Source organism: Capra hircus, chromosome 8 (genome assembly GCF_001704415.2).
Source record: "Capra hircus breed San Clemente chromosome 8, ASM170441v1, whole genome shotgun sequence".
NCBI lineage: Eukaryota > Metazoa > Chordata > Mammalia > Artiodactyla > Bovidae > Capra > Capra hircus.
Genome location: NC_030815.1, coordinates 66839813 through 66910702, shown reverse-complemented (window position 1 = coordinate 66910702; position 70890 = coordinate 66839813). Strand labels below are relative to the sequence as shown.

Here is a 70890-nt window from a genome sequence, read left to right as displayed (position 1 = left end):
ACCACTGCATCTCCCTCTCTAGTCTGCCTTTTGACTTTAGTAACTCATTGCTTCTTTCTCTCTGATCTATAAGAGACCCCAATAAGATGGTTATTTTGAGGTGCTAGCCTGCTATCTTCTTGGTCTGCCAGCTTCCCAGTTAAAGTCTCTTCCTTGTCTCAACATTTCATCTCTTGGATTCATTGGCCTATAAGATGGGCAAGCAGAGCAAGCTTGGATTTGGTAACAATAGCACTAATGCTGGTATGAGTAGTTGGTTGTGGAAGGTATCTGTGAAGGCTTGCTGCCTGAATGATTGGTTGTGGGACTATTTACTGGGTGGGACAGAGAGAAGGAAGTGAGAAACATTGCTGATGGTGGAGAAAGAAAAGAGAAAGCTAATTGTCTGGGGATCTGTTCAGTTTTAAGCTTCTTGTGGAATGTTCAGAATGAGATTTCTATTTGACTAAATAGGTGAATATCCCCGGAGAAGATATCTGGGCTGAACTGAGCTCAAAATTAATAACTTATCACCATGCTGGTAATGTGAAAATATAAGAGGTAAGCCAGATTGTGTGTGTATTGTGAAGATGCTAAAGACCAACTTTGAAGAGATCCCTAAGATGAGGGGATGTACCAAGGAAGAGTATGCTGTAATCAAACCTGGAATGATATTGGAGTTAGAGACAACCCAGAGCACATGTTCTAGAAGCAAAAAAGAAGAGGAAATTTTGAGGGGTTATTGTACTATTAATGGCAAAAATTAAAGAGGCAAATAATAAAGGCAAATAATAAAAGTAGTACTAGTACCCCTTGTATTTGACATTTAGAAGACCATTGTAGTATAATGGAAAGATAGATGCTTAATGCATAATAATAGACTTTTTTACATAGGTGGAAATTGTAGGAGTTGAACTGAATGTGATGGTGTTATATTACAAATGAAGTGATCATTACTTAAGTTATTTAAGGTCTGTTTTCCTTTTGGCATAAATACTCATAACCTTTTTGAACCAAATCACTGAAGCAAGTATTCCATAATTTTGGATCAGATAGAGCATCATTTAGTATGTCTTATAATTTTTTTAAAAAAAGGCAAAACAATATGAGGCACCATTTTGTTTTAATTCATGGAACTGACTGTAATTTTTAATTAATGTCCAAAGTTGTCAAGAGTATAAGAAAACAAGAATTTTCACATTTTATTTCTTAAAGAATAATTGATATCTAGAAGAGCAATTTGATGGTATCAAATTCAAATATTTTATTTCCAGGAACTTTATTTATCCTCAGTAAAATTAAATAATATATGACAAATGTTTTCAATGGTATATTAAATATCACATATTGTATAATATGTATGATCCTTATTAATCTATATTTATTACATGTATCTATACAGAGACTGCAGAAGGAAATGGCAACCCACTCTAGTATTCTTGCCTGGAGAATCTCATGGACAGAGGAGCCTGGTGGGCTACAGTCCATGAAGTTGCAAAGAGTCGGACACGACTGAATGACTGAGCATGCATACAGAGATATCTACTGAACCATTTTAGAAATAGCAAAATTGTAGAATTACTCTAAATTAAATTCCCATTCATAAGTTATGACCTGTTTAGTCAAAAGTGTTCCTCAGCCTTAGAAGAATTAGTGTAGCCTTTTTTTGCTTTAATATTTATTTATTCATTCATTCATTCTGCAGCCCCAGGGTCTTAGTTTCAGCGTGTGGGATCTTTAGTTGCAGCATGTGGAATATTTAGTTGTGGCATATGAGCTCTTAGAGACATGCAGACTCTTAGTAGTAGCATGGGAGATCTAGTTCCCTGACCAGGGATCCAACCCAGGACCCCTGCATTGGGGACATGGAGTCTTAGACACTGGACCATCAGGGAAGTCCTTAGTGTAGCCTTAAGTGTTGAAACCTTAAAAATCCTCCAAGATAAATTCAGCATTTTTTAAAGAAATTGAAAAATGGTATGTAGGTTAATTTGTATACATTTTAAGTATATATATGTGTGTGTGTGTGTGTGTGTGTGCACGCGCGCGCGCACGTGTGTGTGTGTGCGTGTGCGTGTGCGTGTGTGTGTGAAGGCTTCCTGGGTGGCAATAGTGGTAAAGAACCCACCTGCCAGTGCAGGAGATGTAAGAGATGTGGGTTGCATTACTGGATCAGGAAGATCACCTGGAGGAGGTTATGGCAACCCATTCCAGTATTCTTGCCTAGAGAATCCCTTGGACAGAGGAGACTGGCGGGCAACAGTCCATGGAGTCACAAAGAGTTGGATAGGACTAAAGCAACTTGGTGCACACACAGATATTTGAATATAAATAGGAGAGAATTCTACTTTTAATTACATAAACTTTCTATGTAGTTTCAACCCTTTAATATGTGTTTACACTGAATTTTTTCAAATACAGTGCATGACAGCTTTATTATTTATTTGTTTTTAATTAAAGGATACTTACTTTGCAATATTGTGATGGCTTTTGCCAAACATCAACATGAATCAGCCATAGGCACACATGTGTCTCCTCCCTCTTGAACCCCCCTCCCGTCTCCCTCCCTACCACACCCCTTTTGGTGATAACAGTGCACAGGCTTTGGTTTTCCTGTGTCATACATCAAGCTCCCACTGGCTATCTGCTTTGCATTTGGTAATGTATATGTTTCAATGCTATTCTCTCAAATCATCCCACCCTCTCCTTCCCCCACTGTGTCCAAAGTCTGTTCTTTATATCTGTGTCTCCTTTGCTCCTCTGCATATAGAATAGTCAGTACCATCTTTCTAGATTCCATATATATGCATTAATATATGATATTTATCTTTCTTTTTCTGACTTATTTCACTCTGTATAATAGGCTTTAGGTTCATCCATCTCATTAGAACTGAAATGCATTCCTTTTTATAGACAATTTATTTTTTTAAAAAATTACAAATCTGGTCTTCTCATGCTAATTTTTCACAATAATAGGTACATTTAAGATATGAATACTAGACTGCTATCATTACACCTTTTATCCTTTTATAGTAGTTGAAGATTTTTAACTTTTAAAAAGTTTTCTTTAACTTTTTACTCTGTAAACAGAAAATAGTTATGATCTGTAGTGCATAAACAAAGTATGAATCCCAACATTTATTTAATAAATATTGGAAAAACTGATTATGTGTACTGGGCAGACACTGTTACATACGGTTACACCAGTACCTAAACAAAGTCCCTGTACTCATGGCATTTATGAATGGAAAAATCAGAAACCAAACCACATATTAATAAAGTGCCCTGTGATGACAAGTGTGATGAAAAATTATGAAACAGAGTGAACAGTAAAAGAATGATCAGGGTGGAGAGGAGATTTTATTTTAGTTTTTAAAAATATTTCTTTCTTTATTTGGCTGTTCCAGGTCTTAATTGCTGCGTGTGGGATCTAGTTCCTTGATCAGGGGTCCAACCTGCAGGCCCTGCATTGAAAATGTGCAGTCTTGACTACTGGACCACCAGGGAAGTCCTGAGAGAAGATTTTAGACAGTGTGTTCGGGGAATGCACCTCTCAGCCACCTGAGATCTAAATGAAGAGAGAAAGAAAGTCTTGGAAGCTCCAGGAGATGTGTGATTCAGGTAGGGAAAGAAGTGCAAAAGTCCTTAGGTGAAAGGGAAGTGGTGCTAGGATGGATTCAGCTTAGCAGAGAGTAATAAGAGAGAGGACTGGGCCAGATGAAGTAGAGCTTTGGAAGCTATGGATAAAGGTTTGAATTTTATTCTTCGTGTGATTAGAGAGTTTTACAAAGGGATGATGTGGTCTGGTTAGGCTTTAAGAGGACATTTTGTTCTAGTAAGCAAAAAGTGAATTGGGGCAAAAGGCAAAGGAGAAATCAAGACCAGTTAGGAAGCTATTGAAATTGTCTGGGGTGAGCAGTGGTGAGTCAAACTAGACTGATGGCTCTCCTTCAGCACACCTCCACTGCACGCTGGCCTTACCTCCGTTACAGAACTCATCGCTGTCATGACAGCGTTAGGGTTAGTATCCACTGCTATTCCTCTCTGTAACCCCAGATACAAACCAGGGGGATCAGCAATGGGATATAGTGAAGAGGGTAGTTAGGAGAAACATTCTGAAGGAAAAAAAATGATACAAACAATACTGCTGAAACAGGAATCGTTAACTGGGAACCCATGGAAATCTGTGAGACCTTGTGCAAAGTGTATGCATATGGGTATCTTTCATGCAGATGACCCATAGATCAGAAGGACCCTTTGTCAGAATCTCAAAGAAGCCTGAAACTCTTAAAGAGAACAAAATAGCTAAGTGTCATTAATTGAAAAAGTGGCATTTCCATTTATAGCATCGTATTTCTGAATGGTAGTATCAGATATCTGGTATTACTTGGCACCATCTCCAACTTTAAAAATTTATTTTAAAATAAAATAAATGATTTTAAATAAAATTAAAAAATAAGTATTTATTTATTTATTTGGCTGCACTGGGTCTTTAGTTGTGGCATATGGGATCTAGTTCCCTGACCACGGATCAAACTTGCATTGGGAGCATGGAGTCTTCCCTACTGGACAACCAGGGAAGTCCCATCTCCAACTTTTAAACAATTACAATTATTATTCTTTTTTTGCAATTTCTTAGAGTCTTATGATGGTATGTGTATAGTACAAGTAATTAAAAAATCTTAGTCAAGTGAATTGAATATGAGAATTTCCCAGTTATTAGAGCGTTAATATTGAACACTGTTCCTCATTTTTTAAAGTATTTCCTTAATATATAAGAAAGAGAAAGTGAAACAAATATTGTACACATAGAAAAATATAGATAGGAAATCATGAGGAAAATCCTAGCTTTCTTAATAATGAAGAAACTCAACCTGGAATATCATGAGGTTCTACCGTATTTGTTAAATTAGCAAAACTAACCCAGTGATTCTTTTTTAAGCACTGGCAGGATTAGGGAGTAAGAAGGGCACCAACACATCACTCCTGGCTTTGTAAATTAGCCAGTTCTTCTGGAGAGCAACCTGGTAAGCGTTGGGGATCATAAAACTGTTCATATGTTCAAATGTTTGATCCAATCATTTGTTTTAGCAATCTCCATAATGGGATTATCAACCAAAGGAATATGTTTATAGATTGTTATGCCAAAATCAATACTCATAGAGAAAATAAGCACTAACCTAAATAGCAATAGTGATCTAGACAAGGATTCTATATTTAGTGGCATGCATATAATGTATAAGCTAGTGGAATTTAAGTATATGGAACTATTTATATAAAATAATAGTGAGCTAAACACACAATATGCCAACAAATTAGGAAAACTCAGCAGTGGCCACAGGACTAGAAAAGGTCCATTTTCATTCCAATCCCAAAGAAAGGCAATGCCAAAGAATGCTCAAACTACTGCACAATTGCACTCATCTCACATGCTAGTAAAGTAATGCTCAAAATTCTCCAAGCCAGGCTTCAGCAATAATTGAACCGTGAACTTCCTGATGTTCAAACTGGTTTTAGAAAAGGCAGAGGAACCAGAGATCAAATTGCCAACATCTGCTGGATCATGGAAAAAGCAAGAGAGTTCCAGAAAAACATCATTTCTGGTTTATTGACTATGCCAAAGCCTTTGACTGTGTGGATCACAGTAAACTGTGGAAAATTCTGTAAGAGATGGGAATACCAGACCACCTGACCTGCCTCTTGAGAAATCTGTATGCAGGTCAGGAAGCAAGTTACAACTGGACATGGGAACAATAGACTGGTTCCAAATAGGAAAAGGAGTACGTCAAGGCTGTATATCGTCACCCTGCTTATCTACCTCTTATGCAGAGTACATCATGAGAAATGCTGGGCTGGAAGAAACACACGCTGGAATCAAGATTGCCGGGGAAATATCAATAACCTCAGATATGCAGATGACACCACCCTTATGGCAGAAAGTGAAGAGGAGCTAAAAAGCCTCTTGATGAAAGTGAAAGAGGAAAGTGAAAAAGTTGGCTTAAAGCTCAGCATTCAGAAAATGAAGATTATGGCATCTGGTCCCATCACTTCATGGCAAATAGATGGGGAAACACTGGAAACAGTGTCAGACTTTATTTATTTTTTGGCTCTAAAATCACTGCAGATGGTGACTGCAGCCATGAAATTAAAAGACGCTTACTCCTTGGAAGAAAAGTTATGAGCAACCTAGACAGTATATTCAAAAGCAGAGACATTACTTTGCCAACTGAAGTCCGTCTAGTCAAGGCTATGGTTTTTCCAGTAGTCATGTATGGATGTGAGAGTTGGACTGTGAAGAAGGCTGAGTGCCGAAGAATTGATGCTTTTGAACTGTGGTGTTGGAGAAGATTCTTGAGAGTCCCTTGGACTGCAAGGAGATCCAACCAGTCCATTCTGAAGGAGATCAACCCGGGGATTTCTTTGGAAGGAATGATGCTAAAGCTGAAACTCCAGTACTCTGGCCACCTCATGCGAAGAGTTGACTCATTGGAAAAGAGTCTGATGCTGGGAGGGATTGGAGGCAGGAGAAGAAGGGGACGACCGAGGATGAGATGGCTGGATGGCATCACTGACTCGATGAACGCGAGTCTGAGTGAACTCCGGGAGTTGGTGATGGACAGGGAGGCCTGAGCGACTGAACTGAACTGAAACACAGATGTTGACCAATTGCAACAGTGTAAAACACTTGTACACTGCTAAAAGTGAGAAGACATAGTGCAGTTATATAACTAATTGATAACTGCAGAGGTCTATTTTTCTGTTCTAAGTTCAGTTCAGTTAAGTCGCTCAGTCGTGTCCGACTCTTTGCGATCCCATGAATCGCAGCACGCCAGGCCTCCCTGTCCATCACCAGCTCCCAGAGTTCACTCAGACTCACATTCATTGAGTCAGTGATGCCATCCAGCCATCTCATCCTCTGTCGCCCCCTTCCCTCCTGCCCCCAATCCCTCCCAGCATCAGAGTCTTTTCCAATGAGTCAAATCTTCGCATGAGGTGGCCAGTGTACTGGAGTTTCAGCTTTAGCATCATTCCTTCCAAAGAAATCCCTGGGTTGATCTCCTTCAGAATGGACTGGTTGGATCTCCTTGCAATCCAAGGAACTCGCAAGAGTCTTCTCCAACACCACAGTTCAAAAGCATCAATTCTTCGGCACTCAGCCTTCTTCACAGTCCAACTCTCACATCCACACATGACCACAGGAAAAACCATAGCCTTGACTAGACGGACCTCAGTCGGCAAAGTAATGTCTCTGCTTTTGAATATACTATCTAGATTGCTCGTAACTTTTCTTCCAAGGAGTAAGCGTCTTTTAATTTCATGGTTGCAGTCACCATCTGCAGTGATTTTGGAGCCCAGAAAAATAAAGTCTGACACTGTTTCCAGTGTTTCCCCATCTATTTGCCATGAAGTGATGGGACCAGATGCCATAATCTTCATTTTCTGAATGCTGAGCTTTAAGCCAACTTTTTCACTTTCCTCTTTCACTTTCATCAAGAGGCTTTTTAGTTCCTCTTCACTTTCTGCCATAAGGGTGGTGTCATCTGCATATCTGAGGTTATTGATATTTCTCCCGGCAATCTTGATTTCAGCTTGTGATTCTTCCAGGCCAGCGTTTCTCATGATGTACTCTGCGTAGGAGATAGATAAGCAGGGTGACAATATACAGCCTTGACGTACTCCTTTTCCTATTTGGAAGGACTGTGTTGTTCCATGTCCAGTTCTAACTTGCTTCCTGACCTGCATATAGGTTTCTCAAAAGGCAGGTCAGGTGATCTGGTATTCCCATCTCTTTCAGAATTTTCCACAGTTTATTGTGATCCACACAGTCAAAGGCTTTGGCATAGTCAATAAAGCAGAAACAGATGTTTTTCTGGAACTCTTTTACTTTTTCCATGATCCAGCGGATGTTGGCAATTTGATCTCTGGTTCCTCTGCCTGTTCTAAAACCAGCTTGAACATCAGGAAGTTCATGGTTCAATTATTGCTGAAGCCTGGCTTGGAGAATTTTGAGCATTACCTTACTAGCATGTGAGATGAGTGCAATTGTGCGGTAGTTTGAGCATTCTTTGGCATTGCCTTTCTTTGGAATTGGAATGAAAACTGACCTTTTCCAGTCCTGTGGCCACTGCTGAGTTTTCCAAATTTGCTGGCATATTGAGTGCAGCACTTTTACAGCATCATCTTTCAGGATTTGAAACAGCTCAACTGGAATTCCATCACCTCCATTAGCTTTGTTTGTAGTGATGCTTTCTAATGCCCACTTGACTTCACATTGCAGGATGTCTGATTCTGTGTTAGTGATCACACCATCATCATTATCTGGGTCGTGAAGATCTTTTTTGTACAATTCTTCCATGTATTCTTGCCACCTCTTCTTAATATCTTCTGCTTCTGTTAGGTCCAGACCATTTCTGTCCTTTATCGAGCCCATCTTTGCATGAAATGTTCCCTGGAATCTCTAATTTTCTTGAAGAGATCTCTAGTCTTTCCCAGTCTGTTGTTTTCCTCTATTTCTTTGCATTGATCGCTGAGGAAGGCTTTCTTATCTCTTCTTGCTATTCTCTGAAACTCTGCATTCAGATGTTTATATCTTTCCTTTTCTCCTTTGCCTTTTGCCTCTCTTCTTTTCACAGCTATTTGTAAGGCCTCCCCAGACAGCCATTTTGGTTTTTTGCATTTCTTTTCCATGGGGATGGTTTTGATCCCTGTCTCCTGTACAATGTTACAAAGCTCATTCCATAGTTCATCAGGCACTCTATCTATCAGATCTAGGCTCTTAAATCTATTTCTCACTTCCACTGTATAATCATAAGGGATCTGATTTAGGCATACCTGAATGGTCTAGCGGTTTTCCTTACTTTCTTCAATTTGAGTCTGAATTTGGTAATAAGGAGTTCATAATCTGAGCCACAGTCAGCTCCTGGTCTTGTGTTTGTGGACTGTATAGAGTTTCTCCATCTTTGGCTGCAAAGAATATAATCAATCTGATTTCGGTGTTGACCATCTGGTGATGTCCATGTGTAAAGTCTTCTCTTGTGTTGTTGGAAGAGGGTATTTGCTATGACCAGTGCACTTTCTTTGCAAAACTCTGTTAGTGTTTGCCCTGCTTCATTCCGCACTCCAAGGCCAAATTTGCCTGTTACTCCAGGTGTTTCTTGACTTCCTACTTTTGCATTCCAGTCCCCTATAATGAAAAGGACATCTTTTGAGGGTATTAGTTCTAAAAGGTTGTAGGTCTTCACAGAACCATTCAACTTCAGCTTCTTCAGCGTTACTGGTTGGGGCATAGACTTGGATAACTGTGATATTGAATGGTTTGCCTTGGAGATGAACAGAGCTCATTCTGTAGTTTTTGAGATTGCATCCAAGTACTGCATTTCGGACTCTTTTGTTGACCATGATGGCTACTCCATTTCTTCTGAGGGATTCCTGCCCGCAGTAATAGATATAATGGTCGTCTGAGTTAAATTCACCCATTCCAGTCCATTTTAGTTCGCTGATTTCGAGAATGTCGACGTTCACTCTTGCCATCTCATTTGACCACTTCTAATTTGCCTTGATTCATGGACCTGACATTCCAGGTTCCTATGCAATATTGCTCTTTATAGCATCCGACCTTGCTTCTGTCACCAGTCACATCCACAGCTGGGTATTGTTTTTGCTTTGGCTCCATGCCTTCATTCTTTCTGGAGTTATTTCTCCACTCTTCTCCAGTAGCATATTGGGCAGCTACTGACCTGGGGAGTTCCTCTTTCAGTACCCTATCATTTTGCCTTTTCATACGGTTCATGGGGTTCTCAAGGCATGAATACTGAAGTGGTTTGCCATTTCCTTCTCCAGTGGACCACATTCTGTCAGACCTCTCCACCATGACCCGCCCATCTTGGGTTGTCATGAAGGCATGTCTTGGTTTCATTGAGTTAGACAAGGCTGTGGTCCTAGTGTGATTAGATTTACTAGTTTTCTGTGAGTATGGTTTCAGTGTGTCTGCCCTCTAATGCCCTCTTGGAACGCCTACCATCTTACTTGGGTTTCTTTTACGTTGGGTATGGGGTTTCTCTTCATGGCTGCTCCAGCAAAGCGCAGCTGCTGCTCCCTACCTTGGAAGGAGGGTATCTCCTCACTGCCGCCCTTCCTGACCTTCAACGTGGGATAGCTCCTCTAGGCCCTCCTGCCCCGTCACAGCCACCGCTCCTCGGGTTGCTCCTCCCTGCCGCCTCCCCTGGCTTTGGGTGCGAGGTGGCTTCTCCCAGCCGCCCCTGGCCTCAGACACGGGGTAGCTCCTGTCAGCCACCGCCCCTGACTTCGGACTTGGGTAGCTCCTCTTAAGCGCGAGCAGCTGCGACCCGGCACACTAAAATAAATGTTCAATGTTCAAAGTCACATACACTCACACACAGAGCATCACCTGGGGAGGGGGTGGAATCCAGTATTATGTTTAACAGGTTCTGGACCCAGACAGCTTAGTTGAAGTCCTAGTTTCCTTAGTTCTGTGATCTTGAGCAAAAATTCATTTGCTTATTTATTGCCTCTAGGTCTCATTTGCAAACTGAAGATCACAGTGCTACCATCTTCATAAACTTGTTGTAAGCCTTAAAAGAGATTACTGCAAAGTGTTTGGCAAATAGCAAGTGCTAAATATGTTTTAAGTAGCATTATTATTGTATAGTTTGATCAATCATGTGCATATTAATTCCTTTGTCTCAGGCTCTTTTCTCACAACTTGATAAATGGCCCATCTCCCTGACTAGTTTGTATTAAGCAGGGACTATATGTTATAATTGGGCTTCCCAGGTGGCACTAGTGATAAAGAACCTGCCTGCCAATGCAGGAGACTTAAGAGATGTGGATTCAGTCCCTAGGTCGGGAAGATCCCTTGCAGGAGGGCATGGCTACCAACTCCAGTATTCTTGCCTGCAGAATCCCATGCACAGAGGAACCTGGTGGATTACAATCCATAGGGTTGCAAAGGGTCAGACACAACTGAAGTGGTTTAGCACACACACACTCACTCATGCACACACGCACACACACATCTTATAAATATCCTGTGTATTCTGTTGTAGCACCTAGATATCTGTAGGCATTATCTGTAGTAGTTATCTGTGGTACCTAGTGCAAGGTAACTTGCACATAAACATAATAAATATCTAGTGTGTGCATGCTACATTGCCTCAGTCATGTCTGACTCTTTGCGACTCTTTGGACCGTAGCCTACCAGGCTTCTCTGTCCATGGGATTACCCTCGGCAAGAATACTGCAGTGGGTTGCCATTTCCTTCTCCAAAATATCTAGTTCAGTTCAGTTCAGTTCAGTCACTCAGTCGTGTCCGACTCTTTGCGACGCATAAATCGCAGCATACCAGGCCTCCCTGTCCATCACCAACTCCCGGAGTTAGTAAGTTTCTCCTTTCCTAAGGATGAACAGTTCTCCACTAACATTATACTTCTAAATGAAGGGTTTTTCCTAAGGAACACTCACCCTGTGAGACTGTATGCTGGTTACTATCCTCTTGTTGTTTGTTGAAATCCTATCCTTATTTTACCCCAAGGAAGGCAAGACCAGTGGATCTCAGCAGCAGGGAATGTGGTTGGAACATGGGACTCAGAGTCACCAGCTCCTGTCTCAGTGCTGACTGTCCCCCTGTGAACAGTATGACCCTGGATCAGTCCTCAATTCCTTTTGTCTCTGAGTCTCCTTATATCAGTTGGGAAGATTTCATGTTGTTGTCTTCAAGGATTTAAAAGAAGACTTGCAGAAATCAACATTGCAAACAGAAATGTAAATTTACTGTAAAAGTAAATATAACTTACTCTTTTTCACAAACAATTAAAAGGAAGAAAATTGTATTAATAGAAGGGCAGGGGAAGAAAAACTCATGCCAGTGACCTAATTTTTCCCATATAACGTGTGTCTCTCTTTGCTGGAAAATCCAGGTCAAGGAAAACATTATAGAGACAAATCACAGCAAATCAAATCACTAGGCCTATACATTTCCATGTAACAAGGCATGAACAAGAGTAAGATCATCAATATGAAATTTTCAGCCTGAGATGGGAGAAGAAGCTAATTAATATATATTTACATATATATATTTATATATATATTCATGGCAAATGGATGAGGAAACAGTGGAAACAGTGACAGACTTTATTTTGGGGGGCTCCCAAATCACTGCAGATGGTGATTGCAGCCATGAAATTAAAAGACACTTACTCCTTGGAAGAAAAGTTATGACCAACCTAGATAGCATGTTAAAAAGCAGAGATATTACTTTGCCAACAAAAGTCTGTCTAGTCAAAGCTACTGGTTTTCCAGTAGTTATGTATGGACGTGAGAGTTGGACTATAAAGAAAGCTGAGCACCAAAGAACTGATGCTTTTGAACTGTGGTGTTAGAGAAGACTCTTGAGAGTCCCTTGGACTGCAAGGAGATCCAACCAGTCCATCCTAAAGGAAATCAGTCCTGAATATTCACAGGAAGGACTGATGTTGAAGCTAAAGCTCCAGTACTTTGGCCACCTGATGGGAAGAACTGACTCATTTGAAAAGATCCTGATGTTGGGAAAGATTGAAGGTGGGAGGAGAAGGGGACGACGGAGGATGAGATGGTTGGGTGGCATCATGACGTGACGGACATGAGTTTGAGTTGGCTCCAGGAGTTGTTGATGGACAGGGAGGCCTGGCGTGCTGCAGTCTATGGGGTCGCAAAGAGTTGGACATGACTGAGCGGCTGAACTGAACTGATAGATATTTATATATTATATGTGTGTGTGTGTGTGTGTGTGTGTGTTTTCTTTCTGTGTTGGGTATTTTCTAATTCTGAATATCAGATGCAGAGAGAGCTTTATAGGCTTGAAACTGTACTTTGGCCTTCTGAAAACTGAGATCTCTGGTTCTACTTCCTGTTACTTTCATTGTCACTGGGGTCACTGTGGTGTTGTGGGAAGGATGGAGACAACAGAGGGCCCCCTATGATAAGAACATGACTACTTAAGAGTGAGCAGTGTTTAAACATATTGCACCAATGTTTATGCAATAAGATGTTGGCCTTATCATGATATGGTCATGGGAAAAAGTGTCCTTGAAACTCTAGGTGCCCTGTGTCAAAGACTTCCTTTTATTGCTAGATCAAAGACAGCTGTTTCTCACCCCAAATGTTTCAAACAAAATGAATCATTTCTGTAAATGCAGATACATCTATTTGATGAAATATTATTCAGACTCTTGGACAGACAGAAAAATGTCTTAAATATGGGGAAATTCTTCACAATACAGTGTTAAGTAGAAATTCTATAGGAAATGTCATACACAGTAAAATATCTATTATCTATAGATGTACATGCACCCTTTGAGAAAATATTGGAAAGAAATATATATATATATATATATATGTTAACAGTGACTATCTTGGAGTTATGGGATATTTGCATTCTTTATAATTGTCATTTTTATTGATATAATCTTACATTATACTTTTTAATCAGAAATAAAGTTAGGAATATTAAGATACACCTGTTTAGAATATTATGGTTTTCATTTTAATAGGCAGCAGTTTCAACTCATGGTAAAATAAGCATGTAATCAGGCAAATTAAAAGTTCTGTATTGCAGAAATCTGGAAGGAATTTGGGACAAAGAAAGTGGTGAAGGAAAACATAGACTTAACATTTGATGGTAGCTCGTTGTTTTACCTCTGAGACTAGTTTGATCGTTAAAACTGTAGACCTTGTGTGTGTGTGTGTTTAGTTGTTCAATCATGTCCAATCCTTTGCGGCCCCATGGACTATAGCCCACCAGTCTCCTCTGCTCATGGAATTTTCCAGGCAAGAATATTGGAGTGGGTGCCATTTCCTACTACAGGGGATCTTCCTGACCCAGGGATCAAACCCATATCTCTTGCATCTCCTGCTTGGGGATCAACTAGACCTAATCTCTCCAATTTACAGATGAGGAAACTGAAGTTCAGGGAAGTAAGGTGATTTCCCAAGTTCCAGAAGCAAGGTAGTAGCCAGGCTAGGAAGACAATCTAACTTTCCCAGATTTTATTTTTAATTTTTTATTATTTATTTATTGTTGCGCTGGGTCTTTGTTGATGTGTGCAGGCTTCCTCTAGTTTCAAAGAGCGGAGGCTACTCTTCATTGTGGTGCTCAGGCTTTTCATGGCAGTGCCTTCTCTTGTTTTGGAGCACTGGCTCTAGGGTGCATGGACTTAAATAGCTGCAGCACAAGGGCTCAATAATTGTGGCACATAGGCTTAGTCGCTCTACAGTATGTGGGATCTTGTGGGACCAGGAATTGAACTCATGTACCCTGCATTGGCAGGCAGACTGTTAACCACTAGACCACCAGGGAAGTCCTAACCTTCCTAGACTTTAGACCATGCCTTTTTTTTTTTTTGGCTCTATAACATCCATAGCTGCCCAGTTCTGGGTCTGTCCCCTATTATGCTTTTGGATAAATCTGGAAGATTCCCTCTGATGCAGGCTAAGTCTAGATGAGCTGCTCTTATCTCCATGTAGGGGAACTTTGGAAAACCAAGTTATTTCTAAGACAGGTGGGTGCTCCTGAGGATCTGAAATGAGGATTCCAGACCGAGCTCTGACCTGGTGTCTGTCTGAAGCCCCTTCTTTGCTTGCAAAGATGACCTGGGGACAAGCTAGACTTGGAACATCGGGGATTCTCAGGAAAAATTCTAGGGGTTTATTCTAATTTGGATCATTTCCACTTTTCCATCAGTTGTCATGGCAATGTGCACATACTGTCTCAACATCAGAGTCTGACCGTTGCCAGAAAAAGGCCTTATTTCCCGGCTTACTTATAATATGATGGGAGGTGCAGTGAAAGCTTGAGTGAAATTGTTTTTTCTTTAGCTAAGACAGCACAAGAGATGATTTATTGTACACAGTTTACATTCAGCCACAACTGAGAAGAAAGCTAGTGTATAATATCACAGGTCCAGGGCAAAGGACCAAAAGGGACCACTTTGATATGAGCAAGGTGGGTCTCTCAAAGGTGGTTGGGGTAATCAGAATGGCCATAGATATTCCAGATCCACTGGGACAAGTTCTAGATTGTAGGCATGTAGTCCAACAATGAGTACCAGTGTCCCTGGCCTCTGGCTTCCCTTGTTTCTGTTGCTTCCTTGGGGTGTACAAGTTCACTTGGACCTCTGCTTATCTTTTGTGCTTCAGCCTGCACACTCGCTTCTTCCTCCACTAGGCTCTCACATCACAGAGGTTTCTCAAAAGATGGCGTTAAGGCTGAGAGCTTGAATAACGTTTTTTAGCAAGCAATGCATATCGAATGAGGCTTCCCAGGTGTCTCAGTGCGTAAAGAACCTGCCTGCAATGCTGGAGATGTAGGAGATGCAGGTTCAATCCCTGGGTTGGGAAGATCCCCTGGAGGAGGGCATGGCAACCCACCCCAGGATTCTTGCCTGGAAAATTCCATGGACAGAAGAGCCTGTTGGGCTACAGTCCATAGGGTTGCATAGAGTTTGACACAACTGAAGTGACTGAGCATGCATGCATGCATATTGAGTGAGCACTGATAGTGCACTCAGGATCGTGCTAGACACTGGAAAGCCTCCGAGGAACTAGAGAACACTGGGCTAAGCTCTGTAACCTCAGGCAGACAGATTCTCTGATCCTGTGTCACATCTTTTTTTAAATTGAAGTGTAATTGCTTCACAAAGTTACGTTAGTTTTTGCTGCACACTGTGTCCCATCTTTAAAGTGAAGGCAACCTTACTATGGGGCTTTCCTGGTGGCTCAGTGGTAAAGAATCTGCCTGCCAGTACAGGAGACCTGGGTTCAGTCTCTGGGTTGGGAAGCTCCCTTGGAGGAGGAAATGGCAACTCACTCCACTATTCTTGCTTGGAAAATCTCATGGACAGAGGAGCCTGGCAGGCTACATACAGTCCACCGGATCACAGACCTAGCTATAAAGAATGTTTCTAAGGAAGTGAAGTGAAGTGAAAGTCGCTCAGTCATGTCCAGCTCTTTGTGATCCCAAGGACTATACAGTCCATGGAATTCTCCAGACCAGAATACTGGAGTGGGTAGCCTTTCCCTTCTCCAGGGGATCTTCCCAACCCAGGGATTGAACCCAGGTCTTCTGCATTGCAAGCAGATTCTTTACCAGCTGAGCCACAAGGGAAGCCCTGTTTCTAAGGAGCTAAAGGCTAAATTGTAGAGACAAGATTAACACATACGATTTGACAGAGAGAACACGTGAAGGAGCATGGGATGACTTGCTGGATTGCCTAAGTGGCAAAAGAAAGGTCATCTAGGACTTATTGAGGTAAAATTAGTCTCCACAGGAAGGCAGATCTTTTTGGTTAGACAGAATCTGGGGCTAACTTGAATTAGGGAGCAATATTGCATGTCCCATGTGATTGTTGAGTAAGGTTGCATAAATTCTCATGGTTAGCAAGACGTAATAGCTGTGAAGCAGTTCATGGTGGGTAGCGCATTTTGAAGAGGAATTGATTTTAGGGAACTTAAGAGTTTGGAAATTCCCCCAACAAATAGAGGAATTAAGTCAAAGCAGAGTCAATGTTATTATTTTTCTGATAAGTGCATAGGCTCTAATATGTACCTTCCATGTGCCGGCTGTTCTTCCAAGTGCTTGCTGTTAATTTACTCACTGAATCTTCACAGGAACTCAATAAATTAACAAAGCACTATAAATTAGCAAAGTTAGCAAAAACTCTCTGAGGCACAGAAAAATTAGATAGTTTCTCCAAAGTCTCACAGCAAACAAATGGCAGAAGTAAGACCCAAACTCTGCTAATCTAGGTGCTTCTTCTCTGTTTCCTGGTATTTGTAGAAAGATATTTATAGAAAGCATGAATTTTGTTCCTATGAGAAATTACAATAGGCCTTTCATATCCACACTGAAGTCTTGGATATCTCCACAGGCCCTCTGATCAGTGGTTTGTAGGTTGGTAGCTCTTCCAACTCTGGTCTACGAATTAAAGTTAATAAGAAGGGACTTCCCTGGTGGTCCAGTGGTTAAGACTCTGTGCTTCCAAAGCAGGGGTTATAGGTTCGATTTCTGATTGGGGAACTAAGATTCCATGTACCTCTCAGTGAGGTTAAAAAAAAATTTTTTTTTAATAAAGTTGATAAGGGGCCATGACTAAGGCTCTGATTCTAAGGGTTAATGGTGGATTTTAAAACCCTTAGTCCTGGTTGTGGAATTCTGCTCACATTCTCAAGGATGGGTACATTTGGTAGCTGAATTCTGAATGGAAGGTTGAATTTCCTTCTTCCCATTCTTAAGCAATGAGGCTCTGGGAAAAAACAAAACTCCTTTGGGGCTTCCAATATCCCAGCCAGTCTTATGAGGCAAGAATGTTCATAGACATCATGGACAATAGTAATAAATAGTTACAGAGCATCTCTACCGGGCAAGATGTCAGGTGCTGTGTGGAATACAAAGTTGACTAAGATTAAAAAGAAAAGAAACTGTGTTTAAGTAGCTTATAGTCTAGAAACAGACAAGAAACAGACTTAATTCAAGGAGAAATGTCGCAAGTGTTATATCTCTGCATCTGGCTTTTGGTCAGCCTTATTCTTTTTTGTTTGTTTGTTTTGTTTGGAGGTTTTTTACATTTTATTTTTATTTATTGGAAGAAATATTAAAACTTTTTTTTAAAATTTTGGTTCTGCTGGGTCTTTACTGTGGCCTTTGGGTTCTTCACTGCATCCTTTCAGTTCAGTTCAGTCGCTCAGTTGTGTCCGACTCTTGCAACCCCATGAATCGCTGCACGCCAGGCCTCTCTGTCCATCACTAACTCCCGGAGTTCACTCAAACTCATGTCCATCGAGTTGGTGATGCCATCCAGCCATCTCATCCTCTGTCGTCCCCTTCTCCTCCTGCCCCCAACCCCTCCCAGCATCAGAGTCTTTTCCAATGAGTCAACTCTTCGCATGAGGTGGCCAAAGTATTGGAGTTTCAGCTTTAGCATCAGTCCTTCCAATGAACACCCAGGACTGATCTCCTTTAGAATGGACTGGTTGGATCTCCTTGCAGTCCAAGGGTCTCAAGAGTCTTCCCCAACACCACAGTTCAAAAGGATCAATTCTTCGGCGCTCAGCCTTCTTCACAGTCCAACTCTCACATCCATACATGACCACAGGAAAAACCATAGCCTTGACTAGACGGATGTTTGTTGGCAAAGTAATGTCTCTGCTTTTCAACATGCTATCTAGGTTGCTCATAACTTTTCTTCCAAGGAGTAAGCATCTTTTAATTTCATGGCTGCAGTCACCATCTGCAGTGATTTTGGAGCCCCCCCCAAAATAAAGTCTGACACTGGTTCCACTGTTTCCCCATCTATTTGCCATGAAGTGATGGGACCAGATGCCATGATCTTCGTTTTCTGAATGTTGAGCTTTAGGCCAACTTTTTCGCTCTCCTCTTTCACTTTCATCAAGAGGCTTTTTAGTTCCTCTTCACTTTCTGCCATAAGGGTGGTGTCATCTGCATATCTGAGGTTATTGAGATTTCTCCCAGCAATCTTGATTCCAGCTTGTGTTTCTTCCAGTTCAGCGTTTCTCATGATGTACTCTGCATAGAAGGTAAATAAGCAGGGTGACAATATACAGCCTTGACGTACTCCTTTTCCTATTTGGAACCAGTCTGTTGTTCCATGTCCAGTTCTAACTGTTGCTTCCTGACCTGCATATAGGTTTCTCAAGAGGCAGGTCAGGTGATCTGGTATTCCCATCTCTTTCAGAATTTTCCACAGTTTATTGTGATCCACACAGTCAAAGGCTTTGGCATAGTCATAAAGCAGAAAGAGATGTTTTTTTGGAACTCTCTTGCTTTTTCCATGATCCAGCAGATGTTGGCAATTTGATCTCTGGTTCCTCTGCCTTTTCTAAAACCAGCTTGAACATCAGGGAGTTCACGGTTCACATATTGCTGAAGTCTGGCTTGGAGAATTTTGAGCATTACTTTACTAGCGTGTGAGATGAGTGCAATTGTGCGGTAGTTTGAGCATTCTTTGGCACTGCCTTTCTTTGGGATTGGGATGAAAACAGACCTTTTCCAGTGCTGTGGCCACTGCTGAGTTTTCCAAACTTGCTGGCATACTGAGTGCTCCATGGGCTTCTCTTGTTGTCGTGCACAGTTTCTAGAGCACACGCGATCCGTAGTTGTGGTGCATAGGCTCCCTAGCTGTGGCGTGCAAGCTTAGAGCATGTGGGGTCTTAGTTTCCTCATCAGAGATTGAACCTACTTCCTCTATATTGTAAAGTGGACTCTTTACCACTGGGCCACCAGTGAAGTCCCAAATTATTTAAATTCTATTGTTGTTGTTCAGTAGCTAAGTCATGTCCAACTCTTTACAATCCCGTGGAATGCAGCATGCCAGGATTTTCTGTCCTTCACAAGCTTCCAGAGTTTGCTCAAACTCATGTCCATCAAGTCAGTGATATCATCCAACCATCTCATCCTCTGTCATCCCCTTCTCCTCCTGCCTTCAATCTTTCCCAGTAACAGGGTCTTTTCTAATGAGTCAGCTCTTTACATCAGGTGGCCAAAGTGTTGGAGCTTCAATTTCAGCATTAGTCCTTCCAACGAATATTCAGGGTTGATTTCCTTTAGGATTCACTGGCTTGATCCCCTTGCTGTCCAAGGGACTCCCAAGAGTCTTCTCCAGCACTGAAGTTCAAAAGCATCAGTTCTATAGTTCTCAGCCTTCTTTAGGGTTCAACTTCACATCTGTACATGACCACTGGAAAAACCATAGCTTTGACTATCCCAACCTTTGTCATCGAAGTGATGTCTGCTTTTTAATATGCTGTCTAGTTTTGTCATAGCTTTTTTTCCAAGGAGCAAGTGTCTTTTAATCTCATGGCCGCAGTCACTGTCTGTGGTGATTTTGGAGCCCAAGAAAATAAAATAATTAAAATTCTATAGTGCTTTACAATTTTGGGGATAGTTTCCCTGATGGCTCTGAGGGTAAAGTGTCTACCTGCAATACAGGAGACCCAGGTTCGATCTCTGGGTCAGGAAGATCCCCTGGAGGAGCAAATGACAACCCACTCCAGTATTCTTGCCTAAAAAAACCCATGGACGGAGAAGCCTGGTGCACGCTGCAGTCCATAGGGTCGCAAAGAGTTGTACACAACTGAGCACTTTGCTTTCTTTCTTATAATTTTTCCAAGTTGCACACAGATAATTTCATATGATATCATAATAATCCTTCCCCCTCCCTATATTGGCCAGTTTTGTTCTTAACCAACTCCTGCATAGATACTATGGATATTAAAAGAAAGGAGGTGGGAACACTGACTGGTAAGGGGTAGCGGGGGCTGTGTGTCCTGAGCAGAGCAGGCTTGAGTCAAATTAGGCAGAAGTGGTACCCCCTGGTCATCAGGGGAAGATGCCAGGTTAAGGGAGGACTTTGAAATGACATAACGAGAGGCAGTAAAGAATTAGAAAGGAGGGCCCTGACCAGAGAAGAGAAGGTGAAGGGGTGTTGATAGTAGGTAGAGAGTTCCAGATAGCCAAGCGTATAGACATGGGGCTTAGGACTGTATTGAAGAATCAAAGGAAAAAGAATGAGATAACCAACTCATTGGAAAAGACCCCAATGCTGGGAAAGATTGAGGGCAGGAGAAGAAGGGGGTGACAGAGGATGAGATGGTTGGATGGCATCACCGACTCAAGGGACATGAGTCTGAGCAACCTCCAGAAGATGGTGATGGACAAAGAAGCATGGGGTCGCATAGAGTCAGACACGACTTAGTGACTGGGCAACAGCAACAAGCAGATGAGAAGCAACAGGCAGAAGCACCCAGCATGGACAAGTCCTACCAGGGCATTCTCCTACCACGTTCTGCACTGTAATAGGACAGCTGCAGGCTCCCCTTGGTGGCACTGGCCAAAGGAGATCCAGACTGAGTCTGAAGGGACCTGGCTGCAGGGATAAGGGAGCTAGTTTCTCAGAGTCTGCTGCCTTCATAGGCAAGGCTTTCTCCTTAAGAGCACTGAGGGAGAAAGGATGCTAGTAGGCACGTGGGGAGGTGGTTGAATGTCCCCATCCTCAGTCTACTTATTTATTGCTATAATACATTCAATGAGGTTCCAGCTTATTTTGAGTTTGGTTTTTTAAACATCACTTTTCCGTTTATCTGAAACAGGCTCTTCCCCAAGTTTACAAGACAAAGACATTCCTATGTTTGGGGACACGGATCCCATTTGCAGGGCCCACAAGTGGCGTAGTGGTAAAGAATCTGCCTGTCAATGCAGGAGAAGCAGGAGACGCAGGTTTGATCCCTGAATCGGGATGATCCCCAGGAGGAAAAAAATGACAACCTACTCCAGTATGCTTGCCTGGAAAATTGCATGGACAGAGGAGCCTGATGGCCTACTGGTGCAGTCAAAAAGTGACTGAGCGACTGAGCGTGCACACACAATGCCATGTAGATCACAGCCATCAATACAGCAGTCCCCTGGCTGCCTTTTCAGAAGCCTCTGACAAGAACCAAACCTCTCCAGTCTGAGGCTGGAACGCTGACCTATACTTGATATAAGAGGAAGTTGGGACTGATTGTTAAATATCTGAACAGCAAGAGAAAGAGGAAGCAATGAGAAACAAAAGCACCCTCTGTGTCGCAGTCACAGGACCATCTACTCTGGCAGGCCACATTGACCACAGCCAAATGTAAGTGCAGTTGGGTTATATGTGTTCTTTGGCCTGGAGAGAAAAGCTGTCTGTCTGATGATGCTGTGTTCCAGCCACTTTAACTGGAGTGATAACAGAACCACTGTCAAAGAGCCTCTAAGTTCTATTTCAGTTCTAGATTATTCTCAACAGTTTGCTCTGGCTGGAAATGGATTAGTCCTGGGGACTCACCATCTACAAGTCTAATGACGCACAGACTGAGTTCTTACTTTTACTGGTGACTTTTTATTTTTAAATGTTAGTAAACAAAAAATCTATAGTTTTTGCCATTTAGCATCAGTTAGTTCAGTTCAGTCGCTCGGTCGTGTCCAACGCTTTGTGACCCTACGGACTGCAACACGCCAGGCTTCCCTGTCCATCACTAATTCCTGGAGCTTACTCAAACTCCTGTCCTTTGAGTCAGTGATGCCATCCAACCATCTCATCCTCTGTCGACCCCTTCTCCTCCTGCCTTCAATCTTTCCCAGCATCAAGGTCTTTTCCAATGAGTCAGTTCTTCCCATCAGGTGGCCAAAGTATTAGGGGTTCAGCTTCAGCATCAGTCCTTCCAATGAATATTCAAGACTGATTTCCTTTAGGATGGACTGGTTGGATCTCCTTGAGTCCAAGGGACTCTCAAGAGTCTTCTCCAACAGCACAGTTTAAAAGCATCAGTTCTCGGTTCTCAGCTTTCTTTGTAGTCCAACTCTCACATCCATACTTGACTACTGGAAAACCCATAGCTTTGACTAGACAGACCTTTGTAGGTAAAGTAATGTCTCTGGTTTTTAATATGCTGTTTAGGTTGGTCATAACTTTTCTTCCAAGGAGCAAGTGTCTTTTAATTTCATGGTTACAATCACCATCTGCAGTGATTTTGGAGCCCTTAAAAATAAAGTCTGTCACTGTTTCCACTGTTTCCCCATCTATTTGCCATGAAGTGATGGGACCAGACTCCATTTAGTATTTAGATGATGGGACTGTTATGCCATTTAGCGTAACCACTAATAACTTAGGTGTATTTGTCTTATGTTGGAGAAGGGCATGGCAACCGACTCCAGTATTGCCTGGAGAATCCCATGAACAGAGGATCCTGGTGGGCTACAGGCTATGGGGTTGCACACGACTGAAGCAACTGAGCACGCATCATGCATTTGTCTTATGCATATGAAATTTTTATAGATAAAAATTGCAATGCATGTAAAATTTAAAATTGATTATGATAAAATTCACAATCTTAGCGATTTTAAAGTGACGGTTCAGTAGCATTAAGTATATTCATATTGTTGTGCAACCAACCAATCTCTGGAAGTTTTTCAGCTTGCAAAGCAAAAACTTACTTCCTCCTCCCTCCAGATCCCTGAAACCTTTTTACTTTCTGATTCTATAAATTTCACTACTCTAGTTAGCTCAAATAAGTGGAATCAAACAGCATTTGTCTTCTTGTGACTGGCTTATTACACTTAGCCTAAGGTCCTGAAGGTTTATCCATGAGGCATGTGTCAGAATGTCCTTCATATTTAAGGCTGAATAATATTCCACTGTATGAAAATATCACATTTTGTTCATCTGTTCATTCATCAGTGAATGCTTGGTTTGCTTCTCCCTTTCGACAATTGTGCACAATACTACTGTGAATTTACATGAAGTTTTATATTCTACTTTCTTACCTCCCAATGTAATATTTAGGTATAAACATATATATTTTTTTCCAGGTTGACATATAGCCTTCATAATAAACCTTTTTTCCTTGTTTTAGCATCAACATGTCAGTCCTTAAAATTCATACACTTAAATCTTTTTCTACAGTTGGACATTGAGATGTTTCTAATTTTTCCCTCACTGCTGATAAAAATTTTGTACCTGTGATATTTCCCCTACATTTTAGCTTATTTTCTTAGAATAGATTCTTAAAAAGTACAATTACTAGCTTAAAAGATATGGATATTTTATGATTTGAAAGACAAGAGATGGGGGAGATAAATTAGGAGTTTGAGATTAATATATACATACTACTGCATATAGAATAGGTAAACAGTAAGGGCCAATTGTATGGCACAGGGACCTGTACTCAATAATAACCTGTAATGGAAAAGAGTCTGAAAAAATTTATATATGCATATTAATATATAACTGAGTCATCCAAAACTTGGAACTAACATAACATTGTAAATTAACTATACGTCCATTTACAAAATTATTCCAAAGCAGAAAATGAAAAAAGACAAGAGATAGAAAGCCAAATTGCTTATTAAAAGAACCGTATCTATTTGCACACTAATAGTGTACTTGAATTTATATTTCCCTATATTCATAATGAACCTTCCATGTGGCTCAGTGGTAAAAAAAAATCCTCCTGCCAATGCAGGAGTCAAGGGTTCGATCCCTGGATTGGGAAGATCCCCTGGAGTAGGAAATGGCAACCCATTCCAGCATTCTTGCCTGGGAAATTCCATGGACAGAGGAGTCTGGCAGGCTATAGTCCATGGGGTCTCAAAGAGTTGGACGTGATTGAGCATATACTCACACCAGCTTTTTCCCCCCTAACTTTAGAAATTTAAACAGGAGGAAGATAAGAACTCACCTCTGTTTGATAGACAACGCTCTGTTATTAACAATGATGAGCATTTATGAGAACACTCCAAACTTGGCTAGTCTGTAGTATTAGTATGGCTACAGTTAACTGAAAATATATAATTGTAATCTTGCCAACTCCTTGAGTTTTAGCCCAGTAAGGCCTATATTGGAATTCTGACCTCCAGAACTCTAAGATAATATGTTTGTGTTGTTATAAGCCATTAAGTGTGTGGTAATTTGTTACATCAGCAATAGCAAACTCATATACTCCCCTCTTGCTGTTTCTGTTGCTTCCTTCCTATTTCTTTTTCTAGTTTTTCTTTAAATCTCTCTGTCTTTTTTTTAAGCCCTAAGTTGAAAGTTCCCCAGTTAATTAAGACAATTAGGAGGGGCTACAACTTGCCTAATTAGGAAAGCTCTGCTACTGCTCTGCTCAAAAGTTGTATTTTCTCTTTTATAAATTACTTATGTTCTTTGCATGGGCTTCCCAGGTGGTGCTAATGGTAAAGAACCTGCCTGTTAAAGCAAGAGTCACAAGAGTTAGATCCCTGGGTCAGGAAGATTCCCTGGAGTAGGAAATGGCAATCCACTCTAGTAATCTTGCCTAGAAAATCTCATGGACAGAGGAGTGTGGCGGGCTACAATCTGTGGGGTCGAATAGAGTCGGACATGACTGAAGTGACTTAGCATGCATGTTCTTTGCCCTAATGATGACTCTTCAATGTCGTGAAAGTATAGACCTATAGGGCCACTCCAAGCTTCCATAATGAGCCATACTCTCTCATGTAATCCATCCATCCAGTCATCAACACAAGAAATATTTACTGGAGGCTGCTATGTGCTAGGCATTGAGCTAGCATTGGGATATAAAGATGGAAGTGCACAATCCATGCCTCCAAAGAGGCCATGGAGTTGGATTTTTAAACTTGAGAATTGCAGGGGTTTTTTGGTGGTTTTTTTTTTTTTTTTCTATTGGTCCTGTGGGTGTTCTAATATTTGCTTATTTCCAGAAAGCAACCGGATGTGTGGAGCTCTTTGACTAAGTAACAAGGGACAGGATCTGTACCCTGGTTCCGCTGTGTCTTCCAATTTGTATTCAGACCAGACAAAAGTTAATGGGTTTGATGATAGATAAGCATGGATGGAAAACAGTGCAGCCTAGTGCATCTTTGTTTAGGATAATTTCTCCCTGCTCTTTGTGCTCTTCAGTGGTGCTTTCCTCCCTGTGACCAGGGAGTTAAGGTTCCAATTAAATCTTTGTGGACAAAGGGCACACATGGCCTCCTCAGATAACCTGTGGCAATAAATCCACCAGCAGGCACACTTTATGAGAAAAGTCCCTGCTGAACTGTTAACAGCTGGCAATACCTCACTGAGTATCTCATACCAGGTGAACTCTAAGGTAAGATGTTTCTCTCTCTGGCCACATTTAATCCTTCTTTATAATTTGTATCTCTGAATAGAGAATTATGACTTTAAAATTTACTGCTGATTTGTTGACAAATTCCTGGTTTTGTTTGGTTTGTTGTTCCGTTTGGTTTTGATCATTTATATATTTTTGGTCTGCTCTCAGAGTACTTATTTTATTCCATTTTACATCTTTGAGTTTTCCATTGTTTTTCTTTTAGTTTTTTCTTATTTTCTTATGTATGCATTTCTTATATATTGTAAGTCAATTTGTATTTAGAAATAGCTTTTCCTTATATTCAGAGAAATGAAGGCTCTTAAATGATTTGCAGGCATTTTCTGCTTATTTCTTAGCTTCTGATCTGAAAATTTGGTTCCATGGGGACTCCTCAGTCACTTGGATCTCTAGCATGGACGGTATTTTTCCTCCAGCCCTTGCCTTAGAACAGAGCAGCTCACTGCTTGGATATTTCCAGCATGTGAAGTTGACTACTGAACCCCAATGATCATCATTTAAAATCATTTATTTCTTATATTATGGAATTAGTTAATTGTAGAATAATTGTTATAGAATAACTCAAAAAGAAGATTATTTGTCATCGATTATAATAACTCTTGTGTGGCTCTTTTGTGTGTATCTTTCTATTCTTTTAAAATGGTGCATCTATATTTTTCATGTAATTGAGATCAGGTTATAAATACAGTCTAATATCATTTTTTCTTAACATATCAATGATATTTTCTAAATCATGAAAATTATTTGAAAACATTATTTTTGAGAACTATTTATATTCTACCATCAAAATGTATCATTTCTTCACTAACATAAATAGGATTATTTATTTTAAACATTTAATTTTTACTTGAAAATATTTGACTATTTCTGATTATTTTCTTAAGACAGGTTTCAAATTAAGGGGAACACAATTTTTTGAGCCTGATATGTTTCTTAACAGTAATCTATTTCAAACATTATAAAATTGGAATTGTTGATGCTACAACAGAAACAACACAAAAGAAAATGGAATTCTTCCCAGCAACTGTTATTACCTGAAGTTTTAACAAAGTACTGTGACTTCTTGCTGACTAAAGAGGTGAAGTCCTAAGTAGAAAATGAATCATCAAAGCTAGGATTTTCTTACACAGAGTAGCACACATTTCTAAGCGGCATTTGTAAGCTTAAACAAAAAAATAGGTGTGTTTCTAGTATCACAGAACAAGGAAAGGTGGTGGGGTACTTTCCTGCAAGTTAAAAAAAGACTTGGGATTTTGTTCTAGTTCGTTACTAATTGTGTGACCTGAGACACACCTCTTAGCTTCTTGAATCTCAGATTTCTCAGCTGTGAGATGAAAAGGCTGGTCGAGGTCAGTGTTTCTCGCTGGCAGCAAAAGTTTTAATAACACTGCGGCACATGGGCTACTTTGAGGTGGTACATAGACGTAGAATATTATTTTTTTGACATGGCACATAAATTCATGTTTTTAAACAATAGTGTTTCAGCTTTTAAAAGTGGCTATAGAGGAAAAGATTAGGTAAATAACAATACAAGTAGTCCTCAGATATGTCATAAACTACCAAGGTGGTGGGCAAATGTCTGATGTTTGAGAAACACAGAACTCCATGATACTCTATAAAGCCTGCTTCACGTGCAGGGTAAAGTTCCAGATACAAAAAGCTGATAAGCAGTGCTTTCTTGGAAGGCATTCTGGGAATGGGTTATGGAGATGGATAAGAAGAGAACAGAGATGCGAGCACGGAAAAGTTCAAATACCGTCTGATCTTTGGGAGTTTTGGATTAGCCGATGCAGACTATTATATATAGGATGGATAAACAAGGCCAGGGAACTATATTCAGTATCCTGTGATAAACCATAATGGAAAAGAATATGAAAAAGAATATGAAAAAGAATATAGACATAGGTATAACTGAATCACCTTGCTGTACAGCAGAAATTAACCCAACATTGTAAATCAACTATACTTCAAGAAAATATTTTTTTTAATGAAAACAAAACAAAACAAAACAAATACCATCCTATCACTTGAACTCTTTGTGCTTCTAATTTTAATCATGAGTTTCAATTTTCCGGAGAGAATTTCTCCCTTCTTTCAGCAAAGACTTGTAACTATAACAGGATCCTCTCTGAGAACCTGGTGAAGTTGCCCTGGCCCAGCCCTCAGCATGCTCAGGACAGTCTTGGATACTCCTCAGCGGTTACTGAAGAAGGGGAGAGAATCCCGGAAGCTGGTACTGCTGGTGGTATTTGTTGCTCTGCTCCTGGACAACATGCTGCTCACTGTGGTGGGTACGTTTGGGGGTCTTGGTGCTGGGGGTTAATTTGCTCTGTGCCCCAGGGGGCAGCATGTGCCCTGTTAGAACTCTGCAGTGAATGGACTGGAGACTTTTTCCTTTTGTGCTTGAAGACACCAAGATTGCTAGGGATTGGAGGAAACAGCAGGAAATGGAGTCTGAAACTTACCAACCTTTGCTGAAAGACCCCAGAGGTTCAAAGAAAAGGAGGTTCAGACAGCATCTGACCGAATCAAAGAGGCTGACCTGGGGCCAGAACTGGAGATCCTTTTCTTCCTCCCCCTACTCCTTTCCAGGGTGCTAATTATTCAAAAGGCCTCTGAGATAGTGAGTATCTTCTCACTGTGTTACTTTTGTCTGTTCTGTCAAAATAACACACTCTATGCTGTGCTTAGTTGCTCAGTCATGTCTGATTCTTTGCTACCCCTTGGACTGTAGTCTGCCAGGCTCCTCTGTCCATGGGGATTCTCCAGGCAAGAATACTGGAGTGGGTTGCCATGCCTTCCTCCAGGGAATCTTCCTGATTCAGGAATCGAAGCCGAGTCTCCTGCACTGCAGAATTGCAGGTGGATTCTTTACCAGCTGAGCTACCAGGGAAGCCCAACATATTCTATGTGGATTTCCAATTCCTTATTCAAATCTTACTTTCCTGTGGCTCATTCCCTCCCAGTTCTTCTTTTTAAGTTGGTAGTATATTAATTTTTACATTTAGTTATGCTGGTATATAATGGGTGCCAACATATTTCCCCTCGGATAAAATGCATGCATGCATGCCGTGTCGCTTCAGTTGTGTCCGACTCTTTGAGACCTTCTGGACTGTAACCCACTGCGCTCCTCTGTCCTTGATATTGTCCAGGCAAGAATACTAGAGTGGGTTGCCATGCCCTCCTCCAGGGGATCTTCCCCACCCAGGGGATTGAAGCCGTGTCTCATTATGTCTCCTGCATTGGCAGGCGGTTCTTCACCACTAGCACCACCTGGGAAGTCCCTTGGGTAAAATATATGCTTCCAAACAAGAATCTTCTTGAGACAAATTGTAAATCCAGTACAGTCAGTTCTTATGTGTGGTAATTATGCTCTATAAAGTTTCTGTGAACACTGGGTTTATTTATCTATATTCACATTTATTTATGGCCTCACTTGGGGCATGCCGGGTCTTAGTTTCCTGACCAGGGTTCGAACCCATGACCCTGCAGTGAAAGCATAGAGTCTTAGCCACTGGACCACCAGGAAAGTCCCTGAGCACTGGATTTAGTCAATTAATATTTAGTTGGTTGCCTGCAGTGCAGGAGCCATAGGAGACTCGGGTTCAATCCCCTGGGTCGAGAAGAAACCCTGAAGGAGGGCATGGCAACCCACTCCAGTATTCTTGCCTGGAGATTCCTATGGATGGACGAGTCTGGTGGGCTATAGTCCATAGAGTCGGGCACAACAGAATTGGCTTGGTGTACACACATGCATGCATGCATTTAGTCAATTAATATTTTAATGACAAATAATTGCTCCTTGGGAAAATACACACATATACATGCATACCCCATATAGATTATAATCTTAAATTAAAAAAAAAACGTTATCTGTCCTGGTAGATTGTATTTTTTTTTTTTTTAACAGAAGAGATTAGTGAGCTTCAGAAGTGTTAAGTGACTTACTTGCCTGAGGCGGCTCCACTAACAGGCGCCGAGTGGATTCAAGCTCTGCGCAACTGGCCCCAGAGCTGCACATTCTTGCCCGGCACTGCTCCTCCCCACCTCGTGCTCCGCATATCTGTGTGAGAGTGAAACAAGAAGGCAGAGTCTGCCTTGTTCAGCCTCAGCTGCAAAACCGAACATCTGATGACTCAGTGTTTTCTGCATGTGTGTCTAAGAAAAACCATGCTGGCTCTGTGAGCATTGATTTTGGTGATTACAAATAAATGTTAGCCAGTGAGTGAATGAGCCAATATGGAATCTGTGAATAATGAGGACCAGTTGTATGATGGTTGGAATTCAGGCACTTGAGCTAATAGGATAATTTGGGCAGGCACAGTCCTTTTTTTTTTTTTTTTTGGCTGTGCTGGGTTCTTTTTGCAGCTCACAGGTTCTTCGCTGATGCACCCGGGCTTTCCCTAGTTGTGGTGAGTAGAGGCTACTCTATAGTTTCCGTACATGAACTTCTTACTGTGGTGGGTTCTCTTGTTGCTGGGCACAGGCTCTAGGACCTCAGTAGTCGTGGCGCACATGTTTAGTTGCCCCACAACATGTGGGACCTAAGTTCCTGGGCCAGGGATCGAACCCGTGTCCTCAGTTGAAAGGTGGGTCCTTAACCACTGGACCACCAGCGAAGTCCCAGCACAGCCTTTGGGTAGACTTCAGATCATATCACTTAGACATCTCCATGAACATAAATCTGGATTGCGTGGTAATGTCCCTGGATTGACTAACAGTCAAAAGACAATCTGGCCTTAGCCCTCATGACTTGTACTTCACTTTCAGTGCCCATTGTGCCCACCTACCTCTATGCCAAAGAGTTCAGAGACATCAACGGTTCTCGATACCTCGGCTCCACCACAACTTCCCAGCCTGCCCTCACTCCCGCTTTTTCCACTGTCTTCTCCTTCTTTGAAAACAACACCATGGCTATTGAAGAAAGTGTGCCCAGTAGCACAGCAAGGACAAGTGGCATTTCTGGTACCGTCTCCCCTCCAGTCACTGAAGCCAATGCAGCACATGGAAACAACTGCTTTCAAGCCACAGAATTCCTGAAGGAAGAGAACATATGGGTCGGGGTTCTGTTTGCTTCCAAGGCTCTGATGCAACTTCTGGTCAACCCCTTCATGGGACCTCTTACCAACAGGTATCTTGATGGGCGCAGTGCCATATAGGGAACTCAGAGACTCAGAAATGGGAGGATGGGCTAAGATATCATAAAGGTGGTTAGAAGGGATAAAGGTGATTACTTGTCTGCATCCCAGGCAGTCAGCTGTTTGGGAAGGACAATGCAATATTGGTGTAATACCATGGGTTTCAGGTTTTCTTTGACTATTGAATAGCAAGAAGAGAACCCGTGAACAGAAGTATTCTATTGGTGTTATTTCAGTGCCCTGGAACATGGTTTAAATGGGGAAAGGGTGGAAATAGGACAAGCCTATTGCAATCTAGAGTGCTGGTCTCTTAGTACTTCATGGTTTGGGATTATTCTAATGTTTCAAAAAGATATGTACTCTGCTTAGGTTATCTTTTCTGGAAAAGAGGATTTGGGTCCTGGCTGACAGGTAAATTTGCCTGTTTATTTGTATGTATCCATGTGTAATATTCCATCTCTATACCTGCATTCAGAGACACTCAAATAACCACATTTCTGTTCCCAATTGCATGAAACAATATAGTGCAAGTATATGGATGGCTATTGGACTTGTATCTTTTTTTTTTTTAATTCCCTTTTAGGATCGGATATCACATCCCCATGTTTGCTGGCTTTGTTATCATGTTTATCTCCACAGTTAGTAAGTAATTTGTTCCTGCTATTCTTCCCTTCATTGATTAACTTTGATTTTATCACATGCATTACAGGGAAGATAGCAGAGTCAAGTTAGCTAATTAGTCATTTGACTAAGTGGCCTATGACACTGATTTAAATGCTTTACAATTTTGTTATGGGGACCAGAGCAGGAGAGACAATTTAGTCTATGTGGCAGCAACTGTGTGCTCAGTTGCTCAGTTGTACCTGACTCTTTGTGACCCCTTGGGATTATCCCAGCAAGAATACTGGAGTGGGTTGCCATTTCCTCCTCTAGGGGATCTTCCTGACCCAGGGATCAAACCTGAATCTTCTGCACCTCCTTCCACTGGCCGGTGGATTCTTTACCACTGAGCCAACTGGCAAGCCCGCATTTGTATATTACACTGTAAAAGAACGGATAGTTCACTTCATTCAGCTGGGGATAACTGTGAAGGCTGTTTTAATATGTATAATGTAGTGTGTGTGTGTGTGTGTGTGTATGTGTTTGTATGTGTGTGTGTGTGTGTGTGTGTGTGAGTAATCCCTTGAATGAGTTTAGTACAAACCTCTCATCTTTGAGAATAGATCATAGTATTTTGATTTACAAGGGTAAAGGGCAACTAACAAAAAATCTAAATTGGTCAGTGCTGCTGCTGCTGCTGCTAAGTTGCTTCAGTCGTGTCTGACTCTCTGCAACCCCATAGATGACAGCCCACTAGGCTCCTCTGTCCCTGGGATTCTCCAGGCAAGAACACTGGAGTGGGTTGTCATTTCCTTCTCCAATGCATGAAAGTGAAAAGTGAAAGTGAAGTCGCTCAGTCTTGTCTGACTCTTCATGACCCCATGGACTGCAGCCTACCAGGCTCCTCCATCCATGGGATTTTCCAGGCAAGAGTACTGGAGTGGGTTGCCATTGCCCTCTCCAAATTGGTCAGTAGCAACTGGCAAATTCGAAAAAGTTTACTGCCTTCAAGGAAGGCCATGAAAGGTTATAGATTTAGAAAATAAATTTGCTAAGGAAACAAGAAAGAGAAAGACAAATAGTCTACCCCATAAAATGAAAATATTAAATGAAATAAAATATACCTGGAAATTGACCCTGAAAAAATAAGAAAGAATGAAAATGGGGCAAGGGTGAGGGGGTGGGGAGAGGTTAATAAAGGGAAGGCAGCTTGATGCCTCTGCTACCTCTCCTCCAAGTATTACACCCATTCTCCCTCTTGTTTCTCTTTTCCAAATTATTTGTTTATTTACTTATCTGTGGCTGTTCTGGGTCTTTGGTGATGTGTGTGGGGTTTCTCTAGTTACGGCAAGTGGGGACTACTCTCTAGTTGCAGTGCGAGGGCTTCTCATTGTGGTGGCTTCTCTTGTTTCAGGGCACAGCCTTTAGAGTTCATGGGCTCAGTAGTTTTGGTGCAGGGGCTTAGCTTCCCTGAGGCATGTAGGATCCTCCTGGCCCAGGGATGGAAGTCATGTCTCCTGTGTTGACAGGCGAATTCTTAACCACTGGACCACCAGGGAAGTCCCTCTCTCTTATTTTTCTTATTACCTTTCTATTACTTTTCTATTTTTCCTATTGTTCTTCCTGAAGTTTCCATCCATTCCAGCATAGAATTTGACTCCTTTCTACCAGTGCTTAACAGGAACTTGTTTCAGTCTGGGCTAGAAGGGACAAAGTGCAGGAGCTCTGTGTGTGAAGTTCTATCTGAGAATGTTAGGAAATCTTTATTGAACTTCTAGGAGCTCAACCTAGGCTGAAAGTGATGAAAGTGAAAGTTGCTCAGTCGTATCCGACTCTTTGCAACCCCATGGACTATACAGTCCGTGGAATTCTCCAGGCCAGAATACTGGAGTGGGTAGCCTTTCCCTTCTCCAGGGGATCTCCCCAACCCAGGGATTGAACCGAGGTTTCCCACATTGCAGGCAGATTCTTTACCAGCCGAGTCACAAGGGAAGCCCAAGAATACTGGAGTGGGTAACCTATTCCTTCTCCAGCAGATCTTCCTGACCCCAAAATTGAACTGGAGTTTCCTGCATTGCAAGTGGATTTTTTACCAACTGAGCTATCACGGAAGCCCCAACCTATGCTAAGCAGTAAATTAAAAAGTAATAAGGTGCTCTGTTTCATCAAATGAGATAGATATAATTCATTTCTCTGGTGCATATGTATGATGCCTTGATGGTGAAAAGTCACTGAGGGAATGTAAAGAATGAAACGATGTAGTTCTACACATCTTGGAGTTCTAAGAACTCCAAGAGTTCTTGTTTATTTTGGCTATGTTGAGTCTTCATTGTGGCAAGCAGAATCTTTCGCTGTGTTGCATGGCTTCTCTCTAGCTGTGGTGCCCGAGCTCCGGCGTGCATGGGCTCTGTAGTTTGCAGCACACGGGCTCTCTAGGTGCAGAGCATGGGTTCAGTCATTGCCACACGTGAGTTTAGTTGCCTCGTGGCATGTGGGATCTTAGTTCTCTAACCAAGGATTGAATCCATGTCCCCTTCATTGGAAGGCAGATTCTTTTTTTTTTTTTTGAATAAACTCCATTAGAAAAGATTTATTCATTTATTTGCTTTACTTTTGGCTGTGCTGGGTCTTCGTTGCTGTGCACGGGCTTTTTCTGGTTGTGGTGGGTGGGGGCTCTTCTCTCAGTCTCATCATTGCGGTGGCTTCTCTTGTTGCAGAGCGCAGGCTCTAGGCGTACAGGCTTCAGTAGTTGTGGTGCATAGGCTTAGCTGCCCCCCAGTATATGGGATCTTTCTGGACCAGGTGTGCTATCCATGCCCCCTGCATTGGCAAGTGATTCTTCACCACTGGACCCCAGGGGCTTCCCTGGGCACTTGATGCTTGCCTGGACGACAGGACAAACACGCTGCAAAATGAGATAATGCAGTGTGCTAGTGGATCCCATACTGTCTAGCATAAGGTCCTCGCCTGAATCTCTGCCAAGAACCCATGTTTTGAAAGCTTTCTTATCTACCAAACTGTGTGTATTAAATAATAATTATTATTTCGATGCCATAACCAGTGTTGCTATGCTGAGTTGGCCTAACTCTAGCAAACATTTGGTGTTTAGGGGATCCTATGTAGCATTCCTTCAGGGTTTTGTCTTTTTTTTTTTTTTTAAGTATTTATTTATTTTATTTTTGGCTGGACTGGGTCTTCGTTGCTGCGCTGGCTTTTCTCCAGCTGCAGTAGGGGGCTATTCTTCATTGCAGTGCTCAGGCTTCTTATTGCTGTGGCTTCTCCTGCTGTGGAGCACAGGCTCTAGGCGTGCAGGCTCAGTAGTTTTGGCTCCAGGGCTCTAAAGCACAGGCTCAATAGTTGTGGCATTCCGGCTTAGTTGCGCCCCAGCAAGTGGAATTTTCCTGGACTAGGGACTGAACCTATGTTCCCTGCGTTGGCAGTCAGATTCTTATCCACTGTGTCACCAGGGAAGTCCCCTTCAGGGTTTTTAAATACTAAATGAGGTTGCTGATGCCCATCACTCTCCCTAAGGGCCCCCTAGCTGGAAAACAAACTTAATGTAATTAGGAGTTACATGGTGGCCTGTGTTAGGGGTACAAAATTACTTTGGTCTTCCTAAACAGGGGGGACCAACCCTCCAGTTTGCCTGGGATTGAGGGGCTTCCCAGGATGTGAGACTTTTGATTTTAAAACCTCAAAGGTCCTAGAGGCTTCCCTGGTGGTCCAGTGGTTAGGAATCCATGCTGCCACTGCAAGGGGCACAGGTTCAATTCCCTGATTGGGGAACTAAGGTCCCACATATTGTAAGGTGTGGCCAAAAACATAAAATAAGATTTGTAGTTTTATTTTCGGTTTTTTAAAGAACCTCCATACTGATCTCCACAGTGGCTGCATCAATTTACATCCCCACCTACAGTGCAAGAGGATTCCCTTTTCTTCACTCCCTCTCCAGCCTTTATTGTTTGTAGATTTTTTGATGATGGTCATTGTGTGTGTGATGTGTGGTGTGAGGTGATACCTCATTGGAGTTTTGATCTTCATTTCTTTAATAATTAGTGATGTTGATCATCTTTTCACATGCCTCTTGACCTAGATGGGTGAAATGGGTGGGTGCAAAGGAGGTCCAAGAAGGAGGAAATATATGTGTGCATATATATATCCTATTGACTTCATTGTACAACAGAAACTAGCACAACATTGTAAAGCAGCAACTATATACCAATAAAATAAATAAATAAAAATAAAATAAAATCATGAAGGTCCTGGGCAAACAGGGATGAGTTGGTCTAACTATTCTCAGAGGACACAGGGGTAGCAGACCTTGAACAGATTGAAATCAGAAAGCCTGGGAGAGATCACTGGAAGTGTGGCAGGGAGAGGCCAATCATTTGCATGTTTGGGAGACGGTGTGATCATGTGGGGAAGTAATGGGGGAAGATAATAAGCAGAGCCATTGTAATGAATGGGCAAAGGGGTTCAACGTTGCTGATGCAGACACTTTGGGAGCAAGTCTTCTCCCTTTCTGCGGTGTTGTCTTAGAATCTGGGATGAGACATGTCTGGACTCATTAACCTTACCTCCAACACTCTGTAATTTAGTCTCTGATAACATACTCCTGTTTGGCCCTCAGTTTCATGCGTGCTTGTTAGTCTCTAGTAGACTGCATCTCTTTAAGGGCATGAACTGGGTGGTCTCTTTGTTTCACATTGCTGCAGAGTCCAGCACAGCTGCATGCTCAGTATTACTTAATAAATACCCGCTGATCTGACTTGGCTAAAAGATTTTCCAATATGAGAGGAAGGATCCAACTGAATCACAAGATATTCTTTTCTACCCTATACCCATGGACCTTCAAGTACACATAGCTTTTGTCTCCCACTCCAGATGACCCAACAGGACCCAGCTATGGCGAAGATCAAATCAGGTTGTGGCATACGGAGAATCCAAAAGTAGGGTCTAGGGACTAGTTCTCAGTCCAGGGCATTGGGTTACATGTTCAGCCCTGACTCCAGTGGGCAGGATGTTGGGCTTTAAGCAGGAAATGTGGGCACCCAGCCTTTTGTCCACCATGTGGTGCATCAATTTATGCTTCTTTTTTTTCTCAGTCTTCATGTCAATTATAATACAATCCTAATTAAGGGAGGGATTAGAAAAGCAGCTCTGAAAACAGGGAGCAGTGATCCCTCTTTATTAAAACATGAGCATAATGGCTCATGTCTGTAATATCATGAGCCCATTTACTGGTGGTCAGACCATTTGCTAACTGAGGAATTCTTGCTATTCTCTTTGTCCAGTGTTTGCCTTTTCTGGTACTTATACTCTGCTTTTTGTGGCCCGAACTCTTCAAGGCATTGGATCTTCATTTTCATCTGTTGCAGGTAATGCTGACATCTTAAACACACACAAATTTCTTACCAATCTCTTGCTATTAATACCTTCAGACCCTATAAAATTTATATGAAGAAATTAAGGAAACTATCATCAGAAAATGCAGAAATTGTGATTCAAAAACAAGATAATTATAGAGTTGCTGGCAGGGCCTCTAAATCCCTAAGACTGATGTAAGTTTCTCTGGTAATATTTAGGTGGAGTTAGCTCAGGTCAGACCAAGCCCAGGGCAAAAGGTACAGTCGGCAAGGTTTTAATTTAATGCCATTTTGTGGTCTTTTCTCTGTCCCCCTCTTAATGTTTTATAGAAACAGTAATATTGATACTATTGGTAACAACATCCCAGTTTGCAAAGTATTATCAAATATGTGACTTCATGTAATCCTATGAAGTAGAGGTTTTATGCCATTGTACATGTAAGTAAGTGGAAGTAAGAGCCCAGCCCATACTCTCTGCCAGGTGCTTTCATGCTCTTCCATGGGCACCTTCATCGAACAGAGCAGTGTTCTGTGTCCATGGGTTTTCATTCCTTTGACCTACTCCCTATCCATGGATTCAGGGAAATGTACCAGGAAATGATAAGGTGATATGAAATACAGGATCATTGGATAATGGTATTCTGCATTCAGAGACTTTTGCACTTCCAATAATATTCTGAGCAGAAGAGGTGAGTCATGTGGGCATTTGGGGGACCCTTGGGGACAGTATGTATAAAATACTATGAGTTAGGTTCTGTAAAACCCTTCCAATTGAAACTCTAGTTAAGATGACTCCTGGAGATATAATCGGGCCAAGACCAAGGACTCAGTGAGCGTGGCAGAGACAGTATGCTAATTCTGCCTGCCTTTCTCCTTTCAGGACTTGGGATGCTGGCCTGTGTCTACACTGATGACCACGAGAGAGGGCGGGCCATGGGAATTGCCTTGGGGGGCCTGGCCTTGGGAGTGCTGGGTGAGTGGCACCTGGGAGATATCTCCAGGAGGCAGGTATTTCTAAGGTCTTGGAAAACAGTATTTTCCTTCCTTCTCTGTCCACCCATGTTTTGACTCCTTCTGAAATTCTGCCCAGGGAAAGCAGAATCTCTTTCCTTTTAAAAAGCTGAATAGCCTATAAGGGGCTGGGGATGGTCCAGACACCTAGTCTACTCAAGGAAGTGAATCTTCACATGTTAGCAGCTGCTGCCTCATCTCCGCTTCCATACATGGCCAGTGCTTTCAACTGGGGACCATGCTATCTTCCAGATTTTGTGCTAAATATATACTGAATCTTTTTAAAATCCTCACCACCACAGTGTGAAGGAGGAATGATTGTCCCCATTACACAGATGAGGATTAAAAAGGTTCATAGCCATCCAAGGTCACATGGCCAAGAAATGCCAGAGCCAGAATACGAACTCAGATTTTCTAGGCTCGAATCCCAAGCTCCAAATCCTGAGGTTATACTTTCTTTGAGGTTCATTCGGAATCTAGTTTACTCAATTAGTCCAACAAGACACACGCTTTTACTGAGTACTTATTATATACCCTGTGTTGTTGCTCAGTCTCCAAGTTGTGTCCAACTCTGTGACCCCTTGGACTGCAGCACTCCAGGCTTCCCTGTCCTTTGCTATCTCCCTGAGTTTACTCAAACTCATGTCCATTGAGTCAGTGATACCATCCAACCATCTCATCCTCTGTCACCCCTTTTCTTGCCCTCAGTCTTTCCTGGGGCATTATGTACATGCCCAGTACAATGCTAGCACAAAGGGCATATAGCTCAGAAGCCTCAGATGTGGTTCCTGCCCTCTAAGGGTTTGCAAGCTAATTGAGAAGACACCAAGCATCTCTCCCCTGGCCCTACTCTTCACCCCCATGGTGAGGACAGGGAACCAAAGTTCTACTCTGTTTTAGTATCCAGTTCCCCAAATACCCAAGCTAAAACTTGGGTGCCTCCTTGTCTCCTTTATCACCTTTCACTCCCAAATGAATTAGTCCACTATATCCTCCTTGCTCAAGGCCAGTTCCTCTTCACATCTCTCTTAGAACATGGCATCAGCTGCCTGCCTGATCTGTGTGTTGCCTCCTTCCTTCAAGCTGCCTCTGGAAGAAGCTTCCTATGCCCAGATATTGTGGTCCTCCCCCACCAGAAAAGCACTGGTGTTTCTCTTGCCCACAAGACCAAATACATGCTTTATTTGCGTATATGGAGCCCTTGAGTATTCAGTCTCAACCTTCCCCACTCTCCTGTCTCCCAAACACTCCTATTTTAGTAACAGGGTTGTTGTTGTTTAGTTGCTAAGTTGTGTCTGATGCTTTGTGACCCCGTGGACTGTAGCCCACAACGCTCCTCTGTCCATGGGATTCTCCAGGCAAGTATACTGGAGTGGGTTGCATTTCCTTCTCCAGGGGAATCTTCCTGACCCAAGGATTTAACCCACATCTCCTGCACTGGCAGGTGGATTCTTTACTGCTGAGCCACCAGAAGTTCCCACTCTCCTGGTCTCCCAAATAATTCTATTCTAGTGACAGGGAGTTTCTTCTATCTTGATCCACACTTCTTTTTTCTGACACCTCTGTGTTCTTCACACATGTTTTATGCCCACCTGTATTAACTACTTAACAAAGCCCCTATGGCCACTTGAACTCACTCTACTGTGATTACATGGGTTTCCCGGGTGGTGCTAGTGGTAAACAACCCACCTGCCAATGGAGGAGATGTGGATTTGATCCCCAGGTTGGGAAGATCCCCTGAAGAGGGAAATACAATCCATTATATTGTTCTTGCCTGAAGAATCCCATGGACAGAGGAGCCTGTTGGGCTACAGTCCATAGCATCACAAAGAGTTGGACATGACTGAAGCAACTGATTACTTGGCACTTTGAAGATGGAAACTTTACTTTTCTTTTCCCTTTAAAAATTTTTTTAAAATTATTATTATTTTTATTATTGGAGTTTAATTTCTTTACATGGAACCTTTACTTTTCATCATGTTCTAATTATTTGGGTCACACCCCCACACTCCATGCCTACTCACACATTTCTTCCACTAGAAACTGAACCCCTTGAAAGCAGGCTTTCTTCATCTCTGAATCCTCAGAGGCTTATGTTCGCCTGCAACGCTCAGCCCCTTGTAGGCCCTCATGAAGTGCTCACTGGATGAACATGAATGGGGGGCCTGCTCCTCACCTCTGGAATCCATGGCTGTTTTCCTTTTCAGTAGGAGCTCCCTTTGGAAGTGTGACGTATGTGTTTTTGGGGAAGACTGTACCCTTCCTCATCTTGGCCTTCCTGGCTCTTCTGGATGGAGGTGAGTCACCATAAGAGGCACCGGACAGGTGAGAGTCCCAGTCAGGTTGGAAATGGATTATGCTGTGGTGTCCGGGTAGACATGTCTGGGTGGATCGGGGGCTGCCCCATTATAAGAAAGAGGGAGGCAGCTCAGGGAATTAGATCTGTAAGGAGCAGAGTATTGACAATGTGGCCATCATTGGATCTTCCAACTAGTAAGTGGACACACTGAACTAGTTCTCTCTCTCTCCCTTTCTTAGCACTCCAACTCTGCATCCTACAGCCTTCTAAAGTCTCTCCTGAGGTGAGTGAACACCAAGCTCCATTGCCGACAGAGAGAGAATGGCCGAGTGCAGTGATCCAGGCTTGCCTGGACCATTCCTATTAAGCCACAAGGAGAAAGGGGAGTGGAGCTGGATTCCCAAGAGGGTGGTATTTAGGATTGTGTGGCGGGGGGGGGAGGGGGGAGTCTGGCTTGATATTGGACTGAGATGGAGGAAGGGCCTTATAAAGAGTCAGAGAAACCTTTCACGACGACAATGATGATGATGACTACTACTACTAGTGAGTCATATATAGTAATTCAGAACCAGGATGACAATGACATTGGGACCTGAGTATTCATAGTTATAACATCTTAATGTCTCAGGGGTAAAGAAGACCTTGGAGGCCATCCAAACAACATTTTCCCCCAGAGCAGCCTTACGGACTGTTATTCTATAGCAGTTAAATATCAGAGTTGGTCTTTATCTGATTCCAAGACAGAGTTGGCTCTGAGAAATTCATATCAGACCATGAAGAGAAGTAAGAAAGTACAGACAATATGGGAAAGTTTGATCCAAAGATCTTGATTTTGTAGCCAAGTCAGACAGTACTGTTGGTATCCTTTGGGTGTGCTACTTGTGATTGGTGTCTGAAGTGGGATTCAGTCTGTGGCGTCTACACCGTGAAAGTCTTAGTTGCTCAGTCATGTCCAACTGTTTGCAACACCCGAGACTGTAGACTGCGAGAGTCCTCTATCCATGGAATTCCCCAGGCAGGAATACTGGAATGGGTTTCCATTCCTTTCTCCAGGGATCTTCTGGACCCATGGTTCGAACCTGGGTTTCCTGAATTGCAGGCAAGTAATTAGTGTCAGAATTGAATTGAATTGTCAGGACATTCAGTTGGTCCAGAGAACTGGAGAATTCCTTGGTATGAAACCCCCACCCTTGTGGTATCAAAAGTATGACTAGGGGAATGATTGCCTTTTAGTACTTTTTGGAATAATTTTGATTTTCAGATGGTAACGTTTTGCATATTTTAAAAAAGTGGTTCCTTTTCTGGCTGGCATACCATTGTATGCATTCCATGTTTTATGCTATCATCTATGTTTGAGCATTTCAGTAATTTCCGGTATTTTGCAAATATGAATAGTACTGCAATTAATAATCTTGTGAAAGTGAAAGTCGTTCAGTCATGTCCGACTCTTTGTTGGACTATACAGTACATGGAATTCTCTAGGCTAGAATACTGGAGTGGGTAGCCTTTCCCTCCTCCAGGATCCTTCTCCAGGATCTTCCCAACCCAGGGATTGAATGCATGTCTCCCGCACTGGAGGCAGATTCTTTACCAGCTGAGCCAGAAGGGAAGCCAAGAATACTGGAGTGGATAACCTATCCCTTCTCCAGCGGATTTTCCAACCCAGGAATCAAACTGGGATCTCCTGCAGGCAGATTTTTTGCCAACTAACCTATAAGGGAAGCCTAATAATCTTGTCAGTTTAGTTTAGTTGCTCAGTCATGTCCGACTCTTTGCGACCCCATGAATCGCAGCACGCCAGGCCTCCCTGTCCATCGCCAACTCCCAGAGTTCACCTAAACTGGTACGCATGGAGTCGGTGGTGCCATCCAGCCATCTCATCCTCTGTCATCCCATTCTCCTCCTGCTCCCAATCCCTCCCAGCATCAAGGTCTTTTCCAATGAGTCAACTCTTCGTATCAGGTGGCCAAAGTATTAGAGTTTCAGCCTCAGCATCAGTCCTTCCAAAGAAATCCCAGGGCTGATCTCCTTCAGAATAGACTGGTTGGGTCTCCTTGCAGTCCAAGGAACTCTCAAGAGTCTTCTCCAACACCACAGTTCAGAGGCATCAATTCTTCGGCGCTCAGCTTTCTTCACAGTCCAACTCTCACATCCATACATGACCACTGGAAAAATCATAGCCTTGACTAGACAGATCTTTATTGGCAAAGTAATATCTCTGCTTTTTAATGTACTATCTAGGTTGGTCATAACTTTCCTACCAAGGAGTAAGTGTCTTTTAATTTCATGGCTTCAATCACCATCTGCAGTGATTTTGGAGCCAAAAAAAATAAAGTCTGACACTGTTTCCACTGTTTCCCCATCTGTTTGCCATGAAGTGATGGGACCAGATGCCATGATCTTCGTTTTCTGAATGTTGAGCTTTAAGCCAAATTTTTAACTCTCCTCTTTCACTTTCATCAAGAGGCTTTTTAGTTCCTCTTCATTTTCTGCCATAAGGGTGGTGTCATCTGCATATCTGAGGTTATTGAGATTTCTCCCAACAATCTTGATTCAAGCTTGTGCTTCTTCCAGTCCAGCGTTTCTCATGATGTACTCTGCATATAAGTTAAATAAGCAAGGTGACAATATACAGCCTTGATGTACTCCTTTTCCTATTTGGAACCAGTCTGTTGTTCCACTTTCAGTTCTAACTGTTATTTCCTGACCTGCGTACAGGTATCTCAAGAGGCAGGTCATATGGTCTGGTATTCCCATCTCTTTCAGAATTTTCCACAGTTTATTATGATTCACACAGTCAAAAGCTTTGGCATAGTCAATGAAGCGGAAATAGATGTTTTTCTGGAACTCTTGCTTTTTCAATGATCCAGGGTATGTTGACAATTTGATCTCTGGTTCCTCTGCCTTTTCTAAAACCAGCTTGAACATCTGGAAGTTCACGGTTCATGTATTGCTGATAATCTTGTATATATGCATTTTCCTAAAATTGGAAGTAATCTTTAGAGTAAATTTCAAAAAGTAAGATTGTTGAGTCAAAAGTTTTATTGAACTTCTTTAGGTACATTTTATGATTTAGATCTGCCTCTTTGCTTTGAATTATATATGGGAGAGGGCATGATCTTTTTAGTTGTAGTATCTCTGAATATCATAATCCATCCCTGTGTGTATGCAGAGAGGGTTATCGTATCAAAACTATTAAACCTTTTATCAAGTCAACCATTAAGCTATTAAAAAACTTTTATTGGTGTGTAATTGATGTACAATGTTGTCTTAGTTTCAGGTGTACAGTAAAGTGAATCAGTTATACATATACATATGTCCACTCTTTTTTAGATTCTTTTCCCATATAGGTCATTAAAGAATACTGAGTAGACTTTCCTGTGGTATACAGTAGGTCCTTATTAGTTGTCTATTTTGTATATGTGGTGATCTCAATCTCCTAGTTTATTTCTCCCCCACCCCTTATACCTGGGTAACCATAAGTTTGTTTTCTGCATCGGCAACTGCATTTCTGTTTTGTAGATAGATTCATTTGTACCCTTTTTTAGATTCTACGTGTGAGTGGTATCATGTGGTATTTGTCTTTCTCTTTCTGACTTCACTTAGTCTGACAATCTCTAGGTCCATCCGTATTGCCGCAAACGGCATCTTCTCATTCCTTTTTACAGCTGAGTAATATTCCATTGTGTATATATGCACCACATCTTCTTTATCCATTCCTCTGCTGATGGACATGTAGGTTGATTCCATGTCCTGGCCACTGTAAATAGTGCTGCGATGAACACTGGAGTAAATAAATGACTAAATCAAGATAGAAAGTGGTAAATACCACGGATTAGGACATAGTGCTTAGGAAGTTTAAGAGAGAAAAGTTCCAGCTACTGAGTTAGGGAAGACTGTGGATAAGAAGGGGCCATTTAAGCTTGACTTTGATGAATGCCTGAGGTTTGGACCTACTGGAAAAAGGAGGAAGGGAGTTTAGGGAAAGGTAACCATGATGACCAAGGCCTTGCTGGTATGCTTGGAAGGAAGGTAGATGACTAAATATAGCTGGAATGGAGTTTCCTGAAGGACAGGCCGTGTTGTAATTGGAAATTCAGGCTGACATTTTAATCTATATGTCCAGGCTTCTTTGGCAATGCCAGTCCACTCTGGCTCCACATTGTCAGAACTAAGCATTCAGAAGGCCTGAGCAGCTCTGTGAGCTGTCACCTCTGGAGCTCAGTGATCTGCCTGTGGTTCTCCCTGGATAAATGTCAGTGCTGTGGAGATCAAGTGGAGGGGCTAGACATCCAGACACCTGTTGACCAGTGGCAGCCTTGCTGACAACCCATTCTGACCTGGTTGGTGGTCATCTGAAGGCAGGACTTATGTCTGGATTATGTTGTCCCACCCTTTGTGACTGCCTTTCACACAGGGGCCATGTGGTTGCCACCAGCTCACTCTGTGACACTGGTACGTCACTTCTCCATCTGTGACCTGTGGGTGGCTGATCTCTGCAGTAAGGGAGCTGATGTAGGTGGTCTCTAAGGTCCTGCCTGCATGCTCTCAGATTCTGTGAAACAGGAGAGGCATATACACTGTATAGATGAAGTTTTTTTTTGTCCGTGTTCTCAGAGTGCCAAGGGGACTCCACTCCTCATGCTTCTCAGAGACCCTTATATCCTGGTGGCTGCAGGTAAGCTGACATTGCCTCCCTTTGGGAGGAAGGATCTGAGCTTCAGGACTGCCTCAGGGGCTCACTGGACTGTCTCCCCAGGCTCCATCTGCTTTGCCAACATGGGGGTGGCCATGCTGGAGCCCACATTGCCTATCTGGATGCTGCAGACCATGTGTGCTCCTGAGTGGCAGTTAGGTAAGTGACCTAGGTCCTCAACATGAATTTTGGCAGAGGTATGGGCCAGGGACCCTCTTTGAGGTCATTGGTGAGCATCATCAGGGCCAGATCTTGAGAGTCATAGAGGGACAGCATTCTTCCTTCATCAAATTACCTCTCCTGTCTGTATCTGTGAATCTAGCCTGATTGGGTAGGCAGTTCCTTCAAGAAGCAGTCCCCAGTACAGAGTGGGAGGGCTTGACAGGGGTGATGGAGGGGCAACTCACCTAGCTGTGTGGATGAATGACTGCTCGTCAAATGACCTTGGCTTTTCCTTTCAGCTCCATTAATTTGCTATGCAAACTTGTACAAATCACATCAGCTTTCTGAGCTTCACTTTCCTATCACTAAAATGGCTATCAGAATACTAAGAGTTCAGGGGGTAAATCTGACCCTGACGCTGGGAAAGACTGATGGCAAAAGAAGAAGAGGGCGGCAGAGGATGTGATGGTTGGATGGCATCACTGACTCAATGGACAAAAACTTGGGCACACTCCAGGAGATAGTAAGGGACAAAGAGGCTTGGCATGCTGCAGTCCATGGGGTCACAAAGAGTCAGACATGACTTAGCGAATGAGCAACTGAAGAATAAGTGACATAATCTGTGAAAATGCTTTTTACCTGTAGAATATTAGCAAGTACCACCATCACCATCATTGATATTGAGCTTGCCAAAAAGTTAGTTTGGGTTTTTCTGTGTTATGGAAAAACCCAAATGGACTTTTTGATCAATCTTACAGTTTCATCTTTCCCACTCACTGTCCCCCAGATTACCCTTTTGCTTTTTTTTTTTTTTTTTTTACCTCTTGAAAGGTGCTAATGGAGTACACTCTACTGTGAGGGGGCCCTCCAGCTTCCTCTGCTCCATGGACAGATGTCTTCGGACTCATCTGAGGGAGGAGGCCCTGGATCTTTCCAGGAAGCCTAAGGAAAGGCAACAGAGAAGGTTATGTGCCAATCGCTCAGTCACGGCCGGGAGGAGAGCTTATGTGGCCAGAAGAGGAACTGATAAGGACCTGATATAGCTTAATGTGCAATGACAAGCACTAAATCTAATTTTTTAGGGGACGATGCTAAGCAAGGCTCCCAGCTGCACTCCTAGTGCCAAACTGGATTTTTCCAAGCTGCAGCTGCCTCTGACCATGACAGTTAATTGAGTCGGTGATCAATGCAAATAAACATCTCCTGCCCAAAGACTCCAGATGCTGGGGCTCTTGGGCAAACGGGCCACCAACCATAGCTCAGAATGGGCCCTCCCTGACCCTTCTTCACCCCACAGGAATATTAAAAGCAAACTAGCCATCAGTCAGTAACTGGTGAATTGCTGACTTTGGGTTTATTTGTAATCACCCTGACAGTTTCTGTTAGGGTGCACTGTTTCCAGTCAGGATACAGAAAAACAGAGAGAGAGGCTGGTGAGACCCAGAGAAGTGCACAGGCTTGATGTCAGACAGTGCCTTGTGCAGGCAAGGCTGCAGTAGAAAGTGCTCAGGAGAGTGAGTGAAAGACTGAGGAGGTCTTGTCCTCCACCATCCCTTACAACTTTCTTCAGTGCCCTCTGCATCTGTAAGCCTAAATACAGAGGTTCTTACCTGGAGAGTGTATTAAAATTCAGATTGCAGTTCCCTTCCAACAATTCAGTAGAAACAAGTTGCATTCCTGGTAAGTTTTCCGATGATGCTGATATGGCATCAGTGACCACACAGAAAAAGACTGCTCTCCATGCAGACCCCTCTCCAAATTGTTGGGAGGAACAATTCGTAGCCTGTGGCTGAACACTCTCCCAGTGGCCCGCTATGTACCCACTACTCTCACCCAGTGGAGGAAAAAGCTCAGGCTTTGGAAATATGCCCACCTGCATTGAAATCCTGACTCGGCCACTTACTGGGTGTGTCCTTGGATAAGTTACTTAATGTCTTCAAACTCCACTTTTTCTTTTTTATTTGTAAAAAATGGAGGCACTTTTCTGATTGTTTTCAGAGTTAAATAGACTTATGTATTCTAAGGGCTTCCCAGGTGGTGCTAGTGGTAAAGAATCTGCCTGCCAATGCAGGAGACACAAGAGATTCGTTGATCCCTGGGTCGGGAAGACACCCTGGAGTAGGAAACAGCAACCCACACCAGTATTCTTGCCTTGAAAATCTCATAGACAGAGGAACCTGGAAGGCTACAGTTCATGGGGCTGCAAAGAGTCGTACACAACTTAGCGCGCACACACACATGTTCTAAAGGCATTAGCATGGCGCTTGGGATAGAGTATATACTCGGGAAATAAAACCCATTTCTGTTTTCATCATTGTTTTTGTTGAAATCACTTTAGCAGTCACAGCTATGTGTAATCCCCAACCCTTGAAGATACACTGTGAAATATATCTGTAGAGATACAGTATGGAACACCTCATTTGCACAAAATGCTACTGAATTGCAAGTTACACTCGGATCCTAAAGAACAAACCACGTTGGTTGAGAAAAATCTCATTCAGGAAATTCCACATCACTTGAAATGATGTCAAGCAGATGGATCTAGCAGGCCTGTGGTCTTCCTGCTAGTGCCCATTTCCAGATATGAGGCAAACAATTGAGTGGTTGTTGTTTAGCTGCTAAATCATGTCTGACTCTTCTGTGACCCCTGACTGTAACCCATCAGGCTTCTCTGTCTATGGGATTTCCAAGGCAACAATACTGGAGTGGGCTGCTGTTTCCTTCTCCAGGGGATCTCCCTGATCAAGGGATCAAATCCAAATTTACTGGATTGGCAGGCAGGTTCTTTACCACTGAGCTACCTGGGAAGCCTCAAACAATTGAGTAGCTATACCATTAATTTTTTTTTAAAGCAATGAAACATAAATACATGGTTTCATGGTTACAGTTTGAAACAGATTGCCACCTGCATAGATAGACTAGACAAATATATTAAAGTGTGTTTCGCCTCCAGTCCATAGAAGAGGATATTAAAAGCAAACAAGACATCAGCCAGTAACTGGTGAATTATTGACTTTTGGTTTATTTGCAATCATCATGTCAGTTTCTATTAGCACTGTTTCCTCTCCACACAGAGAGACAGAGGGAAGCTAGTAAGACTGAAGGAAACTCATGCTGCCGATTCCATGCAGCTCTTTATGCTAGAGCCGTCTGTGCTGCTACACTACTGGTGTGGGTGGTAGAAGCACCTACCATCAGAGGGAGAAGGTCTGGGTTCAAGTCTCGAGTGTGCTACCCACTGGTTATGGTGATGCTAGTTAAGGATGATACTCAGGGGGGCACTTACTCTGTTCCAGGGGCCTTGCCAAACGATTGTTTTACGTTAATGGTCACTTATGCCTGGTTGCTAGCCTGTCTGGTAGGAATTATTATTCTCACATTTCAGAGATTTCTTAATCTGAACCAATTTTCCACTGCCCTCCTAAATCCTGAGCCCTGTGGAAGTCTCTGCCATAGGCAAGTGTCCCTATTTGTTGGGGTCCTGTAATGGACTGGAACCTGGTGGTCTGGAGTCAATGATAAGAAAGTGAAAGAGAGAGCTGGAGGGAGGGGGAGAGAGAGAGAAAGAAAGACAGACATGGGGACCCAAGCTCTGATGGAGCAAAGGTGCTTTAATGATCTTTCTGTGAGTATATATAGGTTGTTGTACAAGAAATTTCTTTCTACAATGATAAAGATCAGAAAATCAAATGGACAGCAACCGTTACCAAGGGAACAAGGGATTAATAATGGTCACCAGGCCAGGAGACTATCCATATCTCAAGAAAGAGGATCAAGACTAAGCACTTTTGTCGTAAAGAGAATGTTTACTGAAGGAGATTCAAGCCTGTCTCACATAATGACCTCAGTCCTGGGAGCAGCTTGCTGTTCCACTGATAAGGAACAGAGGACTTATGAGAAACAGCATGTAGGAATCCTCCTGTTAAACACTCCCTGATAATTCCTCCTTATTTATAATATTTGTAAAAAGGATTCTGACCATTAGCGTTTGTTTAGTTTTAACAATTTTTGCATGAAGGCAACAGTAGATGACAAATATAGTTGTCAAGACAATCACCAAAATTACAGTTCCAGACCCGATGCTCTGAGTAATGGTTTGAAACCATCCACGTGCATCTAGCCCAGATAGTTGATCAGCTGGTTGTTCAGCTAAAGTTTCCAAATTAGTGGAAGAGGGCAGATTATTAGAAAAGGTTTCAAAGATTTCTTTTTGTAATAATTGTACATTCAGAGAGGCGTTATCATGTATGTTTTGTAAATGAAATTTGATTTGTTCCCAGTTGTAGGTGCTACTATTGAATCGAACAGGAGTAACAGAAAATTGAGTAGAATTCCAATCACATTTTAGCATCACCTGTTTTTGTACATCTGTTAATTGATCTCCGACTCATTTGATGGCTGTTTTTAATTCCTGTATTTCATCTTGAATATCCTCATCTATCTGAGCCTGAGTGGCCCACATAGTATGAGCATCTTTAGTCCAGTTTTGGATACAATTATGTGTTTGAATTGAGGTTTGTAAAACAACACCAGTGATGGCAGCAGTGGTGCAAATAGCTATTAATCCCAAAATGCCAAGAATCAGCCATCCAATGAATTGTTTAGATAGCTGGAGCAATTTAGTAAGTAACCAGGAAGCAAGTCCAGCCATGGGACCTCCTTCCCAGGGCCGCTGGAGATTTATTGGTAACCACAGACTATGTCAAGATTGAAGAATCAAAAGGGTTTCAATTCTCAAGGAAACAGAAGAGTTAAGACAAGTATATAATTTGCAATTTATACAAGTTACAGAACGTAAAGTCTTCTTGAATTGTAAATTTCCTGTAGCTACAACAAAAGCAAGTGGAACACAGGCTTGTATGAAATATGATTGATTATAGGGAAAGAAATAATTACTGTGACTATGACTGGTACCTGTGAAATGTCCAGTCTAAGTCCCAAGTTCTTTGGTGCTCGCAGCAAGTTTCCAGATGTCCCATTGTTTAGGCCCAATCTGTTTATCGAGGATGATTTGAGGGTGAGAAGGTGGTATTTCACCATCAAGCCAGCCAAGGAGTCCTTTTCATGGAAGTGTTTCATTGAACTGTTGGTAATCTTCTATGCTACTTGAGTAGCATAGTCACACATAGTGCTGTCAATATCATCTGAGCAGCTAGATACCCACATACCATGGGGTCCCCAAACAACAATGGTATAATTGGCCATAAACATTAATTTCCCTGATTTAGCTTGACATTTATCTCAATAAACAGAAGTATACCTAAAGTCTTTATAAGTAAACCCCTTACATTTTAACTTTTGCCCTTTTCCTAGAGTTCTGGTAGTATTGACATGGTTTTTATAGAAGGACAGGACAGTAAACAGTCCAAACAATGTGCAGAAGTTCCTTTTTTGGGGGCAGGATGAAAGCCCATGTTTGTCAACTAACATTAATACAAAATTTTGTTGGGCCCATGCATAAAGGAAGGATTTCACAGCCTAGAGAAATGTTAATTAATTAGCCTTCCTTCTTTCTCAGGATGGGTGGGCCCCTCCAAGCTCCATGGAGGGGGCATAAGTATTGAGTCATTAGTGGATACAATTGGTCCTATATCCATTCTATAACCTACAATAAAAAGAGGGGTTTGGGGTACATGTCCAGTTTTGATGCAGGATACAGGATGCTTGGGGCTGGTGTACTGGGATGACCCAGAGGGATGGTACGGGGAGGGAGGTGGGAGGGGGGTTCAGGATGGGGAGCACGTGTGCACCCGTGGTGGATTCGTGTTGATGTATGGCAAAACCAATACAATATTGTAAAGTAATTCGCCTCCAATTAAAATAAATAAATTTAAATTTAAAAAAAAACAACCAAAAAAAGGGGGGGTTTGGTATATAAGCCCAATAAGTGTGATCAATCAAGTCAGCCTGAGTGGGGGAAGCAAAAGCAAGCAAAGCAAGCATAGCAACAAAAATATTTTCAGGATTCCAAGGCATTCCCTACTGAGAAATCAGATTTTCAACCTGGTTAGTAAGGGTTTTTATCTGTCTCCAAGTAGGGAGTTCATAAGGTCGATGATGTCAAGTTTTTTGGAAATTTTTAAAGCCGCCATGGCTTATACTGGAATTTCTTCCTCCTGGGGTTTTTGTTGTTTCGTCTCTAGTTTGACTGTTGGGGGCCCACTTAGGTCAAATCTTCTGAAGAGGAAGCCATGTAAGTTCATTGGATCCATCTGGAGAAATAGAAGCATACCCCTTTCCCTGTAAGATTAGTTTCCTAGATTTCCATTGATTAGTTAACCCATCTTGATACCAAATGGGCAGAGGAAGGGAGGTGTCCTTCAATGTCTTGAAATGTTTTTCTGCTTTTGTCAAAATATCTCCTTGCGGTAAGTTAAAAAAATTTAAAACAAATAAAGCTGTATTAACAATAGTTATAGGCTTAAAGAATATATTGCGTTGGAATCTAGTAAAGTCTGCTCTGGATAAGGAAGATAAAAGTGTTCCTGTGTATTCCCCCTTATTTAATTTTTTATTTGTAGTTTCCGTGTGTAATGTGTTTGTTTAACTATGTCTTGTGTTTGTGGATTATAAGGAATGTCTGTAATCTGTTTAATAGAGAATGAATGTAAAAATTGCCTGAACTGCTTAGAAATATAGGCAGGGTCATTGTTTTTATAGAATTAGGTGTTCTCATTATTGCAAAGTAAGGTAACAGGTGGGTTATAACATGTCGTGTAGTTTCACCTTGGAGAGGTGTGGTCCATATAAAAGAAGAATTTGTATCGATTGAGACAAGTAAGAAGGAAGAGGAAGAAAGTTCAGGGCAATGAGTTACATCCATTTGACATAAGATTCTCTTTCATTTGTCATAAACCTTTTTTATATTTTTGTATTCATCATTTTATTTGCCACTTCGTATATCTTTTTATTAAAAGCGTATATCTTGCTTTTCTTTAGCAACTATGAAGTATCTTGTATATTAGCATTTTATAGATTGGTCGATATATTTATTATATATTATATTATATATTTTTTCTATATAATATATTTATATATATATTTATTAATAGTCTAAAATCTCTTTAGTTTTCCTGTAAGAAAAACTTTTTGTAAGAGGAGGTTAGTGTTCAGTAATTAATGTTTTAAAATCTTACTTTATTTGGAAATGACCTAGCTATTTAATAAACTTTTATCATTTACTTTAGTACAATTCTAGAAATTTAAGTTACCCCAATCCTGAGATTATTTTAGATAGACTTTTTAAAATATAATTATTTTTAATAGAGTTTATCTAAAAGTTTTCATCTCATTTATGTATTTATATATATATAGTTATTTTTTGTTGACAAATTTAGTTTTACCTTAAACCTAGGCATAATGAAAGTATTATACAATGTTGATGACTTATGACATGTCTTAATTAGATTGGCAAATAATTATATTTAAATTATATTTATATTTAAATAAACATTATATTTAATATTGAATATTTTTCAGTTCACGTGAACTTGAATTTAAATAGAGCTCATTAACTTCATATTACCCAAAAACAAAGACATACATTGAGACATAGATAATTTTAGATAGACAGGCAGACATAGTTTTCTGCTTGAAATTTAAAATATCTTTTTGATTATATATATATATATATTTTTTTTCTTTTTTTTTCCTGAGTTCCACCAATTTGTTTATGGCTGGAGTCCCAGAGAGAGTGGGCTGTGTATCCCAAGGACATGATAAGAGTTAACTTTAGGTTTTTTCTTAGGCCTGTTTTTGTTTCCCAGGCAGAATTGGAGCTCCAAAAAAGTATTTTAACAAGTTAACCTTTTCCTAACTGCACGTGTAAGAAGAACTGGTTTTGCAGTTTCCAAAAAGATTTTATTTTTATCAGTTTTTTCTGGATTATAAAGAATATCATGGCCATTCAGTGTCAAAAATATCATTTCTCCTTTTTGTAGTTACAGTATATTATTAACGATATACGCATGAGGCAATTGCTCTCACATTGGAAGTAAAGTCTTGGCTACAAAATTTTGACAAATAGTAAATGGCAACCTACTCCAGTATTCTTGCCTGCAGAATCCCATGGATGGAGGAGCCTGGTGGGCTACAGTCCACGGGGTCGCAAAGAGTCAGACACAACTGAGCGACTTCATTTACTCACTTACTTAGGACTGTTAAGCATACCTTGAGATAACACAGTCTATTGAAATCTTTTATGAGGCCCTATGTGATTAGGGAAAGGAAAAGAGAAAGTTAATGTCTCTCAGTCTAAAGGGTGTAAAGGTATATTAAAAAAGGTATATTAAAAAAGCAATCTTGTAAATCAGTAATAATAGTGTGACAGTTTTGAGGAATAGGAGTAGGTGATGGGATCCCTGGTTGTAAGCACCCATAGGTTTTATAGATGCATTAACTTTTATAAAGTCTGTTAAGAGATGCCATTTGTTAGATTTCTTTTTTATAACAAAAATAGGAGAGTTCCAAGGAGAGCAAGATTTCTCAATATGTTTTAATTCTAATTGTGTGCCTATAAGTTCTTTAGCAGCCTGTAATTTTTCTTTCATAAGGGGCCATTGCTCTGTCCAAATAGGCTCATCATTTTTCCAAGTTATTTTAATAATTGCTTTGTTTGTTAAATGAGCAGTGGCCCTTAGGAAAAATGTGGAATGTATATCTGAATTTGCCATTGTATAAGTCCCTTCTTATTAGATTAAGGGGTGCATCTATCACATAAGGTCTTAATGTTGCAGGCTGGCCTTTTGGTCCTTCATATGGGTACATTTGAACATTTTGATAAATTTCTTGTACTTTGGTTTGAGAATTCCTGCAATTTGGCAAGAGATTTTTTTGTATAGGCCAGAATTTGGGCCATAAGTGTTTGGAAATTATAGTAATATTAATATTAGATCCAGTGTCGAGGAGACCAGAAAATTTTTTATCATTAATTTTGATATTTATATTTGGTTGGGCATATTCAGATACCAATGATGTCCATAAGGATTGTTTTTGATCTGTACTGCCAAATCCGCTTGTCTGTATATTATTAGAGGAGTTAATAGAAATGTAAGGTAAAAGAATTGAGCAATTTTGTCTCCCTTTTTGAATTGTCATAGAATCTGAGATGACATCATAATTTGAATCTCTCCTTTATAATTTGAATCAATTATTCCAGGATGAACAGTAATTCCTTTAGAAGTCAAACTAGATTGGCCAAGTAAAAGACCAAAGGTTTGTGGGGGCAGGGGTCCAAAAAGTCCGGTAGGTATTTTAGAAGGGACTGCTTGAGGGTAAATGAAAAAAGTCACTTAAGGCTGGTATATCGGACGGCAGTACTGCCAGATCTTGAGGGTTTAAAGGAAAAGATAGAATTTGCCCCTGGTTTTTGTTGAAGGGGACCTGGGGGGTCCCCTGCTTGGAGTTTCCTGGAATAGGTTTTCTTTCAATATCAAATTTAGATTTACAGTCTTTGGCCCAATGCATTCCTCTATGGCAGCGAGGGCAGATTCTTGGAAGTTTTTTATTAGCCATCTTAGGGCAGTCCCCTTTTAAATGGTTTTTATCTCCACAGGTAAAGCATCCTTCATTTCCCTTTATAAAGGCAGCAGCCATTGTCTCAGCTAGCATTTGCATCTTTTGAGTTTCTAATCCAAGATTGCAACAAGCCTTCAAATAATCAATAATAGTCCCAGTCTCACGAATTGGAGCAATAGCTTTTTGACATTCCTGATTCGCATCCTCATAAGGAAGTATTTCTCTAGCGGGTTTTTTTTTTTTGGTTTCTTCTCCAATTACAGTATGGGAAATAACAATTTCTAATCTAGTTAAAAAATCAGCATAATTTTCATTAGGTCCTTGTAATATTTTAGTGTAGCTACCTGTAGGCTCTTCTTGAGGAGTAATTCGATCCCAGGCTTCAAGGACCACTGTTTTTAATTGTTCATGCAATAAGGGAGGGCATTGTATTTGAGCTTCTATTGTATCAACTTGTCTGGCATCAGTTAACATTTCAAAAGTAATTTGGTTTTGGGGAGTGCCAGCTCGAGCATTCTTGTTAGCATGATCTCTGGCTATGTCGTAAACCACATTGTCCATTGAAGATATTCTCCTGGTTTAAGGCGAGCTTTTATTAAAGTTCACCAATCATAGGGAATAAAGTTTCCAATAGAAGATGCCACAACATTTAGAAGCTCTTTAATAAAAGGTGAATGTGGGCCATACATAGTTATAGCCTTTTTCATTTGTTGCATGTAAAAAAGATTAATACCATCATATTGAGGTATTATGTGCCCTTGAGCCTCAGGATTTCTTCAAACTGAAAAGACGGAGAAACCGTCAGTGTCAGAAACTTGTGATTGCAAAGCCAGTAATTCGGAGAGCCTCTGTTGTGGAGGAGAGAGAGTTAAGTGCTAATTTTTTGCAAATATCAGTCTGTGTTAAGGACTTATCATTATTATCTAAAAAAGTATTGCTGGTTTTGGTGTCAAAAGTGTCTCAAGAGAGTTGTTGTTAGAATCATTAGGTTCTAGCAAAGGAGAGACTTTTGGATTTGTGCCTGCTGGCACAGGAGGAGCACTTGGAGCAGCCAGGGCAGGGCTTGTAGGAAAATTTTGAAATATTTTATGTTGTTTTAATTGGGCATTTTGTAAAGTTTTATCATTTAATTTATAGTCATGTAATAAGTGTTCTGTCTGTTGTCGAATACCTTGAAATGGCAGAATTACAGCTTTAATGAGAGCCCATAGGGGCCAGAAATCAATTGGAATATTTTATCCTTGCCTGGCGGCTCATTCAACATTTTCTTTGACCTAGTGCCAAATTTCTAAATCAAAACTACCTTTATAAGGGAACCAAGGGTTACACTCAACCATTGTTTGAAAGCAAGCCTCTATTCATTGGCGCAAAACCAAAAGTCCCTGAGCTTTAAACAAATGGTGAAGTAAAGTAGAGAAATGATGGGGCTTTCCAGCCATTTGACCCGTGTCTTAGTACTTACCGACATCAATAGGTCTCTTGAGTCACTCTGTCAGAAATGCCAGATATACCAGAGTCTCTGTTCTGGGGGCCACTTGTTGGGGTCCTTTAATGGACCAGGACCTGGTGGTCCGGAGTCGACGATAGGAAAGTGAAAGAGAGCTGGAGGGAGGGGGAGAGAGAGAGAGAAAGAAAGAAAGAAAGACACGGGGACCCAAGCTCTGAGGGAGCAAAGGTGCTTTAATGATCTTTCTGTGAGTACATATAGGCTGTTGTACAAGAAATTTCTTTCCACAATGATAAAGATCAGCAACCGTTAGCAAGGGAACAAGGGATTAACAAAGGTCACCAGGCCAGGAGACTATCCATATCTCAAGAAAGAGGATCGAGACTAAGCACATTTGTCGTAAAGAGAATGTTTACTGAAGGAGATTCAAGCCTGTCTCACATAATGACCTCAGTCCTGGGAGCAGCTTGCTGTTCCACTGATAAGGAACAGAGGACTTATGAGAAACAGCATATAGGAATCCTCCTGTTGAGCACTCCCTGATACCTATGCCCTAGCCTCTTCTCTGAACACTTCTTTCATCTTCTTGCCCTAAGACCTAAATGTTTTCTGAGAACACCATTTTCCCACACTCCCATTGATGGAAGTTCTGGGGCTTCCCTGGTGGTTTAGATGGTAAAGAATCCACCTGAAAAGCAGGAAACCCAGGAAGATCCCCTGAAGAAGGGAATGGCAAACCCACTCCAGTATTCTTGCCTGGAGAATCCCATGGACAGAGGAGACTGATGGGTTACAGTCCATGGGGTCACAAATCATCAGACACGACTGAGTGACTAGGCGCGTGCACACGCGCACGCACACACACACACGCACACACATTCCTTCAGACTTGGCTTTCTTTTGCTGCTTCTAAGTCATTTCTTCCTCATTTTCCTTCAACCCTGATTCCCAGGGACTTCCCTGGTGGTCCAATGGTTAAGACTTTGTGCTTCTAAAGCCATGGGGCAGAGGTTAGATAGATCCCTGGTCAGGGAACCAAGATCCCACTGGTTCATGCTGCCTGGTACAGCCTTGAAGAAAAAAAGACCCTAATTCCATTGAAGATCATGTCATCAGATTGTACCACCCCACCCCTCTTCATTGCAATTATCTATTGATCCCTGAGGTATCCCTTCTCTTTCATTAAATCCACCAACACCTGGTTCATATTCTTTTCCCCTTTACTCCTGTCACCACTATTGATGACTTTAGTATCCAGGTGGATAACTCTACCAACATCTCAGCCTATTCCTTAATCTACTTTCTTGCAATGATCTTCTCTCCACCATAACCAATCAAATGTTTCTGTAATATGGACCTTGAAATCAACATTAATTGAAACACCTCTGAAATGTCAAGTCCAGGTTATCACTGTCTGTATTCCCTGCTCAGCTCTTCTGATCAGTATCAGTCCAGTTGCTCAGTCATGTCCGACTCTTTGTGACACCATGGACTACAGCACGCCAGGCCTCCCTGTCCATCACCAACTCCAGGAGTTTACTCAAACTCATGTCCATTGAGTCGGTGATGCCATCCAACCATCTCATCCTGTCATCTCCTTCTCCTCCTGCCTTCAATCTTTCCCAGCATCAGGGTCTTTTCAGATGAATCAGCTCTTTGCATCAGGTGGCCAAAGTATTGGAGTTTCAGCTTCAACACCAGTCCTTCCAATGAACATTCAGGACTGATTTCGTTTAGGATGGACTGGTTGGATCTCCATGCAGTCCAAGGGACTCTCAAGAGTCTTTTCCAATACCACCAGGGTGTTAGGTCTTCTAATATCCTTATATTAACATATTTTGGCTACACTGAGATCAGCAGTCCATTCAGTTCTTTCTCTGTTTACATCACCACTCGTGTGTTCACTTCTTTCTTTATTGGTTGTGAGCCATGTGGGATCTTAGCTCTCCAGCTAGGGATTGAACTCATATCCTCAGCATCAGAAACATAGAGTCTTAATCTCCAGATCACCAGAGAAGTCCCTGCCCTTCTTTCTTTACTCAGTTTGGAGTTCATATGATGAATCTGCATCCATCATTAATGTCACTCCTTTGAAAGCATTGTTAATGCCTTTGCCCCATCTGCTCTTCCTCTGAGATTGTCACATGAGAAGCCTTAAGTCTCGTTAAGTCTATCTGGTTGCCCACTCCTTGCCTGCACCTGAGCAGTGAAATGGGGCTATAGGAAACACATACTTGGCTATTGGTCTCACCTTGTATCGATGGCCATAAATCTAAAATTAAAAAAAAAAAAAAGAAATGAAAAAAATTTTAAAAAGGACAAGCAAAAAAAAAAAAAAAAGGCCATGAATCTAAAGTGGACTCTCACACTATCACATTTAAAATAATCTTTCTTTTAAGTCCCTAGTTTCATTCTTCCTACTTTCTGAAAGGACTGACTTACACTATCCCATTCAAACCTCCTCCACATTCTCATCCCTTCGCCTCATCATTTTCAACTCCTAGTCATTCACTGAGGAAATAGAAGCAACAAAAAGGGACCTTGCATGTTCTCATCACTAGATATACTTGGACCTGTGTGCACATCTAGGGCCTTCTCTGTATGGTTGAAATGTTCCAACTCCTTCAGGGGCCAAACTTCTTTTTTATTTTATTTCCTTTTCTTTTCCTTTCCCGTCTGGATTCCATCTCCTCTCATCTATTTAACTGGCTACTATCACCTTTGCAATCACCTCATCTTTTGTTAACCTTTAAAGGAAGGAGTCCCTGAAGGCTCAGACCATAGATGCGTGTTCTCTCTCTGATCTTTCATAGGTCACCCCGGCCATTCCCCTGGCTTTAAGAGTTGAATTGGTAGGGACTTCCTTGGTGGTCCAGTGGCTGAGGCTCCACCCCGCCAATGCAGGCGGCCCAGGTTTGATCCCTGGTCAGGTGGCTTCCCAGGTGGCGCTAGTGGTAAAGAATTTGCCTGCCAGAGCAGGAGATACAAGAGACTCGGGTTAGATTCCCGGGTTGGGTAGATGCCCTGTAGAAGGAAATAGCAACCCACTCTAGGATTCTTAGGGCTTCCCTGGTAGCTCAGAGGTTAAAGCGTCTGCCTGCAATGTGGGAGACCAGGGTTCGATCTCTGGGTTGGGAAGATCCCCTGGAGAAAGAAATGGCAACCCACTCCAGTACTCTTGCCTGGAAAATCTCATGGATGGAGGAGCCTGGTAGGCTACAGTCCATGGGGTTGCAAATAGTCGGACACGACTGAGCGACTTCACTTTCACTAGTATTCTTGCCTGGAAAATTCCACGGATAGAGGACCCTGAAGGGCTATGGTCCATGGGGTTGCAAAGAGTCCAACACAACTGAGTACACATACACAGACACAGGGAACTAGATCCCACAAGCTGCAGCTAAAGACAGTGCATACTGCAGCGAAGATTTCCCATGACAAAACTAAGACCCAACACAGAGAGATAAATAGATATTAAAAAATTAAAAAGAAAACAAATTCATAAACCAATTAGTTGAACCCTTTTATTTTTCTTTAGGATCTCTCTTCAGAACTCTAGACTTGTCCATTCAATAAGGCTTCCGATTTGCATTAGGTATTTTTGTTTGTTTTTCTCGCTAAAAAAACCTGTTTTGGTTATTCAGTTCTCAGTTTAAATACTACCTCCTCAAAGGAGTCTTCCCTAACCCCCTGAATCTAAGTTATCCCTTATTCCATGTCACTCTTCCTTATCACCACTTTAAACTTTCTTCACAGAACTTATCACTGTCAAAGTCATCTTTTTTCATGTATTTATTTACTTGTTTGTTGTCTATCTCCCTCCCTTGGAATGTAAGCTCCCTGGAGGCTAGGATTTTGTCTATTTTATTCACTCCTTTAATCCTGGTTCCTGGAATACCTGTTACATAGTAAAATCTCATTAAAAATACTGAAAAAAATGAAAGAAAAAATAAGACTCAGAGAGGGTAAATTTCCCATGGTCACAGAGTGGTTAAGCCACAGTTTGAACCCAGCAGCAAAGCCCATGATCCAGTGTGCTTGACTCTATTTTCACAAAAAACTATGGGACAAGGGCTTCAGTTTACAATATTCTTTTACATACATTTATTAATATTTAATTTGCTTCTTCATGTAATCTAGTGTGATAGAATCACAGCTTTGTGTTTACTGGACGTGGAAACCAAAGATCAAAAAGGTTTAGTAACTTATTCAAAGTCACCATCAGAGGGAATTCCCTGGCAGTCCAGTGCTGGACCAGAACTCCATGCTTCCACTGCAGAGGGCATGGGTTCAGTCCCTGGTTGGGGAACTAAGTTTCCGCAAGCTGTGTGGTGTGGCCAAAAATAAAAGGCACTGTCAGAGCAATAGAAGAGCAGGTAAATAATAAGGTAGAAATTTTACTTCCCAGGAAGTAGGTACTGTATGTCTTTCTCTAAAGCTCATGCTCTTATGCTGACAATCACGGGTATTTTATACATGAGAATGGGTCAGCAAAGTCTTTCATCAGGAAGTGTAAGAGGGGAGCTGGAGGGGGACGTGACGTTAAATGTGTTTGTTCAGTCGCTAAGTTGGTTTGACTCTGCGACCCTATGGACTGCAGCATGCCAGTCTTCCCTGACCTTCACTGTTTCCCAGAGTTTACTCAAACTCATCTCCATTGAGTTGGTGGTGCCATCCAGCTGTCTCATCCTCTGTCATCCCCTTCTCCTCCTGCCCTCATTCTTTCCCAGTATCAGGGCTTTTTCCAATGAGTCAGTTCTTCACATTAGGTGGCCAAAGTAGTGGAACTTCAGCATCAGTACTTCCAATGAATATTCAGGCATTTGATTTCCTTTAGGATTGATTGGTTTGATCTCCCTACAGTCCAAGGGACTCTCAAGAATGTTCTCCAGTACCGCAATTTGATAGCATCAGTTCTTCAGTGCTCAGCCTTCTTTATGGTCCAGCTCTCACATCTGTACATGACTACTGAAAAAACCTTAGCTTTGACTATATGGACCTTCGTCAGCAAAGTGATGTCTCTGCTTTTTAATTCGCGAAGTTTGTCATAGCGTTTCTTCCAAGGAGCAAGTGTCTTTTAATTTCCTGGCTGAAGTCACTGTCTGCAGTGATTTTGGAGCCCAAGAAAATCTAAACAAAGCCCTGCTCTTGAGGACAGCAGAGGTGTGGGGGCCCTATGTCATCTGCTCTGGGTTTGCACAAGGATCTCTAACCCACAAAACAGTGGTTTGGGATCCTTGAAGGTAATGGGGAAACTACACTGTCTTGTAAGACCCAAGGTGTTTCAGAGTAGCCTAAGGTGAGGACCTGTGTCTTTCTGCAGGTCTAGCCTTCTTGCCCGCCAGTGTGTCCTACCTCATTGGCACCAGCCTCTTTGGTGTGCTGGCCAACAAGATGGGTCGGTATGTAGCCTGGGGATCTGGGAAAATTCAGATGGGAGAGTCTTCTGAGGTGTTCCCTGTACCTGGGATGATGGATGATAGCTTGTCTGAAGTTGAAAATTTAGAACAAGTACTGGCAGATGCTTGTTCTAAGGGTGGGAATGGATAGCTGGTGAGGGCAGTATAGAGAAAGGATTGGTTCTGAGCTTGTTGTCATGGAAGATGCAGTGAATATATGAGGGGCAACCTTTACTTTCCAGATGTTATGGTCCAGTTGAAGAGATAAAATAAACTTCACAGAGAACAGGTATGAAGAAAACAGTACCCAGAGGCCGTTGTTGTCAAACTGTTATCCATGGAGCCCCAGGGAACTCTCCAGAGGCCACCAAGTGTAAAAAGGGTTGGGGGCTCAGAGGTATAAGTCTGAATTTCTTTCCTCCAACTACAGCGAGAACAGGTTTAATTTTACCTTTGGAGTGTGATGTAAAGATTTGAAAAGTAATTTAAAAAACCATTTCCATAGGAAATCAGAGAAGGAAGGAAGTTTGGTATGTTTTGTGGTTTTTGAGATGGACCCTGAAGACCAGATAGAATATGCATCGATGAGAGGTATAGGCTGAGTTAAGCAACAGCAACATTAAGTTAGAGCATTATTCCCAAGGGGAAAGGACCTTCTGAGTCAACTGATTCCTCTTCTAAGGGAAGGAAGACCATGTCCCATTGCTCCTCGTCTGCTTCTACTCTGGGAAGAGGTGTGGAGCCAGGGAAGAGATGAGGGGTGAATAAGGGGCTGGGGAAGGGCTCACCTGAGTACAAACTGGTCCTGTAGAGATGTGTTTATCTTCTCACATCCCAAAGGGTTCCTGGAATTAGGGATAGTAGGACTGGCCATTGAGTTGGTGATGGGTAGCAACTGGAAGGAATCTCAACCCTTAGCACTGTTTGAAAAATGCTGGTTTTTTTTTTTTTTTCTTTTTTTTAGGTGGCTATGCTCCCTGATTGGGATGTTGGTAGTAGGTACCAGCTTACTTTGTGTAAGTATAATAAGGTCTTTTGGGGAGAGTCAAAGGGTGGGAAGAGTGTCAGACACTTAAAGACAACTTTCCTTTGAAATGAGCGGAGGATTAACTTGGCAAGGACTGTCAGAAAGACTGTTTCTGTGGAATTTAGGTAGGAATTTACCCCTAGGGGAGATGCTACGCCATCCCACTGAAAGGAGGTGGGTAAGAAGAGGGAGAGGGCAGTGGGGGCAGCTGAAGACAGAAATCTGAGGCTTTATGGAGGCCACATGAAGCAATCGGCTTCTCAGGGGGCGCTAGTGGTAAAGAACCTGCCTACCAATGCAGGAGATGAGAGAGATGGGAGTTCGATCCCTGGGTCAGGAAGATCTTCTGGAGGAGGAAGTGGAAACCCATGGATGGAAGGAGCCTGGTGGGCTACAGTCCACAGGGTCACACAGAGTCGGACATGACTGAAGTGGCTTAGGGTGCGTGCACATGAAGGGATACACGTTGGCATCTATTTTGGGGGTCTGTAGAATGGTGCATTTAATGCCTTCACTTACATACCTCACAGTGACAGGATCCCAGAAGCCACTAGAGGAACCTTCATTATCTGTGCTTCCATTTCTAGCACCAGAGTGTTTGGTAGAGGAAGAAAAAAAGAAGGGCTTTTCTATTTTCAGGAGTCCCCTCCAAGCCCTCTAAACCTACATTTTCTCCTCTCCAGCATGGAAATCAGAAGCACCCTTGCCTCCTAGGCTTGAGGGGGAATGAGATGGCCGCAAAGCCCGGAGTACAGTGCTCAAGAAAGGCAGAGAGTCCTGATCGGGGGGCAGGGTCCAGTCCCAGCTTGGCCATTTGTTGCTTGTGTGACTCTGAGTTCACTACATCACCTCCCTTGGCTCAGCATCCACATCTGTGTAGAGGGGATTCTGCTGCCATCTCAAGGGATTACCCAGACCCAAACTGCAGTGGTGTCTGGCTCATAGGGAGCCCACTGTGAATCTTAACCAGTACTAGTACTAAAATAGAAATATCCCCATGGGCTTCCCTTGTGGCTCAGTGATAAGGAATCCTCCTGCCAATGCAGGAGACGTGGGTTTGATCCCTGGTCTGGGAAGATCCCACATGCTGTGGAGCAACTAAGCCCATGTGCCGCAACTATTGACACCTGCGTGCTTAGAGCCTGTGCTCCACAACAAGAGAAGCCTCCACAGTGAGAAGCCCACACACTGCAATGAAGAATAGCCACCACTCACTGTAACTAGAGAAAAAAAATAGCCCACGTGGCAACAAAGACCCAGCACATCAATCAATAAATAAAATTTTAAAAGAAATTAGTAAAATAATTTTAATTCATTCCTAAGGCCCTGTTTTTAGCTAGTGACATCTAAATGGTATGTAAAACCCCTCAGGGGTGAGTATGCTAGTGTAGCAGGTGTGGGAGACAAATGCCCAGGGAGGGAGGTAGGACCCAGCAATAGAGGAAAACAAGGCTTCCGTTGGGGATCGGGAGGGTAAGAGAGTGAATGTCACAAGCCGCTGAAGCAGCAACACAAACCACGCCACCTGCTTGTGGGTAATTGGTTGTTGACGACTCTTTGTCTTCTTGCTCCACTGGCTTCAAGTCAGGGTTTTACTAAAATCTCTATGCGTTTCTACTCCTGCCTTGCAAATAGATTCATCTGTACCATTTTTCTAGATTCCACATATATGCGTTAATATATAGCATTTGTTTTTCTCTTTCTGACTTACTTCACTCTGTATGACAGACTCTAGGTCCAGAGACGCAGATGCAGACAGGGCTGGGGATGGGGAGAGGGGAAGGTGGGATGAATTAGGAGATTGGCATTGACATATATACACTACTGTGTGTAAAACAGCTCGCTAGTGAGAAGCTCCTGTATAGCACAGGGAACTCAGCTCTGTGCTCTGTGATGATCTAGAGGGGTGGGATGGGGTGGGGGGCGGTGCAAGAGAGAGAGGATGTATGCATGCATATGGCTGATTCAGTTCATTGTGCAGCAGAATCGAACATAACATTGTAAAGCAAGTATAGACCAATTTAAAAAAAGATAAGAAATAAAAAAATAACACCACCACCACCTGTGGATGATATTGCAGATAGAAAAGAGAGGAAACTCCACTCTAGGTATAATGAGGACAGAAGTGTGTGTCTGGGTGGAGGGGGTAGAGGAAGGGGAGGGAGTGTCCATGGGCCATTCACTGCAGTGACTTGAGAGTCAAACCTGAGGTTCACACTTGATCTCACTGCTTATGTTCTGAAAGTCTCGGTGGGAACCCAAATGGCACCAGTTTAGATTTCATCGCTGTAAATGGAGGTAAAGATTCTTTTTCATCAGAGGTGTAAGAATCAAGAGATAACACATGCGGCACATAGTACCTGGTTGATAAATGCGTTTCGTAGGAAAACCCTTTGTTTTTGTGCTGTCCTGCCTGACACGCCAGCCCCTGCCCCCACCGGATTCCTGATAATTCTTCCTCCTTTCCTCCTGCAGGTTCCTCTGGCTCATGATATTTTTGGTCTCATTGGCCCCAATGCAGGGCTTGGCATTTCCATAGGTAAGAAGTACCCTTAAAGGAGACCGGAAGCCCCTGAATGTTGGCTTAGGGTCAGATCAGAGGGGGTACATGGAAAGGCAGGGGGGATAGGAGAGCAGCCGGCAGGGGTGTCGAGAGACAGGTTCATGACTCCTGGTGGGAACGGGTGTCAGTGAAGAGGGAGGACAGACAGCAGGCAGAGACAGTGGAGTAAAGCGGGAGGGGAGGAAGGGGATGTTACAGACAGGGAGGGGGCTGTGTGTAGGACTGACGGCCGTGCCCTGCTTGCTGTGACCACAGGCATGGTGGATTCCTCTATGATGCCCATCATGGGACACTTGGTGGACCTGCGCCATGCCCCGGTCTATGGCAGTGTCTATGCCATCGCTGATGTGGCTTTTTGCATGGGCTTTGCAATAGGTATGTTGGCAGAGAGACAGGGGAACACCAGGACCTGGTAACCCAAATCTCCCTTTATGGACTATTTACCTGCCAGAAGTGCAGCCAGGAGGCTGGTCTTCCTAGGGTTCTGAGATATTTGGCCCTGGGGCATCCTCTGGGTCACCTTTGGCCCCTAGCATGGTGTCCTCCAAGTGGTTAAGAATCAATAGATGCTTGCAGATTTGCTTTATTCCTCACAGGTCCGTCCACCGGGGGTGCCATCGTGCGGGCCATTGGCTTCCCCTGGCTCACGGTCATCATTGGGGTCACGAACATCCTCTACGCTCCCCTCTGCTACTACTTGAGGAGCCCCCCTGCCAAGGAGGAGAAGCTCGTAAGGAGCTCTAACTACTGCTGAAGAAATATTTTGTTTCTTTCATGTCTCTCTCGTTCCTTTTAATTCTGTGCTTCTTTTTTTATATATCTGTTTTTATTTATTTATTTACTGTGCTAGGTCTTAGTTGTGGCATGCGGGACCTTAGTTGTGGCATGTGGAATACAGTTCCATGACCAGGGATTAAACCCAGGCCCCCAGCTTTGGAAGCGCTGAGTCTTACCACTGGGCCACCTGGGAAATCCCTATCTCGTGCTCCTATTTCCTCCCTCTTTGGTAGGTTCTTTGCTCCGTCATGTTTTCTGGTTCCCCTTTCATCTCTCTCTTTCCTTTGTCCCCTTCCTTTCTTCTTCCTTCTCTACACAACCACTTTCTCTCTTACACTGGTCAGTTAGAAAGGGTCCTAAGTACAGAAGGAAAATGGGAGGCTTGCAATGCGTTGGGGTCAAGGACCATCAAAGGCATCATGTACTTGCGGTACTTATAGCAAAGTGTGAATTGCCAAATCACGCCCGCAGCATGGACAGAATCCCACTGGGCACGTTCGTGCGTTCATTCCTTCACTCACATCTGTCATTATCCCTACCAGGCCTTTTCCTAAAGTACCAACAGCCCAGGGGAGAGAACCACAACAGATTATTTTAGTTAATAGACGCTTTCTTCTTACTGCAGCAGGAGCACCTTGAGGGTCTGGGTGGGTTGGGGGCAGATGTGTGTGCTGCATGCTAAGTCACTTCAGTCATGTCTGAGTCTTTGCAACCCATGGACTGTAGCCTGCCAGGCTCCTCTGTCCATGGGATTCTCCAGGCAAGGATACTGGAGTGTGTTGCCATCCCCTCCTCCAGGGGATCTTCCTGACCCAAGGATTGAACCCGTGTCTCTTACATCTCCTGCATTGGCAGGCGGGTTCTTTATCACTAATGCCACCTGGTAAGCCCAAGGGTGTGGATGTGGAGGCTGCTTAAAGGAACAGAAAAAGACAGGAAAGTCCGATGAGGGGCGATGCCCATTTCAGCTGGCTCCCAGCTATAGCCTGTGCTACTGCTATTAGGGTTCAATGAAAAGCTTATCACATGGTTGTCCTAACCAGCATGGCTCCACCTGGTGCTTTGGGTGGACTGTGCACGTATATGAAGCAAAACGAGGGTCCTTTTCTGGTTCCTTGAGTCTTTTCTGAGCGGCCCTAGACTTGGATGAGCTAGTTTGGGAGGGGGAAGGGGAAGCTGGTGAGAGACGGGCAGTGATTTCTCTTCCTGCTTCTTGCTGCAGGCAGTTCTGAGCCAGGACTGCCCCATGGAGACCCGGATGTATGCAGCTGAGAAGCACACAAGGCAGTTTCCTCTGGGAGAGGACAGCGATGAGGAGCCTGGCTGTGAGGAGTAGCTGCAGAAACCAGCCCCTGGACCTCGTCACATGAAGCTCAGACTTCAGCGACCGCTTTGTTCCTGGACCTAGATCACGACGGACTGTTCAATAAGCTTCACTTCTATCTCCCCTGGTGTCTCCTTTCCTCCCCTCCCATGGGTGCTGCCCCCAGGATCTCTCCTCTCCTGTGTCACTCACAGCTCTCCCTCTAAGCTTTGATGCCTCAGCTGGCCCACCTGTGGTGGGAGGACAGAGTGCTGTTTCTTCCTCGGCTTCTGTAAGGCTGTGATGGGTTCTGCAAGGAGTGACTCATTTCATGGAGGCGGCAGTGAGCACTGTTCCCTGAAACCAGCGGGGTGGCTGACAAACCTCATTTCATCTGTTATCTGATTTTCTCTGGCAACTTCCCAACAGTCTATAATAGAGTTCTGTTCTCTGTTCCTCGACGTGGTCTTCCCTGAGTTTCCCTAGATGAGTTAAAGTGTCCTCAACCCTGTACTGCTGCTACGTGGCCAGCTTGGGACATCCTTTGGGTGTTTGTTTTCTAAGCTGAGTGTTTTCTCTGTGGCCAGACCTACAGCTGCTGAAATGAGTCTGTCTTCAGTGACAGGAGGGCTCCTATATTCCTCATTACCAAGGGGAACTGGAAAAAATCTGCTTCTCTTATGCATGAGTTACTGACATTCTCATGATGTCCCCTGTGGGCTTTTTCTGCCTTACCTTAAATTTCTTAGATTCTGAGAAATAAATAGGAGAGAAAATGCAATTTCATGGGAAGAAGTAAAGCAGCTGTGCTGAAATCCCTTCCAGTCGTGGGTTTCCTAACACAGGGGTTATAATGAGGCATTGTTCACATTTGCTAATGACTAAATTATTCCCTAATGCAGACATGGCACTTTTATAGCATAGGAAAGTGTGGATGGAAATATAGTAGGTCCTATAAATATTTTGACATTTAGCAAAAATTTTTTTGAAATAATTGCTAAAACAAGATTTCAAAGAGATGGGAGACACAGCAGTTACCTTCAAGTAGCTTCTTATCCCTTCAGGCAAACTGGATATATGCGTGCATGCTCAGTTGCTCAATTGTGCTCAACTCTTTGCAACCCCATGGACTGAAGCCCACCAGGCTCCTGATCCTTGGGATTTCCTAAGCAAGAATACTAGAGTGGGTTGCCTTTTCTCCACCACAGGATCCTCCTGACCCAGGGATCAAACCCGCATCTCTTGTGTCTGTCTCCTGCATTGGCAGGCAGACTCTTTGCCACTAGTGCCACTTGGGAAGCTACAAAGTGGGTATACACCAAGTAAAAATATCAGTGCTGCAAGTTTGTATATACTCTATATTCCAGAATAAAGAGGCAGGGATGCTCATGTTCTGGGTGGGGAATAATGGTGGAGATGGAGGCAGAGGCAGGAGTGGAAAGACCCACAGGCACAGACTTGGGGTTCCTGGATGTTAGATTGGGGGTGGTCAGACGTTACTCTGGAATGACGCCTGGCTCTGATAATGGAACTCCTCTGCAAGAGTTTGGTGGGTTTAGTGCAAGCCCTGAATCATCAGAACACACTCTAGCTGAACCTCAATGAATTCGTACCACTTGGATAATGGGTATGTGATTTATGGATGTGTTTTTAGGGAGTTGGCATTAACTAGACTTACTTGATTTGCAAAACACTACTTATATCATCATACTTATATCACCATTTAGTCAGGATAATATTATCTCAGATTTTGAAGGAGCTCAAAGATAAGATTAGGAAATAATTTGTCAAAATATGGAATCGGAGACTGCAAATTTAGACTGAGTGTGTGGCCACTGTGACTCTTATACAAGGTGAGAGTGGAATAGGGTAGGGCGTGGAGGCATCAGGGGCACTGACCACGGTTTGCGCGTGCACGTGTGCTAAGTCACTTCAGTCGCGTCCGACTCTGTGACCTCATGGACTGTAGCCCACCAGGCTCCTCTGTCCGTGGGATTCTCCAGCCAAGAATACTGAAGTGGGTTGCCATGCCCTCCTCCAGGGGATCTTCCAGACCCAGGGGTCAAACTCAGGTCTCCTCCATTGCAAGCAGATTCTTTATCATCTGAGCCACCAGGGAAGCATGACAACAATACACTGCTGATTCTCACATCCACAAGGAGGACAATTTATAATAAAGGACAGGCTTGTTACAGAAATTGTTCACGCATTAAAGAAATAGGAAGAAAAAAATAAGAAGAAAAAAAAAGAAATAAGAGTTTTTAAAGGAGTAATCCATCTTTAACTTGCCAGTTAACATTTAGCAATTTAAAACACATTTAAGGAGAAACAATGGATGCAATTTAGTCAGGCTTTCAAATAATGTTGATAACAGTCAACGCCAAACACTACAAAATAAGTCAGGACACATTTTTTTTAAAACAATTATAGATCAGAAATAGGTAAAAATATAGCCTATATATGGAAGATTATTTAAAGAAAGAGAATCTTATAAAAATAGAAAATTAATTAGTCTTTATTAATGCTTTTACAAATGATATTAGGAAAAGAATTCATGGTAAACTTTCACATTCACAGGTGACATTAAATTCTTTTAAAAATGAAAATACCAACCTAGCAAAAATGAGCAATAAGAAGTTTCTTTTTGTTTGGTTTTTAGTTTGAGGTGTTTGTGTGTGTGTGTGTGTGTGTGTGTGTAAAAGTAGCATAAAGTTTAGATGGCCTCCACCATGGCCAGGTTGAAGAGTCTTATGAAAAGGGGGAGCTGCAGAGGCAGAGACTATAAACATTTATAGGGTGAGAAGCTCAAACTACCAATTAGATGCAACAAAGGAGACAGTGGAACTCAAACTATTGTGCTCAATTTGTTGTCTAGTCACTAAGTCATGTCTGACTCTTTGCAATCCCATGGACTGTAGCAAGCCAGGCTTCCCTGTCCTTCACTATCTCCCAGAGTTTGCTTAAATTCATGTCCATTGAATCAGTGATGCTATCCAATCACCAACAGGCCAGAAAAATACTGGGTTTCTCAGAGTGTTGGAAACAAGTCAGGCGATATTTTATTTCCAAAGTACAAAAACTGAGTGGAAGCCAGAGCTCCACAAATTAAGGCAGTAACTGTGAAGTGGGAGAAAATACAGAAGAGGCACATGAGAGGATAAATGAGTGGCAGGGAGAGTGGTGTGAAGACAGACAGGAAAATTCTTGTAGGGAGGGACCAAACCCAAAGGGTAGTCAGTAAAATAGCTAAAACTTTTAAGAGAGACCCCGTCTGGGTGGCCACTGCGTCTCAGAACACTTCTACGAGGGGCCATTTCAAATACACTATGGAGGGCTTCTCTGGTGGTCCAGTGGTTAAGAGTTTGGCTTGCAATGCAGAGGACACCCGTTCAGTTCCTGGTCCAGGAAGATTCCACATACTAAGAAGCAACTAGGCCCAAGTGCCACAGTGACTGAGCCCCCCAGCCTAGAGCCCGTGCTCGGAAACAAGGGAAAACACTGCAACAAAAAGCCCGTGCACCACAACTGGAGAGCAGCCCCTTCACAGCCACAAAGACCCAGAGCAGCCAAAAATAACTAACTAAATAAATAAAAGTTATTACAAAAAAAAACACTACAGAGCTTCAGGCAAGAGTTAATATTGGAGAATATTATCCCCACTGGGTTGTTTCACTTTATGGAGTATCATAACTCCAAGATATAGCCCAAACTGAAAACAATATATTTTCTAGGAAAATTTAAGTGTTTCTGGAGGCAACCCTATAATACTCATGTAAGTCAGTTCTCTGAGGCTGACCTGAAGAAAGGGCAACATAGTCCTTGCATACAGCATTCCTGGGTGGCCTGAATCTGTCTCTGTCATCTCCAATACCTGTTTGTCCTTCACCTGTAGCCTGAGCTTTATGGGTGATGCACCAGGGTCGC

The 70890-nt window shown here is 42.4% G+C and overlaps 1 protein-coding gene across 2 annotated transcripts; it reads left to right on the top strand.

The window, feature by feature from the left end:
• On the top strand, positions 25506–67427 carry SLC18A1 (solute carrier family 18 member A1). 2 transcript variants are annotated; one of them, XM_018052249.1, is made up of 16 exons: positions 25506–25641; positions 27783–27953; positions 30433–30793; positions 31384–31442; positions 36695–36778; positions 37647–37739; positions 39985–40074; positions 40316–40359; positions 44694–44754; positions 44836–44931; positions 61221–61299; positions 62261–62312; positions 64799–64862; positions 65142–65261; positions 65483–65616; positions 66886–67427. In XM_018052249.1, the coding sequence occupies exons 2-16, from the start codon at positions 27830–27832 to the stop codon at positions 66997–66999; spliced, it is 1575 nt and encodes a 524-aa protein (XP_017907738.1). In that variant the 5' UTR covers positions 25506–25641; positions 27783–27829; the 3' UTR covers positions 67000–67427. The 2 variants fall into 2 exon arrangements, with proteins under 2 accessions (XP_017907738.1, XP_017907739.1); XM_018052250.1 differs by lacking the exons at positions 25506–25641; positions 65142–65261 and having other exon boundaries at positions 27661–27953.

What these genes read in the sequence shown, in the direction of transcription:
- SLC18A1 (XM_018052249.1), top strand. Translation starts at nt 27,830, where the DNA reads ATGCTCAGGACAGTCTTGGATACTCCTCAGCGGTTACTGAAGAAGGGG. An exon ending in CATGTTTATCTCCACAGTTA is followed by an intron (nt 31,443 to 36,694) that starts GTAAGTAATTTG and finishes CTCTTTGTCCAG; the next exon opens with TGTTTGCCTTTTCTGGTACT. An exon ending in CCTGGCTCTTCTGGATGGAG is followed by an intron (nt 40,075 to 40,315) that starts GTGAGTCACCAT and finishes TCCCTTTCTTAG; the next exon opens with CACTCCAACTCTGCATCCTA.